Source organism: Bos taurus, chromosome 25 (genome assembly GCF_002263795.3).
Source record: "Bos taurus isolate L1 Dominette 01449 registration number 42190680 breed Hereford chromosome 25, ARS-UCD2.0, whole genome shotgun sequence".
In the NCBI taxonomy this organism is placed as follows: Eukaryota; Metazoa; Chordata; class Mammalia; order Artiodactyla; family Bovidae; genus Bos; species Bos taurus.
The window spans coordinates 721,595-789,959 of record NC_037352.1 but is presented as its reverse complement, the minus strand read 5'-3'; the positions used below and the strand labels follow the sequence as shown (position 1 = coordinate 789,959).

General features: G+C 58.6%; 2 protein-coding genes and 1 long non-coding RNA gene across 4 annotated transcripts in view; 1 reads left to right on the top strand and 2 right to left on the bottom strand.

Annotated features, from left to right (window-relative positions):
• SOX8 (SRY-box transcription factor 8) overlaps positions 1-1,323 on the bottom strand; it is a 4,914-nt gene extending 3,591 nt beyond the window's left edge. Inside the window, exon 1 of the mRNA XM_002697973.7 lies at positions 755-1,323. Coding sequence (XP_002698019.4) covers positions 755-1,176 — 422 coding nt within the window. The 5' untranslated portion in view covers positions 1,177-1,323. The remainder of the gene's footprint in view (positions 1-754) is intronic.
• Positions 1,324-12,920: 11,597 nt separating this feature from the next.
• On the top strand, positions 12,921-64,558 carry LMF1 (lipase maturation factor 1). 2 transcript variants are annotated; one of them, NM_001075190.2, is made up of 11 exons: positions 12,921-13,093; positions 18,934-19,243; positions 22,893-22,903; positions 39,788-39,936; positions 50,151-50,216; positions 52,418-52,585; positions 62,244-62,427; positions 62,873-63,026; positions 63,173-63,356; positions 63,914-64,026; positions 64,340-64,558. In NM_001075190.2, the coding sequence occupies exons 1-11, from the start codon at positions 12,922-12,924 to the stop codon at positions 64,512-64,514; spliced, it is 1,686 nt and encodes a 561-aa protein (NP_001068658.1). In that variant the 5' UTR covers position 12,921; the 3' UTR covers positions 64,515-64,558. The 2 variants fall into 2 exon arrangements, with proteins under 2 accessions (NP_001068658.1, XP_059737169.1); XM_059881186.1 differs by lacking the exons at positions 12,921-13,093; positions 18,934-19,243; positions 22,893-22,903 and having other exon boundaries at positions 39,787-39,936.
• LOC132343833 (uncharacterized) lies at positions 41,374-43,651 on the bottom strand. The gene is made up of 2 exons (XR_009492803.1): positions 43,293-43,651; positions 41,374-42,450 (listed from the first exon to the last, which is right to left on the bottom strand). It is a non-coding gene; the product is annotated as an uncharacterized lncRNA (long non-coding RNA).
• Positions 64,559-68,365: the final 3,807 nt, after the last annotated feature.

Sequence of the window (68,365 nt, the reverse complement as noted above, 5' to 3'; positions counted from 1 at the left end):
AGGAGCACAGAAGACACAAACACAAGGTCTGAGTGCCCACTCGCAAGGTGAGGGGCAGGAAAGGGGACCAGTGCCCTGACCCCCAAGCCTCCCACTGTCAAGCCCAGTAGAGAGCATTTGGTGGGGGTGGGCTGCCCCGAACGAAGAGCAGTCCTGTCGCTGAGGCCCACTACCGCCGTAGGGCAGCTACTTTCTACAGAATGGCCAGCCTCATCATGCCAATGTGGGCACCAGCGCTGAACAGCCCCTGCGTTCCCCTCTGTCCCCGCTGAGGGTGCAGAGGTGGAGAAGAGGGAGAAGCTGCAGGGAGATGCCATCAGGCAAACCACACCCTTCCATCTGCCTCTAGACTCCTGCAATGGGGTGGTTCGGGCGTCCTTTCCAAGGAGAGGGCACCTCCAGAGATGGGTCCTGCTTCTAGAAAGAGGCCACTTTCCACTGGGAGGGACAGGCCTCCAGGCTCTGGGGCCATTCACAGCTGAGGTCCCCTAACTCAGCCTGCCATCATGGCCTAGAGGGGGCTGTTTCTGGACTCTAGGCGTGTTCTCGGGGGCACACTCCTCCCGCTGCCCTCTGCCTGCCCAGTCTGTCCTGTACCCCGCACCCGACAGGCTGGCCAGATCGGGTTTTTCCACTAGGACTCGCCCTGGGAACAGCCACTGGGAGAAGGGCCGAGGCCGGGCGCTGCGCCACCTCCCAGCTCCAGGCACCCCAGGGCCCGGTCCCCGCCCCCGGCCTGAGGACAGGCACTCACCGCCACAGCTTGCCCAGCGTCTTGCTGAGCTCGGCGTTGTGCAGGTGCGGGTACTGATCCGCCAGCTTGCGGCGCGCTGCCTGCGCCCACACCATGAAGGCGTTCATGGGCCGCTTCACATGCGGCTTGGCCTTGAGAGCGCCGCCGCCGCCGCCGCGCACGGGCATGGGCACCAGGCTCCAGTCGTAGCCCTTGAGCACCTGCGACACGGCGTCGCGGATGCAGGCGGGGAAGCGCTCATCCGCCGCCTCGGCCGCGTCGCCCCGGCCGCCGCCCCCCGCGCCCGCCGCGCGGCCCAGACCCTCGGAACCGGCGGGCGAGGGCGGCGCATCCGAGTCCGAGTCCTCCACGTGCGACATGGAGCTGGCAGTGCCAGACGGGCTGCAGGGCGGCTGGGCGCGGGCCTCGCTCATGTCCAGCATCGGGGCCGCGCGCGGAGAAGCGCGCACCAGGGAGGCGCACCGGGTCGATGGCCGCTGCGCTGCAGCCGCTCTGGGACCCGAGGTTGCCGTGCGATGGCCCGACCCCAGCCCGCTTACAGCCGCCGCTGCCGCCGGAGATCGGTCCCCGCGGGGCGACCCGCAACAAGTTTCTTTAAGCGGCTGCCACAAGGCTCCGCCCTCCGTCCTGCTCCCCATTGGCCGGCACGCACCCCACTGCCACTGGGGGCGGAGCTTGGCCGCCCCCCGCCCCCTCCCCCCACCTTAAAGAAAGCGCCGCGATTCCCGCGGCGCCCCCACCCGCCCCGCCTGGCGCCTCACCACGTGGGGCCGGCGCGCCCGGCAGCCGACGATCGGAGGCCGGACTGTGCATCACGCCGTGGGCCCCCCTTCCAGACGGGGAGGGAAGGGGAAGGGGGCAGCGGCGGGGAGCACCGAGCGCTCGGGGCGCCCTGTCCCTGCCGGGGTGCTCGGCGGCGCTCCCTCTGCTGGCGCGTCCCGGCCCTGGGCCCAGCCCCCAGCCCCCGCTGCCCGCTGCGCGAGGAGGCGGGCCCTCAAAAGCCTCCCCCCCGAGGCCTGCGTCGAGCCCCGACGTCTTGCCCACAGCCCAGAGGCGCCGGGGTCAACTGCCCGCCAGCCTGCGGCCCAGGGCGGGGATCGGCTCCCCGCCCGCAAGGCCGGCGCGAAGTGGAGGAGCCTCCCGCGCGCCAGTCTGCACGCCGCGCACGTCCAGGTAACGCGCGCTCAGGGGACACGGCTCGGAGCTGGGCGACCTCAGGACCGGTCCCGTCCCGGCGTGGAAAGTGCGGCGGGGGCGCGGCCGCGGGAGCAGCGGCAGCCAAAGTGGGCGGGAGCGCTGGGCGGGGCCTGGGCTGACCCTCGCTGCAGAGTCCCTAGGGCGGCCCGGCGGATGGCGTGGCCGGACGCGGGGGCCTAGGGCCTTCCGGACGTGATCCGGGGGTTGGGGGCACCGAGGCCGTCCGGCGGGGCGGTCCTGGGTGGTCTGGCGGAGGCGGAGGTCGCTCCGGGCGCCTGGAGTGGAGGAGGTGGGCGCGCCAGCCAAGGAGAGAAGGGGGCGGGGTGTGCCGCCCTGGTGGGGACCGCGGGGTCGGAGAGGGGACATTTCCCCGGAGGCAAGCGCCGGGCCGCGGCTCCGAGTCCCCGCCCGAGGCCGCCCCCGCGAGTTGGCCGCGGGCCCGGCGGTCCCCGAGGGCGGCTCGGATTCTTTCGCCAAACCCGCCCTGAGACGACGGACCAGCCGCCCAGGCTTCGCCAGACTGCACCCCTTGGGCAGCCAACTCTGAACGCGCCTGTCTCCGAACTTGTGGCCCGCCCAACCCGAGTGACCCAAGGCAAGGGTGCCCAGTCCCCAACCACGCACCTCTGGTTCGGGTCATGATTCCCTGACTAGCAGCGGTGCAGCCTAAGGAGTAGAAGGGGCTGGTCGGTTAACTCCAAATTGAAAGTCGGTGATGCTTTTACCAACTTGAGGGCTGCCACTGAGCCTCTGACCTTGTAGGGAGAGCCTCTTGCCCTCACCCCACTCCTTAGCCAGACGGTGCCCCCAGTACCTGGTCCCTCCCCCTTCCTACCCACAGAGCCCGAGCACCTGGGCTGTGATCCCCTTAGAAATGAAGATTCTGCACACTCCACCTTGGAGAAGGCCTAGTTTCAGGCAGATGCCAAGTGGGCTCCAGGGGCTGCCTGGACCCCACAGCCTCACATCTGGAGCCGCTGGCACCAGGGCCCAGAGGCAAGTCCCTGCCACTTTTGGGTCAGGGACGGGCTGCCCCACTTGCCCTGGGTCAGTGACCCTGATCTCCAGTCTCCCAGGAAAGCACCCTGAGGCGCCTTGCTCTAAAGGTGCTGGAGAAGGCCCCGACGGTGGAGGGAGAGCCAGCCTCCAGAGGGGCCTGTCCCTGTGCCTCCCCTCCCATCGCCTGCCCATCTTTGCAGAGTCACATTCCCCTCGTCCGGTGGCTTCCCTCCTGAGGCCCTGCCCTCCTCTTGGGGCCCCACCCTACAGCCAGAGGCCCAAGGCGGGGTCGGGGGGGGGTACCCCAGGGCAGCCGCCGGACTTTTGGCCCATAGGGACCCAGGCACCCTGTAGATGCGGGGATGTCGGCAGGGATGACAGACCTGCCCTGGGGCCCGGATCCCACCCCGCTGTACTGGGTGTGCCCTTGGGCACCAGGACTGTGTTTCCATGAAGAGGAGAATGGAGCCCAGGCTGCATTGGGCACACTGGGCAGGGCGGCCTCTCCCTGCTCCCACCGACCTGTGGAGGGGCACCGCACAGCTAGGACACAGACCGGTGACTGATGGGACCCCTGGAGGAAAAGAGGCTGAGCTAGAGGAGCCCAGCGCCTGATCCAGGCCACAGTGTGTGGCATGTGACCACCCTGGGCATCCCCAGGCTGCAGTGGCTGGGACTGACACAGTGCTGTGGGCAGCTTGTCACGTATGTGCAGGCCACCGTTCCCCGCCATGGGGCAGCAGACCCCTGCCAGGGCTCGGCTCGTTCCTGCTGCTGATGCCCAGAAGTGCCCCTCAAACCCTCTGGCTGGTGTGAAGGCTGTAAAATTCTCCGGGTGCACTCCAGCCCCACCCATGGGTGCTGACCTGGGTTCGTCTCCTGAGCTTCCAGGCAGTCTCTGAGTGGACCCGGGATGCAGCCTGCAGAGGAGGCAGGGCCATAGCTGGTTCCTGTACCGATGAGGTGCCTGCTGTGTGCGGCGGCCTTTCTGGGCAACACACGGTCCCAGCCCAGAAGGTGCTGGCGTCTGAGGAGGGCCAACACACCAAGCTGCGAGATCTTACCACCGGTGGGCATGGGCGTGGGCGGGGTAGTCCAGGAAGGCGGCTCTGAGGAGGTGACAAGTTGAGGCCTGAAGCTTCTGACCAATCAGAGAGGAAAGAGTATGGTGAGGAGGGGGCACGGAGCATGTGCCAAGGCCCTGGGGCAGCAAAAAGCACTGGTGGTCTGTGAACACAGCGAGGTGGGGGCAGCTCCCAGTTCCCCTCCTGGCCCCCCCTTCTCCTAGCTCTTCCTTCCTGTCCTGCCGACCCCAGTCCACATGCTGCACCTTTACAGAGTGGGCTGTGCCGTTTCAGGGAGATGATCCTATGGGCCAGGTTTGGAGCCGGACCCTGACCCTCGACCATCAGCCTGGGAACACTGATGTAAGCAAGGTTTCTAGGCCAGCATCCCCTGGCAGAGGCTCCAGGGCCCTGCAGAGAAGGGGGTGTGGGCTGCCAGGCGCCCCTGTGCCTATGAGGCCCGCCATCAGAGGGCTAGAGAGCTGCAGGGCAACCCCTTCCAGGTGCAGAGACCCCCCCGGCCCACCCACCGCAGCTGCTGGACCTGCTTGGGAAGTCCCTATCTGAACGGGCTGCTGAGGGCCCCAGGCCACTGCAGAGAAGGGTACCCTGCCCATCCCCGCCCGTCCCCTGGCTGGCTCTCCTCGCCGACTGTCAGGGAAGCCATGTCTGTAGTTGGCCTTGTGGGGCGGGCCACGTGGGCCCCTGAGCCCCAGCGGCCGTGTGTCCTCTGTGCATCCACAGCCCCGGCCTGGGCCTCTTGGCAAGCAGCCCGAGGCAGTTGGCATGACATCCTGGGAACCCCAGCTGAACCTCAGGGATTAATTGGTACTTTTAATTACTGGCCAGTCTGCAGACACCAAACACCCAAGCCAGAGATGAGGGGGCAGCTCTGAGCAGAGGCCCCATGGAGGCAGCCTCATCCTGGCCCACCAGGTCCCGGAGAGAGAAGACAGGCGCCCCAGGGTTCCAGCAGCCCTGGTGACAGACCCTCGGGGCTCGGAGCCAAGCCTTTTGCTCAGCCCCCCTCCCCAGCATCGTTGCCAGCTGCTGTGGAAGTTCTGGTCTGGGTGGAAACTGGCCCCTGGGTTGGACCGGTGTCCCCCAGGGGTGGGCAGTGGTGGCCCTCATCACTCTGTGTGGAGGACTCTAGAAGGTCGCACCTGGATCTTCCCGTCTCTGCCCGTAGGGCGGGTGTTCGGGGCCGCCCATGGCAGGGGCAGGTCCTGAGCCATCGCTGCATCCAGCGGGCACCTCCGCAGGCGCCTCCCGGGCTCCGGGCACAGGGCCCAGCCCAGGCTATCCCTCTGCACCTTGTCACCAGCTCCAAGGCCTCCTGATGAGTAAACGCACAGCGCCTGGGGGCGCCTGCAGGCTGCCAGTGGGACCCCCGTGCTGTGGCCGTTCTTCTTTGGGGAGGGATGATGCTCAACCCAAGGAGATGGGCCCCCATGCCCAGTGTCTGCCCAGTGAGATGTGCGCACAGGTGTGTCGGGACAGCTGCGGTCTCTGCTCCGCCTGCGTTCACCCCCCCACCCCCACCCCAGGTCCCCGAGCCTCCGGCTGTGCCCATCCGTCTCTCTCCAGCCAGCAGGCTTGGAGCTGGCTCCACCCGCAGCCATTAGGTCTCTGATGGCAGGAAGAGGGTGATTCTGCTGCCAAAGCCGCCTTCAGGTGGGGTCCCCAGGGTAGAGGGAGCCCCAGGGGGTCCAGCCAGGGCCAGCAGCATCTTCCCCGGAGTAACTGGGCGCCGAGGAGGCATTGGGCTCTGCCTGCCTCTGGACGGCCCCTCCCATCAGCTGGTAAATCCACTCTCTGTCCCTGCAGAAGGGCTCTGCATGCCACTGGACTCCTGGATCTCCGGACCCCAGCCCCATTCTGGGCCCTCACCCTGGGGACCCCAGCAATGGGACTGGAGGGGTTTCCTCAGTCCACCTGAAGGAGGGGGACCAGGGTGTTGAAACTGACTTCAGAAAAACAGCTTTCTGAGCCCAAACAGGCTGCCAAGAGCTATGCTTTTCCCTCCAAGCTTGACTTTCTGATTTAATGAGGCTTCTTGTCCAAGTTGGGCTTCCCTTGAGGCTCAGCTGATAAAGAATCTGCCTGCAATGCAGGAGACCTGGGATCAATCCCTGGGTTGGGAAGATCCCCTGGAGACGGAAAAGGCTACCCACTCCAGTATTCTGGCCTGGACAGTTCTGTGGACTGTATAGTCCGTGGGGTCACAGAGTCAGACACGACTGAGCGACTTTCACTCACTCACTTGTCCAAGTTGGGCTTTCCAGGTGCTTCAGTGGGTAAAGAATCCTCCTGCCAATGCAGGAGACACAGGAGATGCTGGTTTGATCCCTGGGTTGGGAAGATCCCCTGGAGAAGGAACTGGCAACCTACTCCAGTATTCTTGCCTGGGAAATCCCACGGACAGAGGAGCCTGGCGGGCTACAGTCCATGGGGTCGCAGAGTCGAACCTGACTGAGAGACAGAGGATGCACTTTGTCCAAGTTCAACTGCTCAGCACCAGCCTGTGTCAGGTGAGCCTAGGGCGGGCCAGCGTGGCTGGAAGTAGACACGTCACAAAGAAAATCCCCTTTCCTAGTAAGGGGCTCCGGCTGGCCAGGGCCTGGACACCTCTGGAAGTTTTCACAGACCCACTAGTGTCCAAGGCAAGTTAAAGCACACTCTGTCACAGATTTTCACTCAGGTGTTTGTCTTTCTGAGCATGGTGAAGGGGGTTTAACCAAGGTGTTCTCTGGGGGAGATGCTGGGGGTCGCGGTTCTCCCGCAGGGAGGTGGGAGGTGCTCAGACGCGGGCCAGGCAGAGCCTTGCCCCTGGGGCGCCAGGCTGCGGCAGAGCCCTCGGGGCCTCCGGGCCTGGCGGGGCAGCAGCCGGCTCACCCCCTTCTTGGTGGGACACGTGCAGGATACGAGCAGCAGCCGCCTGCTCCTGTGCCCGGGACCCCAGGACTGCGAGATGGGGGCCGGCTTTGCCGTTCACACTGGTGGTCGCCGCCCAGTCACCTGGTGTCAGCTTGAGAAGGAATAGGCTCCCTGGCCAGGCATAAGCAGGGCACCGGCCAGTCATCAGAGGAGGTAGCTGGGGGCCCGGGGGCAGATGGATCGCAGCCTCCTAACGGCTGGGCCGCTGCTCCCTCTCTGAAGCCCCTGGACACAGGGCCCTGCTCAGGCTGTGCGGAGCTGAATGCCAAGGGCCCTGGATGCACCGACTCCCAAGGCTCTTGACCATGGAACCCCTGAGCATCCACTAGAGGATCAACCCGAGAGGTTAGAGGCAGTCTTCCACAGCTTTCAACACTCTGTAGTTAAGAAACGGAGAGCACCCGTGGCCACTGAGCAGGTCTGTGAGCTTAGATCGGGGGTGAGTGTGATGTGTTTTGTCGCTCGTTCTGCAAACACTTCCAGGGCTTCCAGGCCAGACCTGCGTTGGTGCTGGGACAGCGGATGACACTCGAGGGGTTGGCCCTGCAGAGGCTTGGCCTGCGAAGCGTTCCAGGAGGTGTGGCTGGAGGTTTCCCAGCCGGCCTGTGAACAGGAGCTGAAGGCTCGTCCCCGCCCAACCTCCTGCCCTGGGGGGCTGTGGGGCTCCCCCGGGGAGCATTGGGGTCCCTTCAAGGAGGGCGCTCCCAGCTGCGGATCCTGATGCCATCCTCTGGCCTCTAGCTCAGGCGAGTTCTGGCATTACTCTGGGCAGCAGGGAGCCCGCGACACCTGCGGGAGTGACCCTGCTCCGTAGGATGCTGGGTGTGCCGTGGACAACACCCCATGTGTCTTGTGTCCTCCCTGTGAACTCCGTCACAGGAAGCTGGATGCTCTCCGGGCACGTTGCCCATGGGCAGGTCTGCTGGGCGTCCTGCAGGAGAGCCCGGGACAACAGTGCTGCTCGCCCCTTCCAGAAGTGCAGGCTCTGCTTCACCACTGGGCGAGAGTCACAGGAAGGCACGACCAGGTGCGGCTGGCCCTGGACACAGGTTCCCCAGCCCAGCCCTCAGCACCCCGAGGTCTGGGCCACATCAGGGGTCCTGGAGGTAGGTCCCTTCAGGAGCCAGGCAGGGAGGTGGGCGTGGAGGCCACTGTGGGCGAGGCTGTAAGGTGCCTGTGCCAGGCTGGCTGGGGAGCACTGCCCACCAACCGTGACCTGTGGCTTTGAGGCTGTTTGTTATATGGCATTACCGTGGGGTTTGGTAACTGATACAGCCCCATGGGCCAGATTCACCTATGGGGTCCTGACTGTGACCTTGGAGGTTTCCAAGACTTTTTCCCGTTCAGAATGTGATTCCACAAGCTTAGCTGTCTGTTCTTTTCCCCTCAGGGCTGTGCAGCCAGAGAGGGTAACTTTCTGCCCATTCTGCCTGGCAATACTCATGTCCCACCGCCCTGCAGGGCCGCACGGGGCTGGGCTCCTCTGGGGGTGCAGGGTAGACTGCCCAAGCCGCGGGGACAGGAAACGGCGAGCCAAGCAGAACAGCCGCCCGTGAGTCACCGTTCCAGAACAACCACAAATGGCCCGCACCTGCTTGTCCACCCCCTCCCGCACCTGCCAGCCTCACCAGGGGCTTTTGGCTGCTGGACAGAGTGGGACTGGTGCACACTGACCACCTCCAGAAGACAGTGACAGATGTTAGCGCCAGCAGGTCCTGTCCCTCCCGTCAGCAGATGTCAAGACATGAAAAATTGGGGTAAATGAAGGGTGCACGATTAGATTCGGGCGCAAGCTGGGTTCTTGTGGGTGCCAGAGACAGCTGCAAAGGCACGTCGGGGACAGGTGCCCTGATGCAGTGGGGGCTGCTCGGCCCGGGTGCCCGGGGACAGCTGGACGAGGTGCCGACGTGGCCCTTCCTCCGTGGAGCCACCCCGCAGCTGCTGGGAGCACCGCCAGCCATGAGCCGTGCGCCCCAGCTCCGGGCCCACCCCGGGGTTCCCAGGACCCCAGCCTATCTCAAGCTGATGGCTCTTCTCAGGGGGCCCCTGTTCTCTCCTCCCCTTCTTTCTGGGCCCTTTCTGGTTCTGTCTAGGTGGGGTCGGCTCCAGATCTTCCTGCAACCAGCTGAGAGGGCAGTCAGGCCTCTTCTCAGCACCTCTGGCCTTTCTCGTATCTTTTTGACTTATTTTCATACAGTAATCTGCTTGTAAATGTGGGTTCAGGAGCCTCTCCAGGCCCTGGCGTTGGCTAGTTGGCAGCTCCACCGATACTCGTGCAGGCGTGAGCTGGGGAGCCAGAGAAGGCACCTCAGAGCGCCATCCAGCACCAGGCCCACAGCCCTGTGGCTCAGGGTTGCAGAAAAAGGTTTGTTTCTGAGTGGGTTACCCTTGTGGGGCACAATAATATCTAAGATTATTTTACAACTGTTAGCCACTCCCCACACTTTGGCCACCTGATGTGAAGAGCCAGCTCATTGGAAAAGACCCTGACCCTGGGGAAGATTGAAGGCAGGAGGAGAAGGGCACAACAGAGGATGAGATGATTGGATGGCATCACTGACTCAATGGACATGAGTTTGAGCAAGCTCTAGGAGTTGGTGATGGACAGGGAGGCCTAGTATGCTACAGTCCATGGGGTCACAAAGAGTCGGACACAACTGAGCGACTCAATAACAGCAATATAGATCAAGATGTAAGTTTAGTATAAATGACAAGACCTATTGTGACTGGTAAAGCAGTGCCTTTTTAAGTGATTCTGAAACTAGGACCAGAGCAGATATCTTTTTTTTATTTTGGTGAAACCCACATAGCGTAGAAGTAAGTATGTTTAGGCGTACAATTCAGTAGCATTTCGTACACTCGCCATGTTCTGCACCACCTCTCTATAGAGTGTTTCCTTCATCCCACAAGGAAACCCTGCCCCTGTGAGCAGTCTCACCCCCCACCTCACTCCCTGGAGCCACTGGTCCACTTTCTGTCTCTGTGGATGGACTTAACTCTGGATGTTTCATGTAAATGGACTCGCATAATACGTGGCTTTATGTGTCTGAATTCTCTCACTGCACACATTTCAGGATCCATCTATGTTGTAGATACATCAGTACCTATCTCTTGTTTTATGGCTGAATAATACACCAGTGCACATTTTATTAAATGCAGGTTGAAACAGCCAAGAACTTGAGTTTCTGGCTGGCCTTTCTATGGCCAGGTCCTGCTCGTCAGCGTTCATTCCCATGGAGGTTCTAGACTCTCAGATGGACTGGACCTCTGTGGTCAGCTCAGGAAGGAGGACCCTGGAGGGGACATGAGAACATGAGCTCCAAGAAGCCCTCTCTGGTGGCCTCGCCCACCCTGGGCAGACCCGAGGAGGGAGCCCAGAGCCCCGGGAGCTGGAGGCTGGACAAGGGGCCCTTTTCTGCTCTGCACAATGTCCCATTGTGCCCTTCTGAGGGGGGGGGACAATGCAGCGCCGGCCAGGGGAGGCTGAGGACAAAGGGCCCTTTGTGGCTCCATCCCCACCTGAAAGGCAGCGCCCGGGGTCCCACCTGGCAGCAGCGCAGCCCTCCTCGCCCCCGGCCCCTGCGCTGCTCCCACTGCTCGGAGCGCTCAGTGAGGACCCAGGGATGCTCAGGCAGGCTTGGGCCAGGGCCGCTGGACTCTCCCTCGCTCCCCCCAGATGGCTGCGTGGGCTCATGGCCCACTGCGGGGGGTGACAAGGCAGGATGGGGGAAGTGCGGCATGTGGGTTCCTGTGGAAGGACCTGGAAGCAAGGCCTGACCAGGTCCTTGGGCACATGCTTGTCTGCTGGGGGCTCTCCACGTTGCGGGTGTTTGCACCTCTGTCAGATCTCTTAGAGGTGCTACTCTACAGACGAGGTCTGAAGGGAGGGCTTTTCATGGAAAAGAAAAGGGAGCATTTTAAAAGAAAAACACACACTGTAAGAAGCATGTGTGTATGGACGCTCAGTCATTCAGTCGTGTCCAACTCTTTGCAACTCCATGGGCTGTAGTCCCTCTGTCCATGGAATTCTCCAGGCAAGAACACTGGAGTGGGTAACCATCTCCTTCTTCAGGACATCTTCCCAACCCAGGGATTGAACCCGAGTCTCCTGCATTGCATGTGGATTCTTTATCACTGAGCCACCAGGGAAGTCCAGTTCAGTTCCTTCACTCAAAATGCTACCAACACCAACAGCGGAGGCTGGGGCGGGGGGTCCAGAAGTTGCTGATCAAGCCTATCTGGGAGAGCCTCTGTTCAGAGGCAGCCCCTCTCCTCATGGAGTCCACATGACAGGTGGTGAAGATAGAATTAAACAAGCCAGGAAAACTGGTCATTTGACCACATAACTATTGGTAACACACCAAACATTAGGAACAAGACAAAAAACCCAGAATGAACATTTGTAACATACATAGAAGAAGAGGATCTTTCTTGACAAAATTCACCACACACTCGTCTGGGCGTGTGTGGGGGGCATTTCACATGGTATGACGAGGTGGTTGTCCCTCCCCGGCTAGACTGTGAATTCTTTCAAGATCAAGAGCTGTTTCATATTTACCTTTGAATTCTCAGTGAGCAACACAAAACTGCTGCATATGCTCAGGGAATAATTAGTTACAATGAGAGCTATACCTCATGGACTTTGATCTGTTTAGAAATTGAGGACACTGTTCTACTTCCACTTTGGAATGGAAAGATAGTCTAAAATAAAATCTCAAGCAATATGTGTGTGTGTGTGTGTGTGTGTTAGTCACTCAGTTGTGTCCGACTCTTTGTGACCCCATGGACAGTAGCCCGCCAGGTTCCTCTGTCCATGGAATTCTCCAGGCAAGAATACTGGAGTGGGTTGCCATTCTCTTCTCCAGAGCATCTTTCCAACCCAGGGATCAAACCAAGGCCTCCTGCATTGCAGGCAGATTCTTTACCATCTGGGCTACCAGGGAAGCCCTAAAGAGTATGTTTAATACATAAAGAGCTCTAGCAAATGAATAAGAAAAACCCACACCTGTCTCAATCATTTCCTTTCAGGTGCTCCACAGTTCACCCAGTAACCCCAAAGGCTCTATGCCCGCCCTTTCGCACACCTCTTGTTTGCTCTGAGGAATGCCTGCGACTCCACCTGCTCAGAGGCACCTCTCCTGTGTCCTCAGAAGGTAGCATTGCTGGTGTCCTCACTGGGGTGATGCTTGGGTCATTCATTCGTCAGTAAGTTCTTCCTTCCTCTGAATCCTCAGCCCACCACTGTCCCTTGTGGCTGGAGGGCCAGTCTGGAGGGCCAGAAGGAGCGCTGACTGCCTAAGGGGGCTTTGCTGTCCAGTGCAGAGCTGTGGGCTTGGGGCCAGGGGGAGGGCAAGGAAGCTGGAGGGTCTGAGATTTAGGGCCAGACGCAGCCCGCACTGTCCCTCACTAGTTCTGTCAGGGTCCCCCCAGCGCCCTCCTCAGGCAGCAGAGATGGGGCGCTGGGCAGGAGACACCTGTGCGGTACCTGTACACACCCCTGGAGCCCTGGGGCGCAGCGGCTGCTCCAGTCGTCCGCACACAGCCAGGGCCCGCTGAGGAAGCGCAGGACCCACCGGCGGCCTCCCGATGCCCACATCTCAGCTACTGTGGACGCGGACCAGGCCTGCGGTCAGATTCGTGCTTTCCAATCACCTCTTTCACGTTGCATTTCTGCTTCTTAAGTGCCTTTCCGCCCTCTCTACCGTGAGGGTCCCGGAGGGCCGGCGCCTAGGCAGGGGAGTGCCCAGGAAGCCCCTGCAACGGTGGCCGAGGCAGTAAATGAACGGGCGGGTGGGGCGGGGGCGCGGCTGTACAGGCTCCCACGCGCTTATGCGGCGGGGCCTAGCGGAGCGCGCGGCAACAGGCCAGGAGCTCGCCCCCGGCCGGCAGGCCTGGCCTCAGGTGTGGGCGGGGCCTCGCGGCGGGGCGGGGCTCGCGGCGCCCCGGCGCATGCGCCGTGCTGGCCCAGCGATGGCGGCGCCCAGGGAGTCGCTGAGGAGACGCAAGGCTGGGGCTGGGGACCCGGAGCCCGAGGCTCCGCCGGGGCAGGGGCGCGACCTCAAGGGCCGCCCGGCCCGCCTCCGCGCGGGCACTTTCTGGCTGACCAGGATCGTGCTCCTGAGGGCCCTCGCTTTCGTTTATTGTGAGTCCGCTGGGCCAGGCCCCTAGTGTGGCCCCTCCGCGCGCGCCCCGTCCGCCACGCCCAGGGCGCCCCTGAAGCGTGTTCGCGGCCGAGTCCCGGGGTTCCCCGGCCGATCCCGCGCTGACCAGAGCCGGTGAGGCGGTGACTGCGGCCCCGCAGCTTTGGTGCCGGGGCAGCAAGTGCGGGTTCACCTGCGGGGCGCGGCCCGAGCCAGGCGTGAGCAGGTGGAGAGCCGCGCGCCCCGCGCCGGCCTCGCCCACCGGGCCGCCCCCCAGAGTACGACTGGGCGCCCGGAGACCCCCAGCGTGTGTGCGTGCCCCGCCCCGGCCCCCACGCGCGGAGGGGCGCAAACCCCCGAGACCAGCAGTGGCACCCGACGCCAAACAGCTTCTCGAACGAACGTGGCAGCGCGGGGCCGGCAGGGCTGGGGGCGGCCACCGGCAGAGTGGCCTGGGCCCGTGGGCAGCCTGGTCCCAGCGGGTCCAGAGGGCACTGGGCACCGGGCGTCCCCGCGTCATTTCTGAGTCGCTTCCGCACACGCCTTCGAAGGGGGCGCGCGTGCCGCTCTCTGCCCGGCGACCTTCTGCCAACCCGGAGTGGGCACCCGGGGCCCCGGTCCGGGGAGGGGAGGGGCGGCAACTCAGCCACGACTCTCGTCTGTTCTCCAGTGCTCTAAGTTACTGCAAAAAATAGTTCTTGCTGCTATGCTCTATCCTCCACGGGATTAAACAGGCAGTCTAAACGTTTGAGCTGTCACTTAGGGAAAGATGAAGTCAAGACAATGTTAATCTGCGAGGCTTTAATAGACCTGGCGCCGTTAACAGTGGGAAAAGCCCGCTAGCGCCTCGAGCAGAGAGCGCGGCTTATAGAACCAGCCCGGCTGGCTTTGATCTCGCGAGGACCCTCAGTTCAGTTCAGAAGGAAACCGTTCTGAACCGCTGGGTCAGGCAGATAGTTTAAGCCTGGCGCTGAGCACAGAGTGAGTTGCTTTGGTGTATGAAATTTTTCTCCACCTACCTTTTCTCACTATGTGGAGTAGGATTGGAGTTTGTCAGCCGCCTTAAGGAACCAGTTTACCATCTTCGGCGACGAGGGTCCCTGGCTGAGACGGCTGGCAAGTAGGCAGCGTCCTGGGTTGGTCTCTTCTGGAGGCTGCAGGTCTCCTGGGGACTGCCAGCAACCTCAGCATAACTTAAGTCCCAGGAACTTCCCACAAGGCCGTGGGGTCCACACCTTCTACCTGATGTTGAGTGTAACCCACCAGGAGGCTGAGTGATGGGCCTTAAGCTTCCGCGCCCTCTGCACACGTGACGGGGTTCTTAGTGCCGTTGTCCTGCCTGTCTGTGCATCTCCCTGGGGGCTCCTGCAGTGGGGATGGTGTGTAACACCTCTGGCCTCTGTCTTCTGGGAGCGGCTCCTGCTCCATAAATTTCCCTTGACTGTTTTCAGTCTCTGTCATTGCTCTGTGCCACCACAAGACCCTTTTCCACCTGTGTCCTCCCCCCCGCACCCCGCACCCCAGCCCCTGGGTGTGACACTCAGGTCAGAGACTGCCCACCTGCAAGGCCCCTAATCTAAGCCCCAGGAACCGGGCAGCGCCTCACACCTTCCAGCAAAGGGAGGGCCACGCCTGTCCTGGCTCCCGGGTCACCAGTCTGCTCCTGCTGGCAGGTACACCCCGTGGCCAGCCATGCCCCCCACAGGCCCATTGCCGACCTGGCAGCTCCGCCTTCTTGGCAGCCCTGTCTCAGGTCCCGGCGGCCCGCAAGTACCCCGGGAGGAGCGCGGGGAGCCGGCGGGCAGCCCACCTCCAGGCACTCGATGTTGGCCTTCAGGCAGGGCATGCAGGACCTCAGCTTGCTGTTTTCCTTGTCCAGCTGCTGCAGCCTGGGCACAAGAACTAGGCTGGGACCCGCAGAGCTGTCCCCGACCACCACACGCGCCCACACAGGGGCCAGAGCTCCTCACAAGCCAGGACGGCATCTACACCTCAGGTGTGGGGACGCCTCACGTTTACAGAAAAGCTGTCACCACCAAGCAATTCCCTGGACCCCGAGCCCCTAGCGGCTTCTTGAGGCGTCCGCTCACCCTCGTGGCATCTGTCACACTCACACTGGAAACACGGGTGACCAAGCCACGGCCTCGACCCAGCCTCCCCCCAGCGCCCCTTCCCGTCGGGTCCCCGCACCGCGACACCGTCACGGCTCCTCTGTCCCCTCAGGGCTGCAGCATCTCTGGGCTTCCCCGCTCTTCATGACCTTGATGTACTGAGCGGGCCTGGCCCTGTGTTTGATGGACGCCCTTCAGGCTGGGCTCATCTGGGGTCCTCTGGAGACTGGACAGGCTGTGGGTCTGGGGAGAGCCCTACTGGGGCCGGGGAGGAGCTCAGCTTCTCCACTGGATCCTCATTTAGCTTCAGGCTCTGGCCTGAGCTGGGGGGTCGCAGCAGGTTGGTGGTTCCCACAGGGTGCGTGTTGGGCCCACTGGGGGTGTCTGCACAGACACGGGCCTGGAGTCTGCAGCCTGGGCGGGGCCAGAGGAGTTCATCCAGAACTTGGGCAGGAGTCTCACGTCTGAGCCTACCCCCACTTAAGACTCCAGTGTTTCTCTACGGAGCCCTTTGTCTTTGACCTTACATTTCATAGTTTTTACTCAAAACGATTTCCGAAGTTAATTAGGCCAGCCCTCCCTCCCGCCTTCCATGCTGCATCTGCGTGGCCGTGTTGTACGTCAGCAGCAGAGTTGCACTCACGTGTCCTGGTCTGCACTCTAGCCTGGCATCCCCTGGGGTCCTGTCTAGGTTGTTTTGATAGTTTAGATAAGGTTCCTGTTTTGTGATGTACAGTTTTATGGGTTTTGACAGATGCATAGTAGTCCATCACCCCAGGACTAGACAGAACAGTGCCATCCCTTCAGAGTCCTCCGGGCGCGTCACCGACTGCTCCCCACACCAGCGCCTGGCGCGCTCTGACCGTGTTCGGCCCCGGGGTCCGCCTTTCCCAGGAGCCTTTGGGTCTGCTTCCTTTACTCAGCAACACGGCCTGGAGGTCCTCCCATGCTGTTGAGTGAATCAACATTCCACTGATGCTCCCTGACGCACCACACTTTGTTTACATATTCCAACACTGAGGGACATCTATGTTTCCAGTTTTAGCAATTATGAACATGTAGGCCTTTGTGTAAATCTAAGTTTTCAGTTCACTTGGGTGAATACCTAAGAGTATAATTGCTGGGTTCCATGGTAAATCTGTGTTTAACTTTATGAGAAACTGCCAAACTGTCCTCTAGAGTGACCGTACCGTGTGTGTCCCACCAGCAGGGAATGAGAGTTCCCCTTGTTCTGAATCCTCTGGAGCATTTGGTATTTTCAGTTTCTCGGATTTTGGCTGTTATGATAGGTGTGTGATGATATTGCATTGTGGTTTTAATTGGCGTTTCCCCAACAACAAATGATATTGAGCATCTTTTCATGTGTTTATTTGCCATCTGTGGATCCTCTGTGTGAAGCAGATGACTTTCAGCGTCTGCTCAGATCTTTTGCCCTTTGAAAACCTGGGTTGTCTGTTTTCTTGTTGAGTTTTAATGGCACTTTGAGTATTCTGGATGCAAGTCTTTCATCAGATATGTGAGCTACAGATATGTTTCCTAATCTGCAACTTGTCTTTTCATTCTTTTAAAAATATGTTTTACAGAGCAAAACTTTCTCATTTGATAGAGTTTACTGGCTTTTTCTTTCATGGATCATGGTTTGATTGTTCTTATCTAAAAACGTATTGCAAAACCCAAGTCACATCCATTTTCTTCTATATTTTCTTTTGGAAGTTCTATACTATTATGTTTTACACTTAAGTCTCTGGTCCTTTTTGAATAAATTTTTGTATAAGATGTGAGTTATATATCAAGGTTCATTTTTTTTTTTTTTGCATATGATGGCCAGTTATTCCAGCACCACCTATTGGAAAGACTGTCTTTCTCCATTAAACTGTCTTTGCATCCTTGTCAAAAGTCAGTTGACTATCTTTGGGTAGGTCTACTTCTGGGTTCTAGACTCTCTTCCATTGATTTATGTATCTATACTTTGGCTAATACCACACTGTCTTGATGACCATAGCTCTGTAGTAAGTTTTGAAGTTGAGTAAAATAAGGCCTTGAACTTTGTTCATTATCAGAATTATTTTGCCTATTCTAGTTCCTTTACTTTTACATACACATTTCAGAATCAGCTTGTCGTGTCTACGGAAAACTTTACTGGATGTTTTGATTGAGATTGCGTTGAATCTATAGATCAAATTGGGGAGAAATGACTTTTTAATGATGCTGACTCTTCCAATTCATGAACACAATGAATCTTTGTATTTATTTTGATCTCCTTAGATTGCTTTCATTATGTTTTGTAGTTTTCCACATACAGATTCTGTGTATATTTTGTCAGTGTTTTTAGTCTAGACCCTGTGTTTGGTGATTGTTGTAATTTTTTAAAAATTCAGATTACAATAGTTCATTGTTGGTATATAGTAATACAGTTGACTTTTGTTTGTCAATCTTGTATTCTGTGACTTTCATAAACTCACTTATTAGTGCTATGAGGGCTTTTTTTTCTTCTTTTCAATTTTGGTTGATTTTGGGGGATTTTCTACAGAGGCAGTGTATTAATAGAAATAGTTTCCTTCCTTCCTTTCTAATCTATATAGCTCTTATTTTTTATACTTGCCTCATTGCCCTGGCTAGAATTTCCTATGCAGTGTTACTGGAGTAATGAGAGAAGAGAGAGTCTTGCTTTGTTTCAAGGCTTCAGGGAAAAGTATTGCCATTAATCTCTAAGTATGAACTTGGGTGTAGGTTTTTTGTAGCCACCATTTACAGATTGATGAAGTATCCTTCTATTCCTAGTTTGCTAAAAAAATTTTTTTATCGTGAATGAATAAATTCTTTCATGTACTTTTTGTGTGTCTATTGATACTATCATATGGTCTTCTTATTTAGCTTGTTAGTATGGTGATTGCATTGGTTGTTCTTTGAGAGTTGAACCAGCCTTGCATTTCTGAGATGAAATTGGTTGGTTGTGATGTATTATCTTTATTTCTTCTTTTGTGAGTTTTGGTAGTTTATGTATTTCAAGTAATTGGTCTGTTTCATCTAAGTCATCAAATTTATGATCTTAGATTTGCAGTATTCCTGTATTATCTTTTTGTCTGTGAAATCTCTAGCAGTGTCCCTTTTTTCATCCCTGATATTGGTGTCTTCTCTCATTTTCTTGGTTATTCTGACTAGACTTCTATCAATTATATTCATCTTATCGAAGAAGGATAAGATTTTGATGGTTTGGTTTTCTTTTTCCTGTTTTCAATTTCATTGATGTCACCTCTTTTTTAAAATATCTTTTCTGATGCTTGTTTTATATGTAATCTGCTCTTTTTTCTGATTTCTTAAAGTAGAAGTTTAGATTTGAGGCCTTTCGACGTTTCTGACATAAGTGTTTTATTGTAAATTTTCTTTAAGCAAAGTTCCCTCTGGGATGGTTACCTAACCATTTTGTGTAGCCGGTCACATACTTCCTAGAGCCGCGTGTGTGCTGTATATGCACACACACACCGTGCACACGCAGGAGCAGCACACAGGTGTGTGCCTATACCTGTGCCCTGTGACTTTTCCGGGTCGGATCTTCTACTTTCTCCCCAGAGACTTGTGAAACACTCAGACTCCTCGAGTCCACACTTTGATTCCAAACTGCTGCTCAGACCCTGCCCAGTCTCCTCCCGTGGCCGGGCCCCGCACGTCCGGGAAGTGTCCACAGACGGCTGTGCTCCTGCTCACACTGCTCTGTCTTCTCTTCCTTCCAGTTGTGGCATTCTTGGTGGCCTTCCATCAGAACAAGCAGCTGATCGGAGACAGGGGACTGCTGCCCTGCAGGGCGTACCTGCAGAGCGTGCAGCGGCACTTCGGAGGGCGAGTCAGCTGGGATGCCCTGAGCTACGCCCCCACCATCCTCTGGCTGCTGGACTGGTCTCACATGGATGCCAACCTGGACGCCCTGGCTCTCCTCGGGCTGGGCATCTCCTCGTTCATCCTGGTCTCCGGTTGCGCCAATATGGTCCTCATGGCTGCACTCTGGGTCCTCTACATGTCCCTGGTCAACGTGGGACAGATCTGGTAAGAGGGCGGATGGGGCACCTGGGATGGGGCACGGTGACTCGGGGCCCCAGGGGCATTATGCTGAGCCTAGCAAGGCCTCCTGGCAGCGGGAGCGAGTGAGCAAACTGTCTTCTTATATGAGTTCAGAAAAGACCACCCGTTTTCTTAGGCTTTGGGGGCACTGCTGGTTGCATTCAGCCCAAACCCAGGAGCCTCCTGCTTCGGGAGTAACTTTGATTCTGTTGGGAGTATCACGGCCGCACCTGAGACCATGCTGCCCGCCTCCTGTGCTGGGGGACTGTGCGATGGGGGGAGTTGAGTGTCCTGGGGATCAGGGACACTGAAGAGACACAGAGCCAGAGCTCAGGGACTGCTGCTGCAAGTGACTCGCAGGGACTGACCGGCCCGGCACTGTCCTGCTCAGATGCACGGGAAGCCCGAGTTGTCCCTTTGGCCCCAGGCTCCTCGGTTAGTGTCAGCTCCCCCAGAGGCTGGGTTTCTGGTTCTGTTATCTGTGCTTGGCCATGGCAGGAATCCTGAAGGGCTTCTTTGTTGTGCTTAAGGCGGCGTGTGGCCGCCCTCCCCCCTCTCCACCTTCCCGGCCCCCACAAGGAAGAAAGGATTATCTCTGGAAACTTGGAGCGAGGTTGGGCGCTCCGGGAGTCCCTTCCTGCAGAGGAAGCCGCCTTGGCACTTGCCTCTGGCAGAAGGGACAGAGGATCGACTTCAAAGGGCCGGGAGCTGATGCCCAAGGGCCGCAGAGGTGCTGAGGGACCCCTGCATCGTGGTCGCTAAGGAGGAAAACTTTATCTTGGCCTAAGACTCCAAGATGTCCAGGCTCTCCTGCCCGCGGCCCTGGTATAGACGGATTTGATTTGGAGAAGTGGATTTGATGCTATGGTTTTTCAAGGTCTGGGCAGCAGTGCAGTGCCATCCCCACCGCATGGCTGTGCAGGGGGGCCCTGTGCCCATGGGGACACCCCAGGCCTTGCGGGAATGGTGGCTCCCCACTGCCCGTGGTCATCGGACGTGACATGGGCCTTCTCTGCTCCCGCTGATGGCACTGGACGTGGCCTTCTGTGCCATGGTGGCTCCTGTGTTCCTTAGCTTGGGGAGGAGGGGCCGTCACCCACTGGCTGCATGGCCAGGCCACTGCTTTAGCTCCTCTGGCCTTCCCGTCCAGCGCTGCTTCTGTTCAGCTGTCTTCAGGGGCGCTCACAGGCTCAGCCTGAAAGAACCTGCTTTGTTAGAAATTCCCGTCCACCTGCTTCCCGAGTGGAGAAATGCTCCTCTGCAACAGGCAGGAAGAATTACGCAGATTCAACGCTGCCCCTCCTCGCCCCCTGCCACCAGCCAGGGGAGAGCAGATAAAATATTTATCCCTGATGCCCTCCTACAAAGTGAAACATCTCCAGGAACCCGGTTCAGTGTTCCAATCACCTGGCGCAAAGGCCTCTGGGTGACTCGAGGCCGAGGGCTATGCACACAGAAGCGGGGGCGGGGGGCTCCCCCACCTCAGTTCTCTGCCTTCCTGCCCGTGGAAATGAGTGGTCAGTGAACTGTGGGCCACCCTTGGTGGTGGTGGCAGTGTTGTCTCTAGCAGACAGTTGGAGGTGAGGCGCTCACACAAACCATTTGGGAGCAAAATCTGAATCTCTTAGAATAGGGTGCACCTGAGTTTCTTTAAAAACCAGAACAATAGACCATCCCCCAAACTGGTTCTGTGAATGGCTACCTCTTCTAACATAAGTTCCGGCTGTTAAAAATACAATAAAAGCTGTAAAAGTCTAATGAATACCTTTTAGCTTTTCACATAATTAGATGTAACTACCTATTTAAAAATCTTGTATCAGGCAGCCTTGAGATTTAAAATTCAGAATAGGCGCAGATACGAAAAGGCATTTCCTAACGCCCTCAGCAGAGGCCTGTCATCGAGTCCACTGAGGGACGCTGCTCTTGTGGCCAGGCTGTGGGCGGGGGCCGGGCTGGCCAGCTGCCCTGTCAGCTCCCAGGCTTCTCCAGCTGGTTCTGAGAGACACCGGCAGCGTCCACTCCGTGAGGTTCGGACAGTCAGCCCCTTCTTCTCCTCTGCTCACCAAGGTCACTTATTGGAAGAATTTACTTCTTCCATCAGGCAGCGTGTGACTGGCCGTTGTAAAGGGTTTACTGTGGAAACTAAGGCTCCTGCTCATCAGAGAGCTCAAGCCGTTTCCTGTCTTCCTCCTCCAAGCGGTGTTCCCTGTGGGAAGCCCGCCTCTCTCGGGCTGGATGGATGAGCACCCCAACTCCGTGAGGAAGGGCCCCTGGCCTCACCGCGTGTCTGGTTGCCAGGCTGATGGGGTCTGCGTCCTACCTTCTCCGCGGGAAGGTGCCTGGTGTAGGAAACAGGCGCTCGGGGGCCCCTCGGACCTGCCCTGCCCTCCCTGGGGGCTTGCAAATCTCGGACTCCCTGTCCTTTCACGTGTCAATACTTCATTGAACAAATGTTTGTCCTAAAGCATCTCTATTTACATACCACAAAATGTAACTAGTTAACTTATGCAAGAACAGCCACCATCTACCTCTAAAACGTTTCCTCAGCCTGCGTCCCCACTCACCCTCGGCACCGCTCTCCGTGTCCTGTCTGTGCCTCACACGGCTGGGGACACCTGTGGCCTCCGCGTCTGGCTGCCACCACCGAGCAGGCATGTGGCTTGTCCGTGGTGCAGCCAAGGCCAGTGCCTGGTCCTCACTCACGGGCACTCGCTGAGCCAGGCAGTTGTGCCCTTTATCCCAGGGTCCGCATGCTGGCGTTGTGTTGACCTGGGGAGAGGATTCATGGTGTGAGGAGTATCCTGGGTCCACTCACGTTACATTGTGGGGCTCCCTCCCATGACCTGGGGTCACACACGTGTGTGCTCCCCAGGGCCCCAACTCCCTCAGGGAAGGCATGTCTGACACGTGCTCCCCTTAGGGCTGCTTTTCTAATAATCTGTGCTCAGCGTAACGTGGTGTCATTTGAAATGAACGATTCCGGGGTAGGACATTTTCACGATGCTTGAAGGAGATCACTGCAGTGAAACCAAGCGCAGGTGACCTTTGAACAGGGATCAGAATTGCCTGAGCCCCATCTACACAGGCTTTTCACCAAGCCTCTAAGAAAAACCACCCCACTGCAGAAGCATCAGCCCGCCTGGCTCCAGGCTGTTCAGGGGCGAAGAGCGTTACATGTACTTTTCCAAACAGACGTACTCATGCCCTGCTGTGGGCATAGGCCTGCAGTGCGACTGTGCGGTGGGGCCAGTAAGAAACTCCTGTCAGTGACGGTTACCTGGGAACCTAAGGTGTGCCCCAGGTTCAGTAAACAAGGGCAGGTCTCCCCTCACCTCACCTGCACTCAGACGCCCAGGGCAGGTGCGCCTCACCGAGCCCCCCACTCAGACACTTGAGTGCAGATTTTCCTCAGGTTCACCTCCACTCAGACCTCTGAAGACCGCTCTCCCCCTGGCTTCCGCTTTGCTCTGCCACCTGAGGGCCCTTCTTCCTTGTGGCTCAGTAATGTGACCTCTGACCTCTGCAACCTGTGCCTGTTCTGTTTGGAGACAGTGGGTCAGTCTTTCTTTAGCAGGTAAAGCGATGCATTAATTTGAAGCTGTTTGGTGACAGCTCTTCTCCTCTTGTCTTTCAGGTACTCCTTTGGTAAGTGGCGGTCACATAATCCGGGTGTCGGCTGCTCACGCCAACGGGTCTCGTCTCCCGCGGCTGCACCGGCTGCCTCGGGCCTGAGTCCTCACCCGCAGTCTCCGCCAAATGAGGCCAGATGCCGCCTCACGCCTCTGCCCATCACGCCTCCCATGCTGGCTGTGGGCACCCAGCCGGCATCCAGGATGTCGGCACTGGCGTTCCTGCTGGTGACTGAAGGGCCATGGTGCCCTGCAGGCCGGCCCTCACTCCCCGGCGTGCACGGGGACACCCCAGAAGGCGCAGGATTCCTGGGGCCCCACAGGCTTGGGTCTTCCTGGGTTTCTGCCGGGAGACTGCGGGTCCCACTGTGCTTTGTGGGTAGCGCCACCCCACGGGCCCCCGAGCTGGCAGAAATGCAGGGCTTGGGGAGTGCGGCCAGTCTGGACCCCAATCCTCTGAGCTTGGGAGCAGAAGCAGGGGCTCCCTGTGGCTCTGAGGCCTGCACTGGGTGGGGGGCGGCGGGGCGGCGACCTCCCACGCTGGGTGGTGGTGGGGGCGACCTCCTGCGCTGGCCTCACCTCAGCATCCAGGGCCACCCCCGTCATGGTCTCTGTCTGGCCTCTGTCGGAGGTCAGTGTCTTCAGCTTCACTCCTCAAAGGTCACTCCCTCACCAGCAGAGCAGGGCCACCTGCGATGAGCAGGACAGATGACCTGGGGCTTGTGGCCTCGAGCAGGGACTGCAGATGGGCTTCCTGGACTGTCTCGCAGCCATTACTGGCACAAAGTGGTGCACATCATCTCTCTTTGGTTCTGTGTGGGTTCCCTTTGGGTTCTGTCCAGTGGGCTCCCAAGGGAAGAATGGCCGTGGGGCGGGGCTGGTGCTGGACAGAGGCCCCGGGTGAGGATGGAGGCGGGGGTGTCAGGGTGGAGACTTGGGTGGGGTCTCCATGAGTGTGAGTGCTTCTTGAAGGCTGGCGTGGGCATACGGTTCTCTGAGGGAAGCCTGTCCTCTTTGGCTCTGAGGATCCAGGAGGAGCTGGGGGTCGGGGGGAGCCGGTGGAGGAGCCACAGATTCTCCTGTGGGCTCGGGCCAGTCCTGCTGACCCCAGGCCTGCACACGCGTGTACAGGTGGACTGCCAGGGGCTGCCCGCACAGTTGAAACAACAGACGTGCTCTCCCAGGGGTGTCACACCCTTACCCACAGCAGGATCCCGAGCACAAGGGGATGAAGGACTAGGGCCACAGGGGAAAAAACTACAATGTCTGGAATAAAAGCTCACGGGTAGGGCTGGATACAGGGGGTGGGGTCAGGAATGAATGGAGGAGGAGGAGCCACCAGCCCAGGGGTCTGGACTGAGGAGCAGAGCCCAGCCTTTGGGGGGAGGAACGGAGCCCACAGGGCCTTGCACCTCGGGGCACAGGTGCAGGGGGCCGAGGGGCACTATTTGTGGAGGCGCAGTCCAGGGGCAGGGTGGCAGGAGGGGAACCATCCACCTGCCGGGACACGAAACCTGCGTTTCCTCCTCTCCTGCTCCAAAACACGGGACAGGGGCTTTCTGGTGGCCCAGGGGTAAAGAACCCACGTCCCAGTGCACGGGACATGGGCTTGATTCCTGGTTGGAAAACTAAGATCCCACACGCCTTGGGGCAGTGAAGCCCATGCAGCTGGAAGGACTGATGCTGAGCCTGAAGCTCCAATCCTTTGGCCATTTGACGTGGCTGACTCACTGGAAAAGACCCTGATGCTGCAGAGACTGAAGGCAGGAGAAGGGGACGACAGAGGATGAGATGGTTGGTTGGCATCACTGACTCAATGGACATGAGTCTGAGCAAACTCCAGGAGTTCGTGATGGACGGAGGCCTGGCGTGCTGCAGTCCATGGGGTCACAAAGAGTCAGACACGACTGAGTGGCTGAACCGAACTGACTGCAACTAGAGTCCATGTGCTGCACCCCAGGTCCTGCATGCCGCAACTAAGCCCCGACACAACCAGATAAATAAACAGATGTAAAAAATAAAGTACAGGAAGGTTTAAAGCGAAAGTAGGCACGTGTCTTGCAAGGAGGACGCCTGTGACAGACACGGTGGGGGCAGGACCCTCCTCCTCTGTGGAGTGACTCGGTGTGAACTGAAGGTAGGTTTGAGAAGTTAACGGTGGACGTTGTGTCCCTAGGAAAGTGTACTTGCAGCCAGAGCACCAGTACTCAGTGCCCATCCAGGGGACCCACAAGGGCAGGATGGACAAGCAGGGACAGGACTGAAGTTTACAGGGAGCAGAAGTCAAGTGTAAGCTAACCGGCGGTGCAGCAGCCGTGCTGAGACACCGGGCAGCCTGTGGTCCTCAGGGCGGTGGCGCAGGCCACAGCCCACGGAGGGGGCACGTTTCTGGGTGACTGTTTTTACCTCAGTAGCTGCTGTTTCTCCACACACGGTGTTTGACACCATGACAGATTACTGGAGATGCACAGCCCACAGAAACAGGCCTGCTGCAGAGTGGGCACACCTGAGGAAAACACTAACAAACCTGAAGACGTGGGCCTGAAGGACAGTCACAGCCTGAAGGTGGGGAGTCATGTTGTATCAGGCGGGAGTTTTTAGGACTTAGGCCCAGGAGGCAGCATCTCTAGTAACTCTGAGAGGACTCCTCCAAGGGGGCCGAGGCAGTAGCCAGGTTATGTAGAAGTTTTGTAACAAAGGGCCAATGGTATAGCTGAGAAGAGGAGAGAAGCTAAAGGCAAAGGAGAAAAGGAAAGATAATACCCATCTGAATGCAGAGTTCCAAAGACTAGCAAGGAGAGATAAGGAAGCCTTCCTTAGTGATCAGTGCAAAGAAATAAAGGAAAACAATAGAATACGAAAGACTAGAGATCTCTTCAAGAAAATTAGAGATACCAAGGGGATATTTCATGCAAAGATAGGCTCAATAAAGGACAGAAATGGTATCGATCTAACAGAAGCAGAAGATATTAAGAAGAAGTGGCAAGAATACACAGAAGAAATGTACAAAAAAAGATATTCACGACCCAGATAATCACGATGGTGTGATCACTCACCTAGAGCTAGACATCCTGAAATGCAAAGTCAAGTGGGCCTTAGGAAGCATCACTACAAAGCTAGTGGAGGTGATGGAATTCCAGTTGAGCTATTTCAAATCCTAAAAGATGACGTGACAGTGCTGCACTCAATATGCCAGCAAATTTGGAAAACTCAGCAGTGGCCACAGGACTGGAAAAGGTCAGTTTTCATTCCAATCCCAAAGAAGCAACACCAAAGAATGTTCAAACTACCGCACAATTGTACTCATCTTACCTGCTAGCAAAGTAATGTTCAAAATTCTCCAACCCAGGCTTCAGCAGTATGTGAACCAAGAACTTCCAGACATTCAAGCTGGATTTAGAAAAGGCAGAGGAACCAGAGATCAAATTGCCAACATCTGTTGGATCATAGAAAAAGCAAGAGAGTTCCAGAAAAACATCTATTTCTGCTTTATTGACTACACCAAAGCCTTTGACTGTGTGGATCACCACAAACAGTAGAAAATCCTTCAAGAGATGGGAATACCAGACCACCTTACCTGTCTCTTGAGAAATTTGTGTGCAGGTCAAAAAGCAACAATTAGAACCGGACATAAACAATGGACTGGTTCCAAATTGGGAACAGAGTACATCAAGGCTGTATATTGTCACCCTGCTTATTTAACTTACATGCAGAGTACATCATATGAAACGCTGGGCTGGAGGAAGCACAAGCTGGAATCAAGATTGCTGGGAGAAATATCAATAACCTCAGATATGCAGATGACACCATCCTTATGGCAGAAAATGAAGAGGAACTAAACAGCCTCTTGATGAAAGTGAAAGAGGAGAGTGAAAAAGTTGGCTTAAAACTCAGCATTCAAAAAATGAAGATCATGGCATCTGGTCCCATCACTTCATGGCAAAAAGGTGGGGAAACAGTGGCTGACTTTATTTTTGGGGGCTTCAAAATCATTGCAGATGGTAACTGCAACCGTAAAATTAAAGACACTTGCTCCTTGGAAGAAAAGCTGTGACCAACCTAGATAGCATATTAAAAAGCAGAGACGTAACTTTGCTAACAAAGGTCCATCTAGTCAAAGGTATGGTTTGTCCAGTGGTCATGTATGGACGTGAGAGTTGAACCATAAAGAAAGCTGAGTGCTGAAGAATTGATGCTTTTGAACTGTGGAGTTGGAGAAGACTCTTGAGAGTCCCTTGGCCTGCAAGATCAAACCAGTCCATCCTAAAGGAGATCAGTCCTGAAGGACTGATGCTGAAGCTGAAACTCCAATACTTTGGGCGCCTGATGCAAAGAACTGATTCCTTAGAAAAGACCCTGATGCTGGAAAAGATTGAAGGCGGGAGGAGAAGGGGACGACAGGATGAGATGGTTGGATGGCATCACCGACTCAATGGACATGAGTTTGAGTAAGCCCCCGGAGTTGGTGATGGACAGGAAGGCCTGGCGTGCTGCAGTCCATGGGGTCACAAAGAGTTGGACACAATTAAGCAACTAAACTGAGCTGTCTGAATGTCAAAAGATTATTGTAAATTAAAGAAAACCAGATATGCCGAGTTCAGCGCTTCTCTGTGTGTGGGAAGACGCATGAGTCTGCTCTCACTGAATCACTCCTTGATGGGCACCTCAGCTCTTGGCGCTGGTGTCCCGAGTTTCCACATCCTGAGTATCCTCGGGGCTCACCAGCTCACATCGAAGGGGTGCAATCAGTGAGGGCTGTGACAGCCTTTGTTTACTGATTTGGCAGGAAATACTCCATTTCTCAGTTTCCTCCTCTTAATCTGGAATTCGACAAATATTTGGGAGACATTACATGACCAAGTTCTGTCCCATGATACTGGAGGCTCATCCTGCGTCAGGTGAAAGTTCCTGTTGATATGCTGTTCCAGCTGCTAATTTCTGGATTAGGCCCCATTGATAATTAAAGATTCTCTGGATCCTCCATCTTATTACTTACCACTATGATCCAGGAAATGTTTTCCCTTGTTGCTTCTTCCCATGCCTGGGAATCACACTATCACAGTTATTTTACATGAATCCTAAATGTGATCTGTTTCCCCAAGATGTTTAACCATCCTCAGTAGCGTCCAGGCTACACAGTGGGCGCCTTAAGAGACAACAGGATCCAAGTAATGCCACCAGCACCCCTGACAAAGCCACCATGCAGCAGGGAGACATGGAGCACAAACAATTTGGAGACAAAACAATGATTTGTGTAACTAGTTAAAATCCAGTTGCAATAAACCATGAAGTCCACAGGAGAGCCAGCTGGAAAGCGAATTCTGGCAGGATCAAGTAGAGAAAGATAAAATGTTTTCATCTTTGTTTACAAAGGCATATTTTATCAAGTTGTAGTAGGTCACAGCATAGGAGAGCAGGCTTTACTGGAGAACGAAGGTTTGAGCTGGCGTGTTTTCCCCAACGGAGCCGGTGGGGGTGACCCACGTGAGCTGTGCCACGTGTTGTGCACGTGAGCCGAGAGCACAGCGGATCCTCCAGGCGGCACCTCAAGTGGTGAACCACAGTGTTTGAAATAAACATGAGTGGGCTGTGCAGGAGGCCGTAGCGGGGCTGGCAGGGGTCTGGCAGGGAGCCTGGGCTGCAGGCCGGCTGAGTTGGGTCACCTGCCGCCGGGTCTCTGGTGCAGAGCAGCGCCCGCCCTTGCCCCCGCCTGTTAGGTTTGCCTCCAGGCTGGTCAGGCAGCCGCATGTTTAAGTGGCCTGGATGCTTGACCCCCGTTCCCTGTGACAGCGGCACCTCCCGCCAGCTGTTGCAAATTAAAGGCTCCCTGTGACCCTTACCTCTCTTAAATTCATGCTTTAAAAACAGCTTAATGAGGGCTTTACTGGCCCAATTGGAAGTTTTTATTAAAACCCGTCAGTGCTGGAGTGGAGCCTGCCTGCAGGAAGCGATTGGCCAGCCTCGAGTTCAGAGCTGCTACGGCCACAGCAAGGCCACCAAAGCGTTTTCAGACCCTTGCCAGCCAGCTCGAGCTTTGCCTGGCCCTCACATCAGCCCCATGTCCCAGAAAGCAGTTTCTTGTGATTAAATTCCCGTGATCAGAGGCAGTTGAGGACACCCTGCCATGAGCTCACCCTTCCAGTGAGCCCTGCCTCCCTTGTCCCAGCCCTCTGACCTCCCAGAGATGTGGGTGCTGCTGGGCTGTGTGGTTCTGGCCTCATGTCTGGTCGTGTCCTTGGAAAGGACTGAGAGCCTAGGTCAGGTGACTCGGGGCTGCCATGCACCCAGAGGAGCTGGTGGTTCCCAGAGGGAGGCAGGAGGCGCCACTGTGTCCTCACCGTGCGTGGCCGGGAAGGGGCCCTCGCTGGGGTCCCAGCGCCACCTGCCCCTCTGGCCTGAGCCTCCTCAGGCTGCTCTGGGCCTTGCTGTCTCCTCTCTGTCCCCTCCCGGCCACAGGGAGCACAGTGCAGGAGACCCACTGCCCAGGGGAGGGGCTGGGGTGGGGGAACCAAAGGCGCCACCCCATGTTCAGCACCTGCCTGACCTCCGTCCTCACCTGGAGCCCGCTCAACTCTGTAAGCGTGGACACAGCTTGTTGGCATCCCCGCACGACCATGTCGGGTCCCGCCTTTCTCTTTTCTCACTTGGCAGAATCTGGTGACCATCACTTAGTGGAACTGAGAAGAAAATATATTTTGAAGACTTTTTTCTTGTTTACATAATTATTGAGGCTTTAGTTTTTCTGAATTTCTCCCATTACATCTCGTTACCCGTTTGTTTCTAAAACAGAATAAGCAGAATTCTAGAATACTGAAGAAACCCTGAATTTGAGGGCTTTTGTCTGGAATCTTCTAAATTGCCTCGTACTTTTATTCAGTCGCGTAGGTGTTGGGCCAGTGTTTCCTTTTCAGTTCACAGTATAGCTGATGATGAGCATCGCAATGGGCAGAAGGCTCCTGGGTGCCATCGCCCAGGCTGTCGAGGCAGGCTCATCGGCACCCGGTTCCCAGAGGCCCGCGGCTGGTCTTGCAGCCCCAGTCTGCTTGCTGACCAGCCGCCCTCCCCCTGCCCCCAAGCCCAGCCCCACGTGACAGTCCTGTGACGACCAGAGCCTGTGTGGCCCCTCCGCCCTCCCACTGCACAGTAGCCATGTGGCTCCTTTCAAAGAACTGGTTTTATTTATCAGATTTTTTTAAATGTGTTTTGGCTCATTAAATTTTACTTTTTATAGGTCGCTTCCTTCTGGGAGGAAGGAATTTAGTATTTTCTAAGATCTTGAGTTGATTAACTCATTACTTGTCCACTCTTCTTACCTGAAATGAAAGCGTGGAGATGGGTGGTCACCCCCCTGTGACTGGTCCTGGGCCCCTGTGGGCTGAGGCCCGGTGTCCCCGACAAGGGACAGACACGCAATTTCATAACCTTCAGGTGTTACTGCCTGTTTAGCCCAGGTGCTGTTTAAAGAGGGTCAGAAACTCCAAACGCTTAAGGCTTTGTAGCTTTTCTCTGGTTGGTCAGTTTCTGATTTTATTACACTGCAACCAGAGAGCATGGCCTGAAGATTGTTCATTATTCTTTAAGTTAGGTGTGTGAAGGGATTAGAAATTCAAGACGTATTACACAACCTGTAATACAAACAGCTCACCGTGGTTTTCCTGCGCTCACCCCGTCGTCTTCTCGGGGTGACTCCATCTCCCCAAGCAGTTCTGCCTTTTGGGTTTCCATTGGGTTTATCCAGTCGTGTTTCCGTCGGGTTTACCCGGTCGTGTTTCTCTTGGGTTTACCCGGTCGTGTTTCTCTTGGGTTTATCCGGTCGTGTTTCCGTCGGGTTTCTGTCGGGTTTCTCCTGTCGTGTTTCCTTCGGGTTTCTGTCGGGTTTATCCAGTCATGTTTCTGTCGGGTTTATCCCGTCGTGTTTCTGTTGGGTTTATCCGGTCGTGATTATCTGGTTGTGTTTCCGTTATCCGGTCGTGTTTCCGTCCGGTGCCTCTGCTGTGTCGCCTCTGGACGTCTTCCGTGCACTTCCCGCTGTTTTTCTCCCACCTCCCTAACGCTCTTCCTCCATCTCAGGTCAGCCATCACAAGTGTCATTAAGTTAATATTTGGTCTTTACGCTGCAACTATGTGAATATTGTTGAGTGCTAAGCTGATAGTGAAGTGTAATAATTTTCTCTAATTGGCGGGATCCACACAGCTTGTGGGATCTCATTTCCCCAACCGGGGAGTGAACTCAGGCAGTGAAAGCCCAGAACCCTAATCACTGGATGGCCAGGGCACTCCCTGGCTGCCTCTTCCTTTGCTTTGCTTTTCATCTCTGATCATGCTAAACTCAGCAGCTTTTCCACACTCGCCAGCACAGCGGCTCGGCCCCTCCCAACACTGTTTATTTCTTACCAATGTGACACGTGAGAACCTGTCAGTGCCCCTCAGTCCACAGAGGCTCTGCTTGCGCAGTGTTACCATTTGGAGTGGGGACTTCCAAGGCCTTGGATTGGGGTAGTGGGCAGGTGGACGCTCTGTCTGAGCAGGTACCACTGATGACTCGCTGCCCTGTTCATCCCAGGGCCCTTGTGGTCTAGGGCCAGGAGCCTCACTGTGCTGGCATGAGGCCCGAGGCACAACACCTCCCTACCGCCTCCTCCCGGAGGTGTCCCGGAGTGCATCGTCAGGGTCGTTTTTAAGAAGCCCTTTTTTTGATCACATTTGCACAGAACAGCTAAAAGCAGCTGGCGAGATGGTCCTCGTCCTTGTTTCCTCAGCACTGATCGTCACCTGAGGCGAGGCCAACAGGCAGGCTTCATTCCCATCGCCCCGGCGCTGCTCCCGTGCCAGGGACATGCCTGTGTCCTGAGCCTGAAAGGCTCTGAGGAGCGAGCGAAGGCCTTAGTCTCAGTGAGCCCACTGCGGCCCGCAGAGAAGGCCCTGTCTCTGAGCCCACTGCGGCCCGAGTCCGGAGTGCGTCCCTGGAGCATCTGGCTCCCACGCCCCGTCATTGGGCGCGGGAGGAACACAGCGTCGGCAAGCCTACCCTCTGCCAGCACGGTAACAGGGAGAGACATTGTTAGGTCGGCCTGGGTCAGCAACTATGTGCCAGTTCCTTTTGTGAAAGCTTTGATATTTTAAAACAGCAATTTTAAACTAGGAAGCCATGCTTTGTTGCTGTCACAATAGCAGCTCTTGTCTGGGTGGACCCGCTGAACGGAGACCGACACCGGCACAGTTTCCTCCCGTGAGCAGCTCCCAGTGCGTCCAGCAGGCCTGGCGGCCATGTCCTCCGCTTACCAGGGAGGGGCCACCTCCTTAACCCAGGATTCTGCACTCGTCATGGGATGCTGGCTCGTCTCCAGTTCATGTCCAGTTGACACGGTTTTCCATTTGGCTTCAGCCTCAACGCCTGTCTTTTGAGCATTCAGAAGACAGACCGGATTCAGGGGTGAAACCTGCGTGGTGTCCATGGACCCACGTGGGCCTCAGCAGGGACTGCTCTCCCCAGGGGCTCCTCCAGCCCCCTCTGGCCTGCACCCCCACTACCTCTGATGTAGGTCTTTGGTGGGTGCCAAAACCCTCCCCACAGCGCATCGGCCTGGTTCCCGCTGGAGCGCGTCTCAGCTCCAAGCCTGCAGGGGGCGTGGGGCTCAGGTCCTCTGAGCGGTCACTGGCAGCAGCGGGCAGCCCCCTAGACAGGAGTCTCAGTGGGGCTCCAGGCACCTGGCTCAGAAGCCGGGCTGGTGGTGCGCTTGCTCATCATGTCGAGAACCCCGAGTCCTCGTGTCCTGAGTGTCCGTGGAGCAGCTGCGCTTGCTGTGAGGTGTCTGGAGTTTGGGGGCCTCCTCGGGCTCTGCACAAAGGCCGGGTCTTGGGCTGGACCCAGGTGGAACGCTGGGTGGAAGCCCTGCAGGCAGAGCCCCTGAGCAGCAGCCCAGTCGGCAGTGGGATGGGCCACAGCCCCAGCCACGCAATATTGGGGGGCGGCTGAGGCAGAGCTCCCAAGTCCACCCTCACGAGGCAGCTCATCCTGATGAAAAGTGTCAACACGGCCTCAAAAAGATCTGACGTGGCTTCCCAGTCTGTTCAGAGTCCCTGGAGCCCTCCGCCCAGCCGCTCCATGGACATCTTACTGAGCCAGCCCTGGACACTGCAGCTGGACTGGAGACTAAATTGGGCTTGTCTGCTAATGGCACCCCACTTCAGTACTCTTGCCTGGAAAATCCCATGGGCGGAAGAGCCTGGTGCACTGCAGTCCATGGGGTCGCTAAGAGTCAGACATGACTGAGCGACTTCCCTTTCACTTTTCACTTTCATGCATTGGAGAAGGAAATGGCAACCCACTCCAGTGTTCTTGCCTGGAGAGTCCCAGGGACGGTGGAGCCTGGTGGGCTGCCGTCTATGGGGTCGCACAGAGTCAGACACAACTGAAGCGACTTAGCAGCAGCAGCTGTTTTCTCAGGACTGGGCAGGCTGGTGCCCGCCCCTTTGGAGCATGTCGTGCACCTCCGGTGGCCTGCCCCTCGGGCTCCTGCAGCAGGACCAGGAGGTGAGGGAGGGCGCCCCACTGTGGGGGAGTCTGAGGCTCAGGTGGGGAGCTGGTTACATACACGCTACTTCTGCTCCCGTTGCTCCACGATAAGGTTCACTCAGCACAGTGCTGTTCAGCGTGCAGGGCCATGTTTACGCCACGTTAAGCAGTGTGTCCTCTATTCCATCTTGCCTCTAGAAGCTGTTTTGAAATCCATGACCAAGGAGTTAACCAGCTTTACCCCTGGGTGAGCAGGTCGCTTCCTACTTCTCTCTGGTTCTGAGTTATCTTCACTAAACGTTTTTGCTTTCTGTTAAGGATGAATGTTAGTTTTAATAAGTTAGCTTTAATAAGTGAAGTCAAAGGTGAGTGGACGTGAGCTGGGCCAGGGTTATCCACAAGAGCTTCTAAAAGCCCTGTTGGTGGCTGTCCAGGCTGGAGGAGTGTCTCCACCTCACAGGAGGGGCTTCACGCCCTGGGACGAGTCTCAGAGTCTCAGCAAAGAGGAGGCGAAGGTGGGGTGCAGGCAAGGTTCAGGCCCCACCTGGGTTTGGGGCGGGGCCCAGCATCCTGGGATTTAGGAGGGTACAGGTCTTCAGGGCTGGAGGGTAGCAGGGTGTCCAGCCGCCAAGTAGGACCCGTCTTTGGCCAGTCCCAAAGTTGGCCTGCTCCTGGGACCGCTGCCTGGCAGGAGGTGCTGCCCAGGGATGCCTGGATCCCACAAATGGGCCATCCTCCCTGGGGACAGTCCTTACAAGAGGGCCCTCTGGCGTGGAGTCGAGCAGGCAGGATGGGGCTGGGACGATCTCAAGGTCTGAGCTTCCAGACGCCCAGCAACGGGTGCAGAGAGCTCCTCACCTGGCTGCCTCCTCCTCTGTGCCCGAGGCCGGGGCTGGGGGCAGGGGTCACTGGGACCCCGCCAGGCACTTGGCGCTGCATCGGCGCCCGGTAAGCTCAGTCTACGCCTATGCCATCTGTGCTGTGTCTCGGGTTCTGTCCGTTTGGACGGTGAGAAATCTCCTTTCATCTAAGGAAGAGATGTTTGATCTCCTTCAAGAGCAGCAGCGGGACCCAGGGATGGAAGCACAGAAGCTAGGCCCTGACCTGCAGGCAGCCCTCCAGCCGCAGGCCTCCCGGACCCTCTGTGGCTGGGCCCCTCCTTCCTGTGCTCCATGTGTGCGTGTGTGGCTTTGTCCGGAGGCTTGTGTGGTGGTCTGTTATTGATACATCCATGCATCTCAGGCCTTAACTTGGTGAAAAGCACCGTCCAGAATGGAGGGAGTGGATCTCTCTGTGGTCCATTACACAAGACAGTGAGGTAAGGGTCAGGCTTTCGCCATAAACACTGTCGTGCGTTCCCTCCCGCCCCCACCACTCTGCCACTTGGTTCAGGACCCGCATTCGGGACAGCCAGCACCGTGAACGCTTGGCTCATCTTCAGTACCTGGATAGCTCTCTTCCTCTCTTTCCCTTCTGAGAGTGCCAGAATCAGCCGTGCTGTCATAGCGCCCGTGGCGGCCTCCGCTGGAAAAGGTCGGGGTGTGCGGGCGGCAGCAGCTGCTCTGGTTTGGGAGCCGGCGGCCCTGGGCGGCGCCCTCTGTCTCACCTGCACCTGAACTGGCGCAGAGCCCCTGCTGCACAGAGGACGCAGCGTGCCCAGGTCCTGCCCTCCTTCCCGCAAGCTCCCGTGCGTCTGCGCTCTGCGTGGGGGGCTGTGGGTCGCACACTCGGGGCGGGCTCTGCTCACCCTCACTCCTGCCTCTGGCGGCGCCTGCACTGCCCGAGTGGAAACACAGTCAGAGGCATCCGTCAGCCCACGTCCGCCTCCTCACGGAAGCAATCACTCTGAAAAACACATCTCTTGCTTTGTTCTGGAATAAGTTTTGTGTTCAGAGTTACACCTGAATACTTTGTTCAGACTCAGCACCACAGCCCCAGGACGGCGACTTGGAGCTGTCCCCTGAAGCCAACAATGCAGATCCGCCCCGACCTCCTCCAGTCTCAGAGCGTCGGCCCTGCGTGGCCAGCGCGGAGGCGGATCAGAACTCGCCCTCGGTCCGGTGGGCCCGTGTAGCACCGCCCGCCTCTCGTGAGGAGTCTGACTCGGCTCTCTGAGACGAGCCAGCTAATTCTCATGCACAGGAAACAAAAGACAAAGAAACAGTAAGGCACCGTGCCCTCCAGCCTGATATATGTTAAATGTTTGGAATATGTTAATCCTGAGAAATCTGTTGCCAAGTCTCATTTCCGGTGACAGGAAGCATTCCTGTGTGTTACCCCAAGCCCGCAAAGCCAGCCAAGGTCATTACTGTGGATCTTGTTTTGGGCTGGCTGGTGACACCTGCATGGACCAGAGCAGCGGGACACCTGGGGCGCTGAAGTCTGGTTGCCACAGCAACCGAGTATTAACCAGCACCGTGACCAAGTGCAGCTGGAGGAGGGTCACCGCGCAGGTCACACGGGTCACTTCCTGTTCCTGCAGCGCCCAAGGATGTCCGTGAAACCCAGACTGGCAATTTGCTAAATGCTTCCTAACTGGGAGCGTGCAATTTAAAATTATTTTATTTAAAGCGTGAAGCCTTTAACCAGCTCTTTCAAATTCACCATCCAAGCTCTGGCTGAAATCTTCACAGATGTGAGAAGTGACCAGGAGGCTCCTATCCCAGGAGACCTGCGAGCTCACACCAGCTCCAGAGGATTCCTGGGCAGATGGGGTCCTGGGGGTGGGGGGACAGTGGACTGGAGGCCAGACCCAGCCTGGGGCAGTGGGGGGACGGAAGACGAGCAGGAGCAGCCACACATCTAGGCGGGCAGCGGTAGTACTTCTGGGGCCTGAGGGTGGCCCAGCTTCCTCGAGGACAGGGCATCTTTGCCGGCGGTTCCAATAGCTGGAGGGGTCAGCGGACCTAGGCAAGGCCCCACGCAACATGGGGCCTCTGGGAGGAGTGCGAGGTAGACGTGAGGGGCTCCTGCCCTCACTGGACAGGCTCGCGGCCTCCTGGTGCCCCATCCAGGCGGGAACAGACGGACATGCGTGTCCCATGACGTGCGGCGGCCGGCGGCTATGTAAACACCGGTGGGAGAGTTTCCCTCAGCTTCTGCGTGGCCTCCCTTGTGCTTTTCACCTGGTCTCATTTTGTATTTTGTCTCAACCAAGAAGGGAGGCATGTTAGCTGCATGTTGGGCAGGGAGTGCTGAATGGACGGCGGTGTTGGCAGGGGTCCCATCTGGGTGAAGGGCGGGTGGAGGTTCAGTGTCCGGCTAACCGCTGTGCGGCTCGCCCCCCTGGCCGGACACCGCACAGCAAAGCTGCCCTTCGTTCTGGAACTGTGTTCCTTAGGGGGGGCCGCCTGCTGCTCCGGCCCCTCCGTCTCCCTGCTGACCTGTGACCCCAGCCCCCACCCTCCACCCCCTCGAAGGAGGTGTGGCCTCAGGACAGAGGAGCGTCCCCAGGACGTGTCCCAGGTGTGAAACGGCCCTTCCTTGGCATCAGCAGCAGTGGATGGCTGCTCTGCCTGGAGACCTGCAGCCCCACGCCCCGGGGAGGCGCCTTCACCGTCTCCCACTCCTGACCGTGAGGCTAATGGGCTTCCTGCTCACCCCACGGAGGGCGCTGTCATCTGTAAAGCATCCTCGCCTGCCGCACTTAACTCCTCTCCTAAGTAACTGTCACAGTTCTGAGGCGGCTGTGAGGCTTCAGCTGCTCTCGGAGCCCTGGGGCGGCCATGGCCGCTGAAACCTGCTTTAGGTCACCTTTCCTCCCTGTGTGTGCTGCCCATGACCCTGGGTGACTGACCACAGCACCTGGGAGCCCCCTCTGAGCCCCCGACGGTCAGCAAGCATCTCTCACAGGAACAGCCTGGCCCCACCCACGTCTGTCCTGCAGCGCGATGCCCACCCTGTGGTGGCCACGTGCTCTGCAACGCAGGCCACCCGGGGGCGAATTTTCTGATCCTTGGTCCTCAACATAAGAACGTCTCCACTCTTCACAGGCCCGGAGGACAGGGCTGAACGCCGGCACCGTGTCCAGGAGCAGTTCTTTGGGGAGCAGGTGCCCCAGGTGTGGGGAGTGAGGTCAGCCGAGAGGCTGAGGGCAGTGTTCAGCACACCATGGGCCTCCCTTGGCCGCAAGCAGCCCTGGCAGGCATGGGCCAGGAGAGAGGCGCTTGGGAGCTCCGGTCTGCACACCTGCAGCCAAGCTGGCCCACAGGTGCCCGCAGCCTGCAGGGTGGGGAGTGTGTCTGCACTCAGAAATGGAGACCACCGTCAGCGGCCGGCCTGAGCCCCGGTCAGGACGGGACGGGTCGACACCTTGTGTCCCTGTCGGGCTGTCCCCTGAGACGGTGGGTAAGCGGCTCCTCGGGAAAGGGGGACCACGGAGCTGCCCACGCTCTCCTCTCCCGCATGCAGGGTGGGGTGCCAACCCTCAAGCTCGCAAGGACACCTCCCACACATGCTGGGCCAGCCTGGGCAGTGTCCAGGAAGCCAGCCCGGAGCCACAGCGGTGGGAGTGTGAGCTGCGGGCGGTGTGGTCAGGTAGGTTCCTGGCCGCCTGCTCACCGCCACCCCAAAGCCCCTGGCAGGAGGTCCCCTGCTGCAGGCGGAAACTTCCAGCCCCACGACGGGCCTGCGCTCGGCGAGGGCCGAGGGTGTGCGTCTGGAGGAGGGCTGTCCCGGGCCGCAGAGAACAATGGGGCTCCTTGTGTGCGCCGCAGCTGCTGACCCAGTGGAGGATGCAGAGCAGGTGGGTGCCAGTGAGCGCTGATGGCAGCAGGCCTCAGCCTGGAGGGCGAGACGGGGTGCCCACGCCCCGCAGGGCGAGGCAGCTTCCGGGAGCAGGGAGCAGGCGGGAGAGCAGGTGACACGTGCGTCCCTGGGGTGCAGCAGGCCCGTCACCTGCTTCCCGGCACTTAGCAGCTCTCTGGGCGCCGCCGTTTGCACGTCACTTTGATGGGTGTCACTCAGGCAGCACATTAAAATTCTGTGTGTCGCGTCTGTGCAGAGCGAGGTGACAGGGAAGGCAGGCCGGGCTCTGGGGACCCCCTCCACCCACCCACGTGGGCCCTGCGAGCTGTGGAGGGCCTCCAGGGAGGTGGGAGGCAGGCCCCTCACGGGTGGGCATGTGCTGCTCCTGCCTTGGCCTCTCTGGGGTCTGCCCACTCGCGGGGCCGAGCAGAGGCGGGTGGGGTTGAGCAGCCTGTGAGGGCCCTTCTCAGAGTGAAGTCCGCCCGGAGCCACGTTACTGCCGCTCCACGTTCTGCTGCTGTAGACCGCAGGTTATAGAATGTCCCCGTGGCGCTGGAAAGCAGTCCAGACTTAATGATCACAACCTCTCAGGACAACACCAGAGAAGCTGTCAAGAAAGGAAGAGTCTGCTTCTTCCTTTTGAGACAGGAAGGGGGTTTGAAGCGCCTTAAGAAGCACAGGTCATCCGTGTCCACAAGGAGGACAAGGCCTGGACGTGGAGTGGGTGGCTCCGGTGTGCGGACCCTCGAGGTTCTACACGGGGAAGGCCCTTCCTGCTGTCCTGGCTGCAGCACCTGGGGGGCCAGCGGGCCCCTCTCCCCTTGGCCAGTCACCCTGGGCTCCGCTTTCCTCTCCTGATCACAGAGCCCCCTTGGGGCTCTGGGGCCCACCTTGCTCAGCTCCCTCCTAACAGCACGCCTCCCCGGCACCATCCAGGCTTCTTCTGCTTCTGGAATCACCTCCAGACTGTGTGGGGTGCACTGCTGTCCTCAGAGCCCACAGCCCAGAAGGCTCAGCCGAGGCGGGCGGGGCCACCCCGACGCCCACACCGCCGCTCCCAGGTGCCGCTAAAAAGCAAACTCGCCCGCTTCTTTACAAGAGGAGAACTGAGTTTCAGACAAAGCGAATGAGAGTCAGTGGGATTTCTGCCTCCATATTTTACTAGGAAAAATTTCAAGCTGCCGAGTTTCAAGCAGTTGTGCAGGGAAAACCCACAAACCCACCAGCTCCACCTGCCTTGGCTGGTGCTGTACTCGTTGGCGTCGCGTATCTGTGCGTTTCTCCTCTGAACACTCAGTGCGTCTCAGAGCGAGCAGCGCAGACGGGGTTCAGAATTCATTCAGGTTTGTCTGGGTTTTGAGGAAGATGTTCACAAACACTGAGCACTTGGGTGTGCTGCCCACACCTGTGTCCCTCACACGGGCTCCCGGCGGGAAGAGCGACCAGCCCCCACCCGGTGGGACCGGGCTGAGCCACGCAGGGCCTGGACCTGCATCCCCCACTCCCAACCGGCTCCCCCTCCCTGGGGCAGCCGGGATCACGGTCTGCTCTGCGCTCAGCACCTCCCAGGGCCATCCTGCCTGGGCTCTGCCGCGGGTGCCCCAGGAAGCTGCTGCTCACGCGCTGTCTGTTCCTCAGGGTGGGAGTCCCAGCTCCTGGAGACGGGCTTCCTGGGGATCTTCCTGTGCCCTCTCTGGACACTGTCTGCGCTGCCCAGGGGCACCCCCACGTCCTGGGTCGTCATGTGGGGCTTCCGGTGGCTGATTTTCAGAATCATGCTTGGAGCGGTGAGTACAACCTTTATCCGTTAACGTCCGGGGGCGGGACATGCCCTCCTGCCACTTCCCTGAGGTCCATGGACCTGTTTCTGAGCCCGTGACTCCCCCGAGGCCCGGGGGACAAACGACACTCAGGGAGGCCCCTGTCACCCCTGCCCCCTGCCCTCCTAGGGTGTGCGGAGTGTCCGACCCCCCCCCAGGGAGGCCTCCTGTCTCTCCTCCCAACCTGCCTGTGTGACCGGTGTCGCTCCCGAAGGCCGCATGCTCAGCGTCCCCCTTCCTGCCGCACGCTCCTCCCAGCCCTCGGACCAGGCCCCTGCCCACTACGCGGCCGGCAGAAGAGCACATCTCAGTTGTAGCTACACCTGCGAGCTTCCAGAAGCTTAAACTAGGAGTGAGGGGACTCACCAGGCAGAGGCCGCGCAGCTCTGTGGTCGGTGCCTCCCACCTCTGCCCTGCTTGTTCCGCTAGAGTCACACCGTGCAGACGGGCTGGCGTCTATCTGCTCTAAGCTGTTCCTCGTGGGCAACCACGCGCCTGCAGGGAGTGGGGCCCATGTGGCGGGCGCGTCCCTGCCCCAGCCTTGCCGGCCCCCTCAGAGCCGCAGTTCTTCAGGTGTCAGCAGCCACTGTGACTCGGCGGGACTCTATGCCCCTCCTCACCCGTGTTCCGTTTACTCGAGGGTGTCTTACACCAGGGGGGCCGCGTCCCTGCAGCACAGTGTCCGACACCCTCGTTCCTGCAGGCCGCAGTGAGCGTCGGTCCTCCAGCAGGACAGCGTGCCCCCAGGACGAGGCGCCATGCTCTCAGCTCCGCACACTGCCCAAGCCCCGACACCAGGTGCCGGGGATGAGCTCCGTAGGGAGCGGTCAGAGGGGTGGCGCGGGCTCCTGACCCAATCAGATAGGAGTGGCTGCGGCACTGGGAGACCCTGCATCGGGTGACTGTGTGTGCAGGCGCCAGGGTGAGTGCAGTGCTTCCCTCATTCACACGTAACTGGAGTGGGCATGGCTCACGGGTCCCTCTGATGAAACAGGAGACCACGAGCTGTCCTGACAGCGCAAAGGCATTCTTAGCTTCAAATCTGTCTTAGCAGTTCCTTGCCCACCTAGGGCTCGACTCTGGCTTCTCTTTCAGCTGGCTTTAAAAAGCATGAAAACGTACGCAGTGTTTCAAAGGCCTATGTCAGGATCTCCTATGATGGCAGCCTCGTGTGTGGCACTGAAGCCAAGGGCCAGGGTGGAGCCCAGCCAAGCAGGTGCAGAGCCCAGGGTGGTGGAGCCGTCGGGCTGCTGAGCACAGCTCGCTGCTGAGCAAACTCCCACGACGCCTCAGAGGCGGTGAATCATTAGCATGTTGTAAACCACCTTTTTTGGAGTTTTGATTGACAGTGAGCACCAGCTGGATAAAAGATTATCAGGTGCAGTAGAAGTTGTAATTACTTGATTCTATCTGTACACTGGATATTATTCGCCGTGCTTTGTAGGAAAGCAGAGCGACAGGGCTGGCTTGATGAAAAGGAGGGGCAGCAGCAGGGGTCTGTCCGTGGGAGCTGGGCAGACCTGGTGCCTTACGCCCCCGGGACCAGCCCGGCAGGTCGTCCTGGATGGTCTTTGCCAGCATCTCGAGGATCCATGTCACACCGTGCGTTACAGCCTGAGGAGCCGTCAGCCAGGGCGTCCGTGGGAGGCTGCTGAGAGCCGGACGGGGCTGAAGCAGCAGGGACACGTGTGCAGGGTCTCCGTGCCATCTTTACAGCTCTCCTGAAGTCTAAGGTTTTCTTCAAAATACAACGTTAAAGAGAAGTAGCATGACAGCTTCGTGCGTGGGCAGTGGGCACTGAGAGGACCCAGAGGTGGGTGTGCAGCACCGACATGAGAGGGCCCGCGGGGCTGAGCTGTCGTGTGAACTGAGTCAGTGAACACCTCCCACCGAAAGCCCCAGACCACTCCACTGACGAGTCCAGTCAAATGTTTAAGGAAGAATCAATACAAACCCACACACACTCATTCAGAGAACACGAGAGGGAACCCTTCCCAGTGTACTCCTGAGGCCAGTGGACAATATATTTCAGACAGGGAGGTTCCAGAGCAGTGTTCCTCAAGAGCACAACAGAAACTCTCAAGGAACGGTCAGCAGGTGGTCCAGAGTACTTGGAGGGTTCAGGTCCACACGGTTTCCCAGGATGCAAGGCTGGTGGTACGTGAATTCAGTTCAGTTCAGTCGCTCAGTCATGTCTGACTCTTTTTGACCCCATGGACTGCAGCACGCCAGGCCTCCCTGTCCATCACCAACTCCCGGAGTTTACTCAAACTCATGTCTATTGAGTCAGTGATACCATCCAACCATCTCATCCTCTGTCATCCCCTTCTCCTGGCTTCAATCTTGCCCAGCATCAGAGTCTTTTCAAATGAGTCAGTTCTTCACATCAGGTGGCCAAAGTATTGGAGTTTCAGCTTTAGCATCACTCCTTCCAATGAATATTCAGGACTGATTTCCTTTAGGATGGACTGGTTGGATCTCCTTGCAGTCCGAGGTAATTCACCACGTTGCCAGACATAAGGAAGAAAGAGATCAGATGACATATTTGTCTCATACGATGTAGAAAACACGTTAGACAGTGTTAAACACTTATTCACAATTAACAAAAAAGTTCTTAGCAAACTGGAAATAGAAGGAAATGTCTTCAACCTGATAAAAGATAATATACAAACTGCCTACAGCTGACATCAGACTAAATGGTGAAAGACTGAATGTTTTTTCCTATAAGCTTGGGAACAGGGCAGTGCTGGCCACTCTCCTCATGGCTACTCGGCAGTGTGTTGAAGATCTTAGCTTGTCTTTAAAGAAAGAAAAAGTGATGAAAGCCCTGAGGACTGGAAGGAGGAAGTGAAATCATCTGTGTTCATCCCACACATGGATGATCACATGGGCTGCAGAATTAGGGAGTGAAGCTGACCCACATGCAGGATGTGGCCAGTGTTTCCACCTGCTAGCAAAAACGGTCAGAAAACAAAGTTACAGATAAACCCTGCTGCTGCTGCTGCTGCTGCTCCTAAGTCGCTTCAGTCGTGTCCGACTCTTGTGCGACCCCAGAGACGGCAGCCCACCAGGCTCCCCCGTCCCTGGGATTCTCCAGGCAAGAACACTGGAGTGGGTTGCCATTTCCTTCTCCAATGCATGAAAGTGAAAAATGAAAGTGAAGTCGCTCAGTCGTGTCCGACTCTTAGTGACCCCATGGACTGCAGCCCACCAGGCTCCTCCGTCCATGGGATTTTCCAGGCAAGAGTACTGGAGTGGGGTGCCATTGCCTTTATCTCCGCAGATAAACCCTAACAACCATAAAATACTTAGGAAGTACTCACAGAAGTGTGACACTTGGGCCCTGAAAACCCCTAGACGGTGCCTAGAGGAGCCCTGGGCAAGGAGGTCTTCCTTGTTCGTGGCCAGCAGTCAGTTGTCCCCATACTGGTCGATAGATTTCATGCAGCCCCAACATAATCCTAGAAGAGTTTTTTTTCAAAATCGGTGAACTGATTGTTTGGTGAGCACGGAAATGCCCAGGACCGAGTCCTGAGTGGGAGTAAAGCAGTTGGCTTCATGCTACTTATGGGTCCCGGATGCTCCAGGGACCGTGGCTCTCGAGGTGCCAGGGAGGCGCCAGCAAGGCTGCAGCGACGGGCGGGTCAGCGCGTGCAGACGGCGCCACACTGACGTCAGGTGAGGCTGCAGCGACGGGCGGGTCAGCGCGTGCAGACGGCGCCACACTGACGTCAGGCGAGGCTGCAGCGACGGGCGGGTCAGCGCGTGCAGACGGCGCCACACTGACGTCAGGCGAGGCTGCAGCGACGGGCGGGTCAGTGCGTGCAGACGGCGCCACACTGACGTCAGCGTCAGGTGACATTTGGACAAGGCAGCGAGCCAAGTCGGCTACGACAGAAAGGAGCTTCCACAAGAGGTGCTGGGTGTCCATTGGGTGCACGAACCCCCGCCCCACCACACCTCCCACAACAGGCGGTTTGAGGTGGACAAACACATAAAACCAAGACACCTCTCGCAGATAATGTAGAACATCTGCAGTCCTGGGAGAGGTGAAGCCTGCTCACAGCACAGAAACCACTAACTGTTAACGAAAAGACATGGGTTAACTGGACAATTAAAATCTTGAGCTCTTCAAAAGACACCACTGAGAAACGGCGAGCCACAGGCTGGGGGCGCACTCAACACAGCGGGCAGAGCCTCTGTGTGCAGCCTGGGAAGGACGCAGCCCCCACTGACGACGGGTCATTCAGCAGAGGGAGCGGTCTGGGCAGGCTTGAGCACAGGCGGGTGTGCACACAGCCGTCCCCGCGCTGGGTGCCCGTCAGCCCCACAGAGCAGAGCCCCACACACCCCAGGGCCGGGCTTTCCTGGGTGGAGCAGCAGGTGACGCCACATCCTTCAAGCCCTGGAAAGACTGACCGGCAGCCCCGCCAGGTGCCGCCGCTTCCCGCCTGTCTCCCGCACAGACTGCAGGCCTGGCCTGTGCTTCGCGGGTTCTCATCTTCTTTTTCGTTTCCACAGACGTGGAGGTGACATGACGGCCCCAAACTGTCCCCATAGCAGCCGGGGGGCAGGGGCGTCACCACAGGTGGGGGCCGCGGGCCTTCTTCCTGTAGGAACCTGCCTTGGGGCAGGGGCTGCCTCGCAGAGACGTCCAGGGCCCACGAGGACGGCACCCAGAAGACGCAGTGTCGCCAGAGCAAGGGCCGTAGGAACCTGTCTGCTGCTGGACGTCAGTGGGGGCGCCCTGCTGGTGGATGTTGGGAGAGGGTGGGGAGACCATCCGGCTGCCAGGTGTGGGCGGGGGCCTGTCGGCCTGCACCGCTTAACTAGGTTGTTCGTGTGGCTTTTCTTCTCCTGCGTGTTCTCTCTACAGTTCTTCCAACGCCTTTCACTACCTTTCCCCAGGTACCACGTTGTTTTTATTATTGCTTCACATTTTAAGACTTAAGAACTTAGGACCCTAAATTCTCACTAAGCAACATCACCGCTAAAGTCAGCAGTTTTCACCGAGAATTGCATCTTTGCTGTCGCCGGAGCTGGTGGTGTTTTTTGTTGTTTTGTTTTGGGGTTTCTTTGACCATGCCACACAGCTTACAGGATCTTAGTTCCCTGACCAAGGACTGAACCGGGGCCCAGAAGTGAAAGCACCGAGCCGTAACCACCGGACAGCAGGGAAGTCCCTGACGCAGGTGGTTTTTACCTGACGTAAATGGAGAGGTCACAGCATGAAAGGAGACCGCGGAGAATCGGGGCAGGAGGGCAAGCCTCCGGGCCCCCCAGGGGCAGCACGAGGCTGCGCTTTTCTGTCTGCACCGGGCAACCCGCATGCCTGCAGGCTGCGGAGGACAGCCTGGGCCTGGTTACCGCCCACAGCTCCAGCCTCACACCTGCACACACACCCTGGGATCCCCAGCTCTTGGTGTGCAGACCACACCTGTCTGGTTAACACACAAAACTGCATCTAAATTGGAGAAAGAGACACCCCCAGAACCCACTGTGCAGAGGCCAGGATGCAGCAGGGCAAGCCGTGATTGAAGGCCCACGAGAAAACACTTTCTTCAGATAAAGGCGGTTTTGTCTGAGACTCAGCCATAAAGTCACCCGGACTATCATGAAAGTTTTGGGCAAGTAAATTTGACAACACAGATGAAATGGACAAATTCCTTCACAAATGTAGCTCACCAAAACTGAGACAGAAGGAAAGAGGAAATCGAAAGGGCTTCCTATCTGGTAAATAAATTGGATTTGTAACAAAATGTAAAAAACCATTCCAGAAAGAATGTGTAGGCACAGATGGCTTCAGCAGTGACATCAAACATCTAAAGAGGAAGTAAGGGCAGTCCTACACACACCCGGGAGAACAGCGGAGGCGGGGCCGTTCCCCAGGTCCTTTCACGTGACCAGCAGAACCCGAGGAGGCCAGCGCAGAAGGAAAACCAACCAGCATCCCTCACGAGCAGAGACACAGGGACTCCAAGCAAAACACCGGCAGATCGAGCCCGGCCATGAGAGGTGTGGCTTACCTCAGAAACACACTTCAGTACAGCAGCAGAATGAAGCTGAAGAGCTGTTTGTCCGTCTCAGCACAGAGCACACCGAGGAGCCCACGCAAGGTCATCTCAGGGGGGGGCTCCTGCGCCGTGATGAGGGAGAGCATCCACGCATGATTAGACAGGCCTGCTGCCTGTTTCTGGTGCTGCTCTCCAACACTGTGTTGAAATCCCAGTGCAATAAGACAGGAAAAAGAAATAAAGGCACAAAGATTCCAAAAAAGGAAGTGAAACATTCACAGATGTGATTATACAAAACCCCGGGAATCTTAAAAAGCAGCTACCGAAGTGAATACATTAATTTAGCAAGGTTGCAGGATACAGTCAATGTGAAAAATGAATGGTCCATCATATACTATAAAGAAGTCATTTGAAAATAAAATTCTGAAAATACTATGGGCCATTGCTTGAAAACTCCAATGCCTCATAATAAATCTGATTAAGGATGTAGAAGACATGCATTAAAACTGCAAAATATTGCTGATATGAACGTAAGACCTACGTAAGCAAACAGGTGTCCCCCACTCATGGGGCAGAAGACTCAGTATTGTCAAGATGTCTTTTTCACCTGGATGTATATGTACATTCAGGGTGATTTCTATCAAAAAAGCCCAGTGGGCTTTTTTGAGGGAAAGACATGTCAATTCTAAAATTCACATAAAGAGAATCTTGAAAAATAACAAAGTTGGAGGACTCACACTTCCTGATTCTTAAGGTTAATTTAAAGCTGAAGTATGAGGTTGATCTAAACTACAAAAATACACCCGTGGAGGAGAGGAGAGTCTGGAGAGAGACCCACCTCTGCTGTCAACTGACTTTGAGCCAAGGTACCAAGTCAGGTCAAGGGAAAAGGAAACTCAATTTTGCAAACAGTGCCAAAATCACTGGGTGTCTGTGTAGAAGGAGAAAATGAGCTTTGAGTGCCGTTTCAACAAAGAAGATCAGATGCTCAGTAGGAAGAGCGTCCTCTCCCGAAGTTAGTCCCTGCAGTAAAAATCTTATTAACGTGATAAAAGAAACACGGGGATGCAACACATCACGCCCCCCAAGAACAAATCAAGTAGGCATCCCGGCCACTTCCTTGTGGAGCCTGCAGTCTGTCACCCCGGCTCCTGGGAGGCATCCTGGGACCCTGAGGAGCACTGTCCAAGGGCTCTGACCTCTACCCAGCTGCACCCCCTCACAGCAGCTCCCCTCCCCGTCCCTCGTCTCTGACCAGCCACAGCAGGACAGCGGTGCCTGGACCTGCAGTGGTGGGGGGCCCTGGACCGTCCCCCCTACCCGCTCCGCAGCTCTGGCAGGTCTGTCCCTGGCAGAGGTCATCTGGGCAATTTTCACAGGCTTCCGGGGTTTGGGGAGGGGGCATGATGAGCCCCCCACCAGCATTATCCAGTTTCCCTCCCTCCCTTCACGTTCAGCCCAGAGGGTCCCCCACAGCCGATGCAGTGCCCCTCACCTGCGTGCTGCCTTGGTGAGCTCAGAGGGCAGGTTTCTGTTTGACCCCACCTGGGATTCTGAAAGCAGACACTGCCCCATCCTGGAGAGAAGGGGCCCGTGGTGGCCCCGGATTGGCTGGGACCCCTTCAGATGTGGACTGTTCAGTCCTGAGACCCCGAGCAGACCCATGTGCACTCAGGTGAGGTCTGAGCGCTGAGCCGTGACCCTCAAATGCTGCGTCATCAGGAGACGGGACACAGGGCTCCCCCACCTCTCACAGAGCACATGGGGTCCCGTGGGTCAGCTCCGCAGCCAGAGAAGATGCAGGGCGCTGCCAGATTCAATCAGAACTGAGGCACCCCAGCCCGCATGCCCACAGCTGTGGACACATCCCCAACCAGCAGGCCTGCTCCAGGGAGAGCCGGCCCCCTTCCTGCACCTGCAGATGTGCTGTGTCCACTTGTGGGAGGAGCAGGCAGAAGGCGGCCGCCTGTGCTTACAGATGAACAGTGGGGTTCCTGGAGCAGACTCTGAGGGGAGAACGGGGTGCAGGGCACATGCAACACTGGGGCGCTGGCGAGGGAGCTGGTGCTGGCTCGGAACCTGAGGCCGTCACCCCTCCCCCTGCCACAGGCCTGGGAGCCCCTCACCCAGTTAGGTGTGGGGCTGATGTAGCATCAAGCAAGCGATGCTCTTTCTGTGGCCAAAGACCTTCTTTCTCCCATTTCCAAGGGGGAGATTTTCAGAAGCGAGTTCTGGGACCTGTGAGCTTCAGAGAGAAGCCCCTCTGCGTCCCCTGGGCACTGTCCCCGCCCGCTGCCCACGAGGTGAGGCCTGGGCCCCCTCAGCCGCCCCAGAATGTTCCCAGGTCCTGGCACTTGCCCTTTCCCCAAGGAGAGCAGGGGCTGGGCGGACAGCTGCAGGTCACTTGGTGTCTTACTGGCCTGTCTATGCCATTTTTTTGGAATTAATTTTGGGCTGAAAAAGACTCAAAGAAGGCTTTGTTCCTTTGACACTTACTCTGGAAGAAAAAAAAAATCCGTGGAAAATCTGACATCTGCATTGTAGAGAGAAATCAATAGATGGGAGGAATATAATTATCCTCTGCTCCCAGAAGAACATTTCAGATTTTTAAGTGTCTCATATCAGCTTAGAATTTGAATGACATTTTAATTATTTTGTTTTTTTTCTTCTCTGCCTGGCGTGAATCTCCAAAGAGTGCCACTCTTGGGTTCCGGGGGATGTAGGGAGCGGAGCCGTGCTCACGGGGAGCGTCGTGTGAACTGGCACGTTGTCCTCAGGAGCCAGCGGGGCGTTCGGCCAACAGGATGCTGGGGTCTGCAGCGCTGCTTCTATGCAGATGCAGCCGAGTCTGGGGTGTCCATGCTGGGAGCTGTTTCCTCAGCGCGTCCGTGATCTCAGCAAACCCCCTTTCCAGAGCCTCAACCCCGCCCCCAGAGTGACCTGTCTCGAGAGTCTGCAGACATGGCAAGCAGGTCCTCGGGCGTGGTTCCACCTGACTGCGAGGCGCCCAGACCCCCGGGGGCACTGCTGGACAGCCACCAGGGAGGATGGTGCCCAGGACAGTTGGGTATTGCGGCCTCCACGGGACACACGTATGAACTTGCTGCTGGGCCCCACGGCAGACTCACACCTGGCCTGTGAGCTCGGCCAGGACACAGGTACTTGGCCAGTGTGGCTGCTACAGGGCTCCACTGTTTCTTGTGTCTGTTCTGGGTGCCACGGCATCCCTGCCTCCCACAGGGGCCCAGGCCAGGAGCTGGCTGTGTCCTCGGCCCGTCCTGTGGGCTCCTTGCTCCCGGCCAGGCCGGAGTGGGGCACGTCTCATCTCCTGGGCAGGCATCCCGCCTTGCTGGCCACCACAGGTGGGGCAACTCACACTGTCTACTCTTGGCTCAGAGCCCTCAACCGTCCCAGAGTCCTTCCCATACAGGCTGCTGTCTTTGTGACGCGGTTCTCACCTTCCAGGGCAGCTGTCCATTGAGACAGACATCAGGGTGAACCTCTGTGTCAAGCAACAGCCTCACTCCTGCCAGGGGACAGATGGCTTCTGACTACGTGGGGGTCAGGTGGAGCTGAGATTCCCAAGGGCAGGTGAACAGGATGTGTGGCAGGCACGGGAGCTGACTGCCCTCATGGCCACTGAAGAGCAGCATGCTGGCCACTGCCTGGCGGGGAGACTGGCAGAGCTGCCGGGAAGCTCACCCATAGGAGCCCCTCTCTGCAGCGGCTTGCCCAGTGGACTGGGTAGCAGAGGAGTCCCTGAGCCCGAGGTCTCCCTCATGCTGTGCCTGAGTGCTGGGGTCTCCCATGTGCTGTTTCCCATCGTGTCAGCGGCGGGTGGATACTCTCTCTGAGGCCCAGTGGGACATCGTCCCTCCCCCATCTTGGCATTTCTAAGTCAGGTTGTGTTCTCGTGCTTTATGAATTTGCCTTTTCTAAAACCTCACAGTTGCATTACTGTGATGACACTCAGAGTCTAAAAGCTGGGTTTTAAAGAAACACAGGAGGAACTGACGTTGTAAAATGGAGAGTGTTTCTTTTTCCTGCATTTGCTGTTACTCCTGAGACGCTGAATGTTCCCTCCAGGAACACTGTTTGCAGTTGCCCTTCTGCGTCACCCCTGCATGTCTGTCCAGGGGTGGCTCACGGTCCTCTCCATCCTTGCAGGGCCTGATCAAGATCCGAGGGGACCGGTGCTGGCGGGACCTCACCTGCATGGACTTCCACTATGAGGTGAGCAGGGCGGCCAGGGGTGGGTGGGGGCGTGGGTGCAGGCTGAGCCCACCATCCCCTCAGGACGGGCCCTCCAAATCCCTGTTCCTGCTCCTGCTGACCACACTCAGGCTCATGCTGGGGCCTTTCCGTGATTCACCCGAGGGCATCTGGCCTCAGAACAACCTTCTCCTGGCGTCGGCTCAGCCCTCTTTGCCTGAGCTCCTCAAACCAGCCCTGTCGTTCTCACCCGGTCTGGGCACCACCTGTCAGGCGGGATGTCTTCCTTCCCCAGGGCGGCTTCGGCCTGCTCCCTTCGAGGGGGTGGGGGGTCCCAGAGTTGGGGTTCCGGGGCCCAGACGGGGGGCTAGAGGCAGGAGCTGGGGGTCCCAGAGTCAGGGTCCTGGTGCCCAGAAAGGGGGCTAGAGAGGCAGGAGCTGGCGGGTCCCAGGCCCCGGCTGCTCTCATGACCAGGACGTCATCGGCAACAAGCAGAAGAGCGTCATGGCCACTGTGCTCCTACGAGACCCAGACAAGGTCATCACAGCTCAGTGTTAGGAGGCACAGAAAACTACCCGAGGAGGAAGGGGCTGGAAGAAGAGGGACACCTGGGAAGCTGGGCATCCAGGTTCCTTTACTGTTCTTGCAACTTCTCTGGGCTTCCCTGGTGGCTGAGCAGTAAAGAATCCGCCTGCCAATGCAGGAGATGCAGGTTTAATCCCTGGGTCGGGAAGATCCCCTGGAGGAGAAAATGGCAATCCACTCCAGTATTCTTGCCTGGGAAATCCCATGGACAGAGGAGCCTGGCAGGCCACAGTCCATGGGGTCACAGAGTTGGACATGACTGAGCAACTAAACAACGACTTCTCTGTAAGATGGAAATCATGTCCAATTGAGAAGTTAGCAGGAAGACATTCTCCCAAGGGGGGTTGGTGGCCCTTCCCTGGGGCGTCGCACTTGGAGCCCCCACCTCCCTGTGTCCAGCGGGACACTACACCCTCCAGGCACCTGGGCCTGCGCACTCTGACCGGCATCTCCATGTGCCCACCGCACACCAGGCGCCTCAGCGTCCACAGCTAATCCGCGAGGAATCATACCCATGGCGGGGAGGGAGAGGGTCAGGCCGCAGCCACACCCAGGGCCAGGGTGCACGGGCCGCATGGTTGGCAGCTGTAGGAGAGTGCTTCCTTTCGCTGGGCTCTAAGCCGTGTCCAGGGGGAGTTACCACCATGAGTACCGTTTACCTTTGGCCCAGCCCTTCCCTCTGCAATGCGGGAGACCTGGGTTCAATCCCTGGGGAAGATCCCCTGGAGAAGGGAAAGGCTGCCCACTCCAGTATTCTGGCCTGGAGAATCCCATGGACATATAGACCATGTGGTTGCAAAGAGTTGGACACGACTGACCGACACTCACTTCCTCTGATGGCTGATGGCAGCCATGCTGTCTATATGCGTGCACGTGTGGGCTGTGTGTGTGCAAAGGACACAGGGCCCCGGAGGGGGAGTGCACAGCAGACCCCAGTGCCCTTGTCAGACCCGCTGTGCACAGACACGGAGAGGCGCACTCCGAGTCGGTGGGGCTGTGGGTCCACTGGGTCTGGGGCCGCAGAAGCCTGGTGTCCCGCCCGGCACCGTGCCCTTCACAGACAGCTGGATGTCCACAGCGGCTGCCCCGGCCCCACACAGCATCGGCACAGCTGGCCCCTCTGCGGACGGCTGCATGTGCAGGGAGGACAGGGCCCGTCAGCTGGGCCCTGGGCGCCGGCGCCACGGCTGAGTCAACACACAGGCCTTGGGGACCTGCCGCGCCCGCCCACCCCGCACACATGTGGAGGCCATTCCCAGGAACACACACATGGGGCCGGGACCCTGCGCCCCCAGCCTGCATGTCCTCGGAGAGGAACTCCACGTGTGAGCTCCCGCCATCCCGCCTCCTCCCCACACCCCATCCCTTCATGGGGGTTTGCCAGCGCCCGAGCAGCTCAGCGCTGTGAGCACAAGTGCCCCCTGCCCCGTCTCTGAGCACCTGGTCACCAGGGCCCTCGGGGGTCCCTGAGGGGTCGGCGTCAGAAGTACGGGAAGTCTAGGAGTGCCAACTCGGCCGCGTGAGCTGCTGGAGGGGGTGCCTCTCCGGCAGGGCCGCCAGGGGGCGCACAGGGTAGGGTGCAGGGGGCGGGTCCCCGGGGGCCTCCAGGCACAGCTCAGGGCCTCCCTCGCCCACAGACACAACCGGTGCCCAACCCTGTGGCCTACTTCCTGCACCGCTCCCCGTGGTGGTTCCACCGCTTCGAGACCCTCAGCAACCACTTCCTGGAGCTGGTGGTGCCCTTCTTCATCTTCCTCGGACGGCGGATGTGCATCGTCCACGGGGCCCTGCAGGTCCTGTTCCAGGTGAGCAGCCGCGCCCACGGAGAACCTGAGCTCCCACATCCCGTCTGCCGCACCTGTGGGGGTGGACCCGCAGGGCCCCCGTCGCCCCGCGAACCGTGCCCCCATCTTCCCGCTCCTCGGCATGGGGCCCGTGTTGAGCTGCCCGACGTGGGCTCCGTGGTGCCAGCGGGGGAGGGGCCCACACCAGGAGGGGCCTGCGGCTCGGTTGGTTGTTTACTGTGCCTGCTTCTACCAAGTTCTCTCGTTTCTTGTTTACTAGAAGTTTTGTGTTTTTTGTTTTGGGTATTTTTAGTCACGAGTGGGTGAGGTTTAGCAAAAATGCAGCCACAGTCAGTTACCTTCCTAGAATGAATCAGACTCAGTCGTGCTGCGTACATGCCAACACGTTGCTGGGTACACTTGCTACCGTTTTGTCTGGGTTTTTCGCACTGTCAGTGAGGTTCTTCAGTGGTTTTCCGTCCACACTGGCCGTGTCTGGCTCTGCTCTGGGTCTCACTCTCACCCTCGCAGACAAGACGGAACTGTTGCTCCGACATCTCCACTCGGCCGGGGCAGGGGCTGGTGGGCGGAGCCGGGTCTGTGTGGCCACTGACAACCTTTCGTGGCTGCTGAACATTAAGGGTCTCTGTTTTCTGTAGGTTTTTTAATGGCAAACATTTTCCTTGGAATTTGTCCGTTTTATCTGCTTTTAGACGTCCTGGTCAAGGAACAAGTGTGGTAGTCTCCTATTTTGCAGTCTGGATTTGTGTCCTTTCTTGGGAGTTGTCACTCATGATGCTCAGAGCAGATTCTTTTCCAACCAGCCTCATGCTCGTTCAATGAAAAGTTCCTGTACTTCAGCAGGTGCATTTATTTCCAAAGCTTTGTTTTCTCTTTGCCCTTGTTTAGCTCTCCTCTGAGGTTTTTCTCATTCTGTTATTTTCCCTCTCCTAATTACCAAGTATACTGTTTCAGGCGAGCACATGCTGAATCCCTGTCCTTGCCGCCATGACGGTCCTGTGGCTTCAATGTGCCGTCATGGTCTCCCCTACCCACCTGCTTTTGCTGCCAGTATTTTAAGCTCTACTTTGCTTTTAATCAACTGTCTTTTTAAGAACAGTGTTAGATTTACAGAAAAACTGAGCTAAGAGTACAGACTGGCCCTTACAGACTGGCATCTCTACTTAGTGACGTGCAGCTGAGGTTGCTTGTGTCCTTCTGTGGGTAGAGAGCTCATCTCTTACTGCTGACTGATATTTCACTGTCTGGATGCACCACAGCTTCTTCCGGACTTGACTCTAGGGCAAAACCCTGGCTGGCCGGTGACCCTTACTCCCAACAGCCTCTGAGGAGGGACACCCCCAGGAGCCCAGGGGTGCTCCTCCACGTCCCTGCCGTGCACACACTTCAGCTCAGGCAAAGGCTCAAGCACCCTTGAGGTCCAGCAGCACGGACACAGCCTCACACTGGACGGTCCTCCACCGGCACAGGATGCCCAACTGCGGGCTCCCCTTTGCTCTGGCGATGGAGAACATGGATCCTGCTCCCAAGGCAACTCGGAGGACCTGCCTGGAGCACAGCCTCCACGGGCACCTGGGTCTGCTCAGCCTGCATGGTCACCAGGGTGACCGTGAATCGCTCTTGAGGCTGTGGGGGCATTGATGAGTTGCTGCTTCAGCTGCTTTCACCAGCCTGGGACCACTGGAACCCTCTCAGGGCTGTAAACGTGGCAGGGGCCCTCCGGGCATCCCTCAGGCTTCACTGACTAGTTTCTGTCCAGAAATCTGGGCCCAGCTCTGGCAAGCGGTAAGGAAAAGCAAATGGCCATGTCACAAAAAAATAATTGAAGGAAGTTTGGGTTACTGGTGCAGGTAGACGGGTTTAGCTACTTGAAAATAGGATTTGGGAAGGTATTTATGTTGACATTTGACCCAGAAGCCTCAAAATGCCTTTGTTTGTTCCCAGTGCACGTGATGTCTCATGGCATTTTAGGATGAGGACCCTCTAACTGGACTGGCCTGGCTGAGTGTGTCCTGGGCCAGGGTGCTGGCACCTCCACCGTGGGGGCCATGCAGACTTGGGGGGCTCAGGGGTAGGTGGCTCCCAGGCCACATGGCTGGTTCTCCACCCAGCTCTGGGTCTGCTGCCCGGGTGGACAGTGGTAGACGGTGTGGCACACGGACACTGGGCAGAGAGGAGCCAGAGCTGGACCCTGAAAGATCAGGCCAACTTGTGGCCCTGGACGTCACTCTCAAAGGCCAGCCATGCACTCGCCTTCCGTCCTCCAAGGCCCTGGGAGCCTCGGTCCAGGTATGTCCCAGCGTCATATTCCCCCATCCACATGGTGCCCAGGACAGGCCCAGGCTGCGGCTCTTCTCTGAGGCTTGCTCTGTTGCCCTCCTGGGGCCAGGCCTCAGCTCTCCAGAGCAGAGAGGATGAATGGCCCCCGGCTCTGCAAGCCCGCCTCCCAGGAACACGGCCCTCTGCAGGCATGGCACTGGGTGCTGTGGGTTTGCATGTTGCTCTGTCTCCACACCCGCAACCCCGAGGGTCCCTGGCTCTGTTTGTTTCCGTTTGTTCCCCAGGAGAGGGCTGAGGATGTGAGCACTCGCACCTCCTCCCACGCTCAGTTTGCACAGCTGTTCCGGAAGGTTCTGCGAGTTCTCCAGAGACAGCCTGTTGTCTACATGGGGAGGCGCACCACCTCGACCTCGGACCCCCATGCTCTGCCAAGGAGAGACCCTGCAGGGCCAGTGGTCAGCTTTTGCTGTGGGCCCAGCAGGACCTCCTATCCCCACGTGAACCAGGCCCGTGGCTCCTGGTCCACGCAAAGTCACATCCCAGACTCCCGTCCCTACCTCCCACCACGTCCGGCTTTTTCTAAACTCCATGACATCAGCCACAGCCCAAGGAACATCGCTGTGGGGACATCACTACAGCTTTGGGCACAGAGAGCTGCCCCCACCAGCCTGAGTGACCTCTCCACAGCTGGGGTAACAGTGCAACTGCCCGGGGCTTCTGGCCACAGAATATCACCCACGAGCACCCACCCCTCCTTGAGGGGCAACTCCTGGGCCCAAGGTCACACCTCACAGTTCATCTTCCCACTGGCCCCTGGCACGGGGTCATGGCCAGTGTGTGCTGGACAGGGGTGCCACAACAGCCTCCTGAGTCCTTGGGGCTCCCGCTGCCGTGTTAGAAACAGGCCTCCATCCCCAAACGCTCTGGTGAACCTCATTCTCTGGGTCAGACCCCCTAGCTGGGCACACAGTGAAGTGACAGGGAGGGGTGTCTCTGGGCCCAGGGGACCCACTGAGGCAGGACTGGGGTGGGAAAGCTAGGCATTGCTCAGAGGTCGTTAGGGCCACACACAGACTTAGGCTGCCGAGTCCTCATGCAGCCGGAACTTGCCAGGCCAGGGCGTTCTTGGTTGTGGCCTGTGGACCAGCACCTGGGGCCCTGCCTCGCCCCCCCAACAAGAGCCCCTCCTGCCACATCCAGACGGTCACAGCCACTCAGGTGGCCGTGCCAATGAGGGAGTGTCATCTCCTGGGCTCCAAAGCTGGGGAGCCTGAGCCAGTGGCCGGAGGACCACGCCCAGGGCAGGCTAGCCAGACGCCGGCTGTCGTGGGGGCAGCTTGTGGCCCTGGCCCTCCTACAGCTGTCAGAAGAAAGGACCACCCTGGCGCTGGCCCCATACCGTAACTCCTACAGCTGAGTCTGCAGCCGGGACACCGAGGTCACTGGGCAGAAGGCTGAGGCCAACCAGCAAAGCCTCCTCAGGACACAGAACTCAAAGACCGAGCCAGCAAGGCCAAGGCACCGAGTGGACGCGCTGCCCCAGACCTCGGAAGGCTGCATGGCCCCAGGCCTGTGGCCCCCACAGCTCTGGCTAGGAGTGCCAGGGCTCACACTGGTGGGGCCATTCAAAGATGGAGAAGCCCCCCTCAGAAAACACAGGGTCTGAGCTGACTCCAGGGGTCCCAGCCCCACCTGTGCTGAGCCACTCGACCCCTCCCTGTGGTGCTTCCTTGGCCCCCAACGGCTGCAGTCAGACCAGCCATGTTTGCCATGAGCGGCTGGGAGAGACTATGGCCCCCAGGGGTGGCCTGGTGTCTGTCTCTCCAGGAGGGCTTGGGTTACAGCCAGTGAGACGATGGGGTCCCAGACCAAAGCTGGGGGGCATGTGCAGCGTCATCGCTGTGGGAGCCACGCCAGCTGAAGCCTTGCGCCCATGCTGAGCCGTGGCCCTCATGGGTCCAGAGGCACCCAGGGCCCCTCCGATGGCTCTCATCCCGAATGGGAAATAACTGGCTTGGAACAGAAATGAGGGGAAGAAAGGCCCCCAGGGAACCCTGCTGGGCATGTGGGGTCTTCTCGTCACAACCACAAGTTCGCAGTCACTGTTAAAGCTTTGCAGCCGTCACTCCAGCAGCTGCGACCACGCTGCGCAACTGCCTCATTTAAGCAGCCCACAGGCTGCCGTGTCCGGCCCCTGCCTGCCGGCGTGCGCGTCCTGCTCGCCCACTTTCCCTTTGTGTCCCGTAGTTTTCTAACATTTCTTAGCAGAGGCTGCTGGCAAGTGACTTCCCTTCAGCCCTCTGGGGTCTCTGCTGGGGAGTCTGGGGGCCCTGAGCCCCACCCCTCTGGCCATGACTCCTCCCCTCTGGCAGCCTCTGTGATTTTTCTTTTTCAGTTTTTCAGCATGTTGATTCAGTGTGCCTTGGGTGTGGCTTTCTTCGAGTTTATCCTGTTTTGAGATTTCCTAGGCTTCCGTGATCTGTATGTAGTTCTCATCACTGAGAAGTCTCTTCATGTTCCTCTGCACCCCTCCCCTCCCGGGGTTTAGGTCACTAGTCTGCCAGGCTGCTTGGCTGTGGTCCTGGCTCAGATTCACCAACTCCTTCTTCTACAGTGTCAGTTTTGTCAAAAGCCTATCCAGTGAATTGTTTTATATGTTACTTTTTAAACTCTCGAGTTACCGCCCAGTTCTTTGGCATTTTCATATTTCTCTTACTTAGGACTGTCTTAAGCCCCTTAATCTTTGACAGTAGCTGTTTTCACATTCTTAGCCACCGGCTTCAGCCCGTTCTGGCTTCTGACTCTGCCCCGGGCAGGTTTTTTCTCTGCCTGTGCCTTCAGGCTACTCAGCACTTCCAGGCTGTTACCTTTCAGTCACTGCTGGACGCCAGTGTTGCGGATTCTCTCCTGACAGCCGCTGATTCCCTTACAAATCGCTTTGTGAGCCTCCTGGACACACAATGTCTCTCCACATGAGTTCCCAGGACTCAGGGGTCTTCCAGACCCGAGTAAGGTCAGTGAGGACACGCCCTGGGTGGGTCAAGCACTTACCCCGGCCTCACAGAGGAGGCCCCATCCTCCGAGCTCCGTGGCCAAGGGAACCGAGGCGGGACTGCAGCTCTCGGTTCCTGAGCCCCCTGCCGTGTGCCCACGTGGCGAGCCAGCCCCTCCAGCTCCCGGCATCTCAGATGCTTCGTTTTTCCAAATGCAGTCATTTGTGTGGCCTCTGAGCATAAAGCAGACAGCCCTGAGGTGCAGCCCTGCTCTTGGGGTGGAGGCGGCGGTGGTGGGGTCTTGGCAAACTTGGCTCAGCAGGGCAGAGGAAGTGTGCGGGGAACAGGGGCGATGCCAGTGTCCCTGGGCCTTGCTCTCGATCCTCGTCCGTGGTAGGGGTGGCGGGTCCTGACACTGCCAGGCGTCATGCTCAGCTCAGCTCTCAGGAGGGACCCTGCGTCCTGATCACCCTTCTTCACGTTCCTGCTGCTGCCCACCTCCCTCTCATTCCTGGAGCTGAGTGGAGACCACTGAAGGGCTCCAAGCTCAGTTGGCAGGTGTCCTGCCTCCCTGGGCTGCCTTCCTCACTTTTCTTTCCTTTCTTCTAATTTTTTAACATTTTTCAGGCTAAAGGCTTACACTGTTTTACTTTTGACTCATCCTCGGAAATGGGAAATGGCCAGAACACGTGTGGGCTGAGGTCTCGCTCCAGTACACTGTCAGGCACCCTCATCCCAGGCCTCCTCAGGCCCGAGAGCACCGCCCGCTCTGGTCCGGGAGTTGGTCTAGGAGCTGTTGGCTCTGCTGCATCATCTCCCTCAAAGGGCCTCGTGCGCCTGCGCCACATCACAGACAGCCCCCACTCGGTCTCCCAGATCACGATTCTCCCTGAGCATCATTCCTTCTGCTGCTCGCCTGTCTGGGTTTCAGCGTTGCATGTGTACATGCGAGGGTGCAGAGGAGCAGATAATGCTCACTCCTCGGGGTCCTTCAGGCTAGCAGCATCCTGCCTCGGTTTCTCTGGACGCCTCTGGGGTCTCGGGAGCCCATGTGGCCGCAAGGCGAGGCTATGGCTCAGTGAGGGTGCAGGCTGCACCAGCCACACCTGGGAGGTCCGCCCTTGGGCCACCTGGGGTGAACGTGGGCGGGTGGCTCCAGGAAACCCCTAGCTGCCCTGCTCCGCAGCGTGACGGGGGCAGTTTGAGTGTGGCTGGAGTGGTGGGACTGGTGGCTTCTCCCAGAGCCCTGCGGCTCTGAGCACACGCCGCCTATCCACTGCCCGCGGGGCCCGAGCAGTCACTAGGCCCGAGGGCAGTGTGACAATGGATGGGGCCGGCTGCTCCCCGCACCTTCTCAAGGGCTGTGGAACACGGGCAGGGCCCCCAGGGCCAGACCCAGAGGTGTCTTCGCGACGGAGGCTGCAGTGCGCCAGGGGTTTCTCCCCAGCTCTGGCGGCCGTCTCAGCCAAGAACTGGGCAGTAAGCAGAGGGCTTGCCACCCACGTGGCCCCACAGCTGCACCGGATGGCAGCCCCGGGCCCCGCGTGTCCCCACCTCCGTCTCCAGTGCCAGTGGCCATGCTGCACAGCTGAACCACGGAGAGAGCGGCCATCCGGCTGAGCAGCCCACCCGCAAGCACAGTGCGCTGGCGGGGCTGTCAGGAGGGGTGAAGGGACAGCCCCCCAAGCCCGTGCTGACACAGAGGAACCAGTGGAGCATCTAAGGACTTGATGGTCTGGAGACAAGGTCTGCCCAGGGGGAGCTGGGCCCGGGCCGCACGACCCCTGCTGCCCCCGTGGTGGTGGAGGGCCTGCTGGCACCCCAGCCCAGACCCTCAGGATCCTGCGGTCTCAGCAAACCCCAGGGCAAAGCCCCGTCAGCCCCGAGCAGCCCTGCCAGCTCAAGACCAGAGGCCCAGGGACCTCAAGGGGCTGGGCGTGGCTGCAGGAGAGACCACCAGACTAGGGCAGGCGCAAGTGGGGCCACTTTGGGCACCAGGGTTTGTTAACATCCTAGACAGTGAAACATAGAAATTATTTTTAGGCTCTGAACCAGGAAAACTAGCTTTCCAGAGTAATGCAGGGAGAGACCTCCCTGGTGGGCCAGTGGTTCGGATTCCGCACTTCCACTGCAGCGGGCACGGGTTCGATCCCTAGTTGGGGCAGTAGGATTCCCCCTCTGTGCAGCACAGCCAAAAAATCCCAAAGTAATCCAGGGAGAGCTGTGACTCCACATCTCACATGACACTCTGTGAAACCCCATATGGTCCATGAAACTGACTGGTCAAAAACCCAGCTCCTCGCTAGACCTGGGTCAGGCTGGTGTCTGTGACCACATGTTCTCCCTGGTCACCAGGATGGAGACGCAGCTTTAACGATAAATCAAGGAGTGGGTATCAGCTGAGCCTCACCTGGCCGCACAGCTCCGGCCTGGGCCTGTGGTCTCACCTCCTCCCTCAACACCCCACTCAACCCTGACCCATGAAGCAGAGGAGCCCATGGGCGGCAGATACGCACGCAAACGACCTGGGTGGGCACTTGGCCACTCTGCTACTTGGGGGCTGTTGGCTGGTCCGGGTCTGACTGCTCTGCAGAAATGTGACCATCTGGTTGGACAGCTGAACTTGATGAAGTCCTCCTTACTCTTCTCATCACCATGGCGACTGCGCTGTGGTCACTGCGGGTCTGCTGTCACTGAGGGTCTCTTGTCACTGAGGGTCTGTTTACTTGCTGGTGCTACTGATCCCCATTTCCTTCTACCTTGCTGACCTGCAGCTCCTGGTGTCGTTTCCCCTTTTCTGAGGTGGTGTTTGAGGCAGTCTCCCTGTAGACACCGCCGCATGGACCGCCCACACCTGGGACCCCCGTTGTTCCAGAGCCCCTGCTTCCTTGCAGGTCTGAGCCCCACCACCCCCAGGGGCAGAGCCTGGACCAAAGCAGAGCCAGTGTGACCTCACACCTTCCCCAAAAAGCTAATTTGAAATAGATCCGAGACCTAAACATAATAGCCAGACCTGGAAAATTTTTAGATCTTTGTATCTCTGAATGAAGAAGATTTCTTAGATGGGACGCAAAAAGCAAAATTGTAAAGTTTTTTAAAAGTGTAACTTGGACTTCCTGAAAGTGGAAAATGTCACCTCTTTGAAAACCAAATAATGAAAGTCTCTGCCAGGACCTGCACTCAGCGAGGCCCTGGGGTGTCCGGGTGCTCCCCTCACCCTCCCTGGCCTCCAGCCAGCCCCCTGCTGAGTCACCTGGAGCCTCCTCCCCTGTGTCTGTCACTCCTGTAGGGACCCAGAAGCTCTGTGTGCAGTTGGCCTGGGGCCCTGGGGCCCTGTGCTCAGAGGTGCCTTCCGGGCACACGGGCGGGCATGACCCTGCAGCCTCTTCTGCCTTGAGTGAAGACCACCCCACTCCCGGCCACACCCTTGACAGCCAGGCCTGCATCAAGTAGAATGTGCCACTTTGAGTCTCTAGAACAGCTGACAGACATGCGGTCACCAGAAGGGACCCTGTGGAGCTTCTGGCTGGGAGGCACCCCCGGACGCAGGCGGCAGCACTCGAGGACGGGCCGGGGAGCGGCGCCCCTTCCGTCCCGCACGCGGGGGGCCTTAGTTCTCACAAGCTGTCTGCTCAGGGCCAAGCCCCGGGGACTGAGGACGTGTGGGCTTCTTGGACCCTGGTCATCCAGGCTCACAGGGACACTCGCCGGATCCAGCTGGGCCCATGGAGGCTTCTCAAGACGGGCAGTGACCAGACTCTCGGGCAGCCACCCGGCAGATAGCACTGGGAGGTTCACGAAGACAGGTCCAGCTAAGGCGCATCCAGGTGCAGGCCTGCCCCGCAGGCTGCCTGTCCCGGGGAAGACTCGGGCCCAGGGCCGGCCTCGTGCCTGGTCACTCCGTGGTGGAAGCCGGGCTGGCACAGGCGCAGGCACCAGCGCATTCCCCAGTCCTGGTCCAGGGGAGCAGCAGGAGCCCCATCCAGACCCCGTCCCAGGGAGGGACGCGCTGCAGGGCCCCGGGGCTGGCTGTCGAAGCCACGCTGGGCCTGCTGCTCACTGGTCACAGTGACAGCTGCCACAGACACAGATTTGTCCTTTCCCGGCTGTGAAGCTGAGAACCCCAGCAGCCTCCACACGGGGGCAAAGGCCAGACTCAGGGTCAGCAGGAGGGGTCTCACCAGAGGCGCAGGGCAGAGCCCACCTCTGAGGTCGTTTGGGACATGGGCATCCCTGGGCCAGTCTGAGGGAGGCAGGGCAAGCGGCCTGGGTGGGGTAGGGGGCTGGGCACCTGGGATCAGCACAGGCTTCGGGAAGGGCGCGACCTGGGCCCGTGCGTCACCACAGCTCGTGAGGAGCAGTGGCTGGAGCCTGTCTCCCCGCAGGTGGTCCTCATCATCAGCGGGAACCTGAGCTTCCTGAACTGGCTGACCATCGTGCCCAGCCTCGCCTGCTTCGATGATGCCACCCTGGGCGGCCTGTTTCCCTCAGGGCCTGGCCGCCTCAAGGACCAAGTCCTGAAGATTCAGGAGGAGGAGACCCGAGGGGCCAGGGCCCCGCGGACACGCGGTGGGTGACACTGGAAGGCGGGCGTGGCTGGGGAGCCCAGGTGGTCTCCGTGTCTGGTGCCAATCAACCCCTGAGGCTATGGCACCCAGCCCCATGCCCACCCCAGTGGCCTGGGAGATAGAGCAGTGTCTCCACGCCTGGGCAGGGTCACTCGCCTGCGTGGTATGGACGGTGTGTCCTGGTCCCCGGCACAGTGACCTCAGGTGCTCCAGCCCAGGTCTTGGGACAGCTTGGGGGCTGGAGGAGGGCTGAGAGGAGCGGCTGTGTTTCCTCATCAGCCTAGAAGGTATCCTAGGCTTAGGGAGGAGGGGCTGCACGTGGTGGGAGCCCTTCCCAGACTCCCCAAGGGACCAGCTGTACCTCTTTTGGTCTCCGTGGGCCCAAGGGGCCGCAGAGAGGCCAGGCCTGGGGGCCACAGCCCACCCATTGTGCCCCCTCCCAGCAGGCAGCGTGGCACGGGGCACGGTCAACCTGGCGCTGGGCATTCTGGTAGCCTGGCTCAGCATCCCCGTGGTCCTCAACTTGCTGAGCCCCCGGCAGGTCATGAACAGCTCCTTCAACCCCCTCCGGATCGTCAACACGTACGGAGCCTTTGGCAGGTACCTCAGGGCCACTGAGACCCCGGGGGAGACGCGCACATGCGGCCAGCCCCCGCCTGCATCCCCAGCCTTACCGTGGCCTGCTCGGGTCGGGGGTCAGGGTGGGGAGGCTCAGCCCTGACTCAGCCCCTCCCCGTCCCTGCCAGCATCACCAGGGAGCGCACGGAGGTCATCCTGCAGGGCACAGCCAGCGCCAACGCCAGTGCGCCTGACTCCGCCTGGGAGGACTACGAATTCAAGTGCAAGCCTGGGGACCCGCGGCGGCGCCCCTGCCTCATCTCGCCGTACCACCACCGCCTGGACTGGCTCATGTGGTTCGCGGCTTTCCAGGTGAGGCCCTCGGCGGGGAGGCCCCGCAGACACAGGATGAGGTAAGGGAGTCTGTGCTGGGGCTCTGTGGGTGCCCAGGGCCGGGCCTCCCTGTCGGCTTCTCAGAGTGCTTCCCCCAGAGCAGACAAGGCAGGCATGGCCAGCGGCGGGGCAGCCAGCATCCGCGGAACCTTCGCTCAGACCCGAGCAAACCGGCAGGACTGTGACCCCCGCCCAGGACGACAGCCTCTGGGAGGCTCAGTCACGTGTCTGGGACCCCTGGTCCTGCCAATGACAAAGCCAGGCCTGGCCCCACTCCACCCAGGTCTCCGAGGACAGGACAGTGGGGAGGCGCCCAGGAGAGCAAGCAGGCGGCGAGAACAGGAAGGACCAACAGCCCGGGGTCCTGGCCCCAGGAAAGCCCACCCAGGAGAGCTGACTGCCAAGCGTGCTGCGCCAGGGCCCCCAGGCCGGCAGCCTGAAGGCTGGCAGCCGTCAGGAGGGAGGGGCGGGGCACACACACGTGGGGGCTCTCAGCTGTGTGCACCCCGAGTGTCCCGTCCTCTCCTCACCCCCAGACCTACGAGCACAACGAGTGGATCATCCACCTGGCGGGCAAGCTCCTGGCCAACGACGCGCAGGCCCTGTCCCTGCTGGCCCGCAACCCCTTTGAGGGCCGGGACCCCCCCAGGTGAGATGCCCCTGCCAGACAGGCCCCGCTGCAGCCTCGGCTGCCCCTCAGGGCTTCTCCCCTAAATGCAGAGCTCTGCCCTGGGGACCGGCCTGGCCCAGAACCAGGCCTGGACACAGCAGTCCCGAGGCCCCACATACCCACTGAGGACCGCGGGCTCAGTCCGCAGGCCCTGAAGCTTGTCCCTTCTGCTCCCAAGCCCCGCTGCCCACCATCACGGGCTGGGCCTCTGGCTGCTCCTGGCCGGGCACAGCCCAGCTCTGTGCCCAGGGCCGTCCAGGGGTAGAGGTTGCCCGCTGCCCTCGCCTTGCAGGTGGGTCCGAGGAGAGCACTACAGATACAAGTTCAGCCGCCCCGGGGGCAGGCACGCGGCCGAGGGCAAGTGGTGGATCCGCAGGCGGCTCGGCCCCTACTTCCCCCCGCTCAGCCGCCAGGACCTGAGGGGCTACTTCACGTCCCGGCAGTGGCCGTACCCGGAGCCCGAGTAGAGGCGGCCAGGGCTCGTGGCAGGAAATAAAGCAGGAAGACAGCGGCTGGTTGCTCTGAGTGGGGGTCTCCGTCCACAAGGACGTGTGGGAAGCAGGGCTGGAGAGAGAGGAGGGGCTGCTGGCCCGGATGGGGTCCACGCTTCCTCGTCTGCCTGGGCCCCACGTCGCTGCTCACCAGGGGGTCCTGAGGCCCCCTCCCTGGCTGCGCTCCCAGTCAGCAGGCCCCGGGCACTGGCGTCCCAGTGCTGCCCGCATAGCCTCTGCCCCCAGCCGTGCCTGCAGCACCCACTCTGGGTCCTTGGCACCAGTGGGCTGGTCCTCGGCCCAGCGTGTTGTGTGCCAGTGTGGCCAGGAGAAAACCCTGCCCCTCCTTTCTGCTCCCGAGTGGGTCCCCACTGCATGCAGGAGGTGCCTGTGTGGGAGAAGCTGGGGCTCCCCTCAGAGCCCACACACCCCTGCACCCACTCTCCCCTGCAGTGACCGATGCCCAAGGGTGTAGACAGGGCCTCTGTCCTCCTTGGGTGGGCTACCCCCACCAACCCTGATCGAGGTCCTCCCCCACCTGTGACCACGTGCCCCATCTCACGCTGGAGCCTCCTGCTCCCTGACCCTGACCCGGCAGGGGGGCACAGCAGAGCGGTCAGCCCCGGCCCGGACGCTGGGGTGCAGGGTCCCCAGGGCAGCTGCTCTGTGGCCTGCTCACTTCAGGTGGAACTGGATTAATGGTTTGTTGCTTGGTGACCCTCCTGGGCTGCAGCCCAGAACCTCCACAACCTGACGTCAGCGGTGAGTGGACACCTGCCCCCCCAGTCATCCACGGCGCCTGCCGCAATGCGGAGGGTCCCCACGAGAACAAGCTGGTCTAGGCCAGGAGGCCAGACTGAGGTGGGCACAAGCGTGAGTCTGTGCAGAGCCCCCCCGCCTGCCTGGGGGCCAGCCGGCCCAGGTGCCAACAGAGAGGCCGTGTTCTGCTCGCAGGCAAACAGGCGCCCTGTGTCTACCACGGGACAGATGGGGCCTCAGACACCGAGCCTGGAGCCAGCACGTCTGCCCACGATGGCTGCATGGAGCTACCGCTGGCCCGCCGTGCCTGGGCCCTTCCCGGGGGGCTGTCCTGGGGACACTGCCAGTGGGTGGGAGCACCAGGGGTGCCCCTGTGGGGCCCAGGACGGGCAGGGGGCCTGAAGAGACACTGTGTCTTGGCTCGGGGTGGCCCCCTGGCCCCAGAACCACAGGTGGCCTCCTTGCCAGGAGCCGTGGTGGGTCCCCGCCCTGCCAGCCCTGCCCACCACACTCTGGGCTCAGCGCCACCCAGGGATCAGGCCGGGGAGCCGTCAGGACTCGGATCCCCGGTGTGGGCTCTTCTCTTGGCTTCAGTCCAGCCATGCTGGTCCCAAGACTCCTGGGACCTCTTAGGACACACACAGACGGTGATCTCAGACCTGCAGGCTGGGCGGAGCCGTGGGTAGAGCCACGGACAGGAGTGCTAGCAGGAAGGTGGCCCAGGAACCCGATGGCGTGCTCTCGCCCCCGGGGACATCCCAGGTGCAATCAGGGTGGGCGCATGGCCCACTAACAAATCAAGGCCCATCAGACCTGCCCGTGCCTCCAGAGGCTCGGGTCCCTGAGGGGTCCCCACTGGTCAGAAGCGGCCCCACCCCGATCTTCAGAGCCTGTCCTGAGGCCCACACCCTCCTGTCGAGGACAGTCAGAGCCCACCCTCCTGCAGAGCCCTCCCATGGCCCACCTCCCTGAGCCTGAACCTGGGGTCTCCACCCGGCACCTTGCCCCTCCCCTGCGTCCTCTCATCCCGCTCGCCCAGCAGCCACGTGGGGCCACAGGGCCTTTGCACTGGGAGCTCGCGGTGCTCACGACACTCAGGGCCACCTCTCCTGCCTTTGCTCGACCCCAGCTGCTCCTGGTCACACACGGGTTGGCGGGGGCTCACGCTGGCCCCCCAGTGCTGGATACACTGTTGACCTGATGCAAGAGAAAGGCCCAGACACGCGTGTCTGCTCCAACCCAAGCTGCCTCTGTCCAGTGTCAGGACAGTCAGCTGTTGGTGGGGAGGTCGGGGGGCAGGGACACGAGGTGGGGGCTTGGTTCACCCCTCCTGGGACAGGCGATTGAGTGCTGGGGGTCCTGGTGGGTAAGGATCCACCCTCCTCAACAAGAAGCTCAGCTGCAGGTTGGGAACTGAATTTCTGTCAGGTACGGGCTGTTGCACAGGGTCCTAGGTTCACCTTCTAAAACCAGGAATCCGCTCAAGGCAGGGGCAGAGGAATTCTCACAACACAGGAAGGGGTGGCCTGCTCGCAAGAGAGGTGAGCAGAGTGTGGCCTGGGCATTGACCCTCTAGGGGACTGGAAATTTAAGGTCAGTTCTTCCCACCCGCTCTCTCGAGCTGCTGCCTTATGGAAACCTCTGCCTGACAGGCTGGCCCTCGATGAGACCCCCACCCCATCTGGGGGCTTCTCCCCTGCAAAGCGCTCTGCCCCTGTGGCTGCCTCAGTCTGAATGGGGTGATGGTTGCAACGCCCAGGCCCAGCCCCACACCTCCCCACAACTCTCCAACTCGAGGGCCCTGCACTCGGCCCTCTTGCTCCAAGACAGGACTTGGGCCTCCGGTCACCAAGCAGCAGCTAAGCTCAGGTGACCCACTGAGTCTGGCTGGGGGCTCAGCTGGGAGCCTGTCTCAGGGAGGACCCACTGCCTCCCTCTTGCTTGAGGACGGAGCAAAAGGCTCAGCACAGGTCCTGTCCCCATGAGCAGGGTGTGTGAGAGCCTGCCTCCATCAAAGGGGCTCTGGGCGTCATCCCTTTGCCAGAAGGTCTTCTGTCTCGGAGATGATAAACGCTGAGGCCACGCCCACCCTCAGTCAGATCCAGCCCTCCTCTGCCCAGGCTTCCGCATCCACGCAGGGGTGGCCCGACGTGCCGCGCTCTTAGGCTGCCGGCTCTGGAGGGACAGGGTCGGCAAACACTGGCCTGTGGCCCCTCAGGGGCAGGACCATCTCCTGAGGCTGTCAGTTTTTAGAATGGCCCATGGAGACGTGGAAGCCTGAGCGGCCCTGAGTTCCCGGCTACCTGTCTCGACTGCCCCGCTCGAGGCCGCCCAGGGGCTGGGGCCTGCTTGCCCCGACTCGCCCCTGTTCTCAGCAGCCGCTCCGGCTTCTCAGGTCAGCTGTCCTGCTCTCTGTCTCACCTGCACGCGTGCTCTTCCTTCCTGCCACCTTTTCCAGGTCTGCCTTCCGTCTTCTCCTCAGGCTGCACACTTACTGTCTTTCTAACTGTTCCCCCGATTTCTAAGCACAGCTGAGGACCCTCACACAGTGGCTGCGCTTGCAGGGCTTCATGAGTTAGACCGTGGTCTCCTCTTAACACAGCAAACGCCAGAGGCAGGGACTGAGGTGCTCACGTGCAGGGACTAGGAGGCAGCCTTTTGCCTGAGTTTTATCAGCCTGTTTGTCACTCCCAGCGCCCCTCGCCCCCACACCGCCAGCACGCTGGGTCAACACCCCTTTCAGAAGTGAACAGACTCTGGTACGAAGGACACTTGAATTCCCAGAAGGCTACTTGTGTCCCTCTGCCGAGAGGTTCCCTTGCTCAGCATCATGACAACCTGTCCCCAAGGTCCACTCCCACCCTATATCCTGTGGCCTGAGGACACCATGGACCTTTGCGCTCAGGGACTCAGTTCCAAAGGTGGAACTCACATTTCAGAAAACTTAACCTTTAAAGTTCCTAAAATAATCAACAGAATTGGCAAAACAGTAGCTTTTACTGACGAAAAGAGAAGATACAAACAACTAAAATCAAAAAAGCTAAGTGGGACATTACTATCTACATCAC

Excerpts from the sequence above, each read along its gene's own strand:
- LMF1 (NM_001075190.2), top strand. The coding sequence starts at position 12,922 with ATGGCGGCGCCCAGGGAGTCGCTGAGGAGACGCAAGGCTGGGGCTGGG. Across the intron at positions 63,027-63,172 it reads ACGTACGGAGCCTTTGGCAG|CATCACCAGGGAGCGCACGG; the intron begins GTACCTCAGGGC and ends CGTCCCTGCCAG. Across the intron at positions 63,357-63,913 it reads TGTGGTTCGCGGCTTTCCAG|ACCTACGAGCACAACGAGTG; the intron begins GTGAGGCCCTCG and ends CCTCACCCCCAG.